General features: G+C 45.0%; 1 protein-coding gene across 1 annotated transcript; it reads right to left on the bottom strand.

The window, feature by feature from the left end:
- Nucleotides 1-27732: 27732 nt before the first annotated feature.
- Nucleotides 27733-64082, bottom strand: LOC141098554 (cytochrome P450 2C14-like). The gene is made up of 10 exons (XM_073586444.1): nucleotides 63928-64082; nucleotides 58432-58628; nucleotides 56414-56576; nucleotides 52633-52782; nucleotides 43681-43841; nucleotides 41875-42051; nucleotides 38801-38942; nucleotides 38151-38335; nucleotides 33991-34132; nucleotides 27733-28324 (listed from the first exon to the last, which is right to left on the bottom strand). The coding sequence occupies exons 2-10, from the start codon at nucleotides 58603-58605 to the stop codon at nucleotides 28146-28148; spliced, it is 1473 nt and encodes a 490-aa protein (XP_073442545.1). The 5' UTR covers nucleotides 58606-58628; nucleotides 63928-64082; the 3' UTR covers nucleotides 27733-28145.
- Nucleotides 64083-72089: the final 8007 nt, after the last annotated feature.

Below are 72089 nucleotides of genomic sequence, written 5' to 3'. Positions count from 1 at the left end.
AACATAGAGTAACATACTTACCAATACTTGTCACATTGTTCCCCGAAGCCATTGTCCTTTACGGAATAAATATTAACATAACAAACCACAAAAATACTCACCCACGATCCGAAGCAGTCCACGAGTGTGTCCCACGACGATCTTGGGTAGAGAACTGCAGCATCAGCTGTTGCTGTCGTTCTCTACGGGCTGCAGGAATCCAATGACGGAAGGTAGGTATCCTTCCGCACTGTATTCCTCCGCCACTTAAAAAAAAAAGTCCCTAGTCTCACTTTATGCCATTGCTGTGTGGGAATTTCACAATTTTACAATCACGTGCAATCCATACTGGGCCTAACACCGTCTGAGCCTGCCTCCTGAGACTTATATTTTGAATGTGTACGCTATCCATACATGTTATCCGGGGATACGGTACCCTTTCTAACCTTTGTGCAATCATGTGCAATCCATACTGGGCCTAACACCGTCTGAGCCTGCCTCCTGAGACATATATTTTGAATGTGTACGCTATCCATACATGTTATCCGGGGATACGGTACCCTTTCTAACCTTTGTGCAATCACGTGCAATCCATACTGGGCCTAACACCGTCTGAGCCTGCCTCCTGAGACTTATATTTTGAATGTGTACGCTATCCATACATGTTATCCGGGGATACGGTACCCTTTCTAACCTTTGTGCAATCATGTGCAATCCATACTGGGCCTAACACCGTCTGAGCCTGCCTCCTGAGACATATATTTTGAATGTGTACGCTATCCATACATGTTATCCGGGGATACGGTACCCTTTCTAACCTTTGTGCAATCACGTGCAATCCATACTGGGCCTAACACCGTCTGAGCCTGCCTCCTGAGACATATATTTTGAATGTGTACGCTATCCATACATGTTATCCGGGGATACGGTACCCTTTCTAACCTTTGTGCAATCACGTGCAATCCATACTGGGCCTAACACCGTCTGAGCCTGCCTCCTGAGACATATATTTTGAATGTGTACGCTATCCATACATGTTATCCGGGGATACGGTACCCTTTCTAACCTTTGTGCAATCACGTGCAATCCATACTGGGCCTAACACCGTCTGAGCCTGCCTCCTGAGACATATATTTTGAATGTGTACGCTATCCATACATGTTATCTGGGGATACGGTACCCTTTCTAAGCTTTGTGCAATCACGTGCAATCCATACTTGGCCTAACACCGTCTGAGCCTGCCTCCTGAGACATATATTTTGAATGTGTACGCTATCCATACATGTTATCCGGGGATACGGTACCCTTTCTAACCTTTGTGCAATCATGTGCAATCCATACTGGGCCTAACACCGTCTGAGCCTGCCTCCTGAGACATATATTTTGAATGTGTACGCTATCCATACATGTTATCTGGGGATACGGTACCCTTTCTAACCTTTGTGCAATCACGTGTAATCCATACTGGGCGTGAGAACGGCTGGCGAGCTGTTAAGCAAGCTACAGCACCTGTGGTTTGCACACGTAAGTTTTTCATTTTTTCTGGAATGACGGTTAGGCCTAATTCCGGAACTGCAGTTGACCTGCACTTACTGGGAAATCATTGTTGGCGGGTAATAATTGTAATCAGTGATCCCCATCACTAACGTTGTTCAGCGGGTTATCTGCACCTGTAAGCGACAAACGCTGGCCTTTTCAGTGTAGCGCACATGCAGCCACGGACATGTAAGGGCATGACACACCAGTTATTGGCCAATCTCATGTTCCAGAGCCTCACGTGTCCCTCTAGTAAGCCGGACTCGGACCGCGGGGCATGACGGAGTCTCGTTCGTTAACGGAATTAAGCTTGCAATGTGTGCATCTGTTCTGTAGCTGGCATGGTTGAGGTTTCCCAGGTGGAGTCGAATTTAACCGTAGGCTCCACTCCTGGTGGTGCCCTTCTGGACATTCCTTTAAGGTTCAGCTTTGCAACCATACTGCCCACGTAAAACAAACAATTTGCCTTCATGAACGCTGTTTGGAGGGTCATGACTCGTGGCAATAACGCCGCCCAATCAGTTAACCTGCTAGAGAGATCCTTCATTGCTCCCAAGCATGACATCACACTCCCTAGGAGGAAGGTAATGCCACTGTGGCGACCGTACTCCTGGGGGCGACACAAGTGCACTGATGCCCAGCCACTGCTCGATGAATCTGCTGGTACATTGACCCAGACCACTACATTCCCCTCGCACGCTACACGGCCTGAATCTGACCCTGATGAAACTCAGGTTACCCTTCCCATATACAGTTCCATTTTACACGGTGACAAAGAGGAAGCTGCAGATGAAAGTGCAGGTTTGGCCCACCCGCCATCAGACACACCACCGTACTATCAGGGGCCCTGTGCCAGTGCCGTCGCCAACGAGTGGGCCCCCCCTGCTTGCTCAGGATCACAGCACTTGCAAGGTTGAAATACTGTGCAGTGAGATGGAAGATGGGGACGACGAGGAGTCCAGACTAGTACAGGGATTCCCTAGCGAGGAGACTTATTTGATTGTTTTCAATGTTGGGACAGCAATTTTTGAGGAGCACGTTACTCTGGAGAATGATAGATGGGGCCCACCATACACTGGAACATTCCAAAGGTGGACATCAGACACTGGAGCAGCATTTACAGGGCCCATTATACACTAGAGCATTAGAAATGGGGCCCATTATGTTTGGAGCATTATGTGGGCCCATAAGACAGTGGAGCTTCATCCATGGGGACCAACATATACTGTAGCATTATGTGGAGCTCATCATATACTGTTTCAAACATTATATGGGACCAATGATTCTGTATGGAGAAATAGATGGGCCTCGTCATGAGATGTAAAAAGTGAAGTATTTTTCATTGTACTATACCGCTATTTCTCTGCCGTATCGGAGCATGATGAGTTTTGGTATGTGTTAAAGGGGCGCTCTTTCGCCCAGGGCACATGAAAACCTGGAGCCAGCCCCCCCCCCCCACAACTTTAGCCAAATAACCCCCATTTTTCAGTGCGTAACTTGTATTATGAAGTTAATTAAGGTTGACAAGCTTAAGTAAGAAGAATTGATGCTTTTGGCATTCAAATGGGCACTGTAGGTGTGTTTCCTGTCCTCCTCTCACTGCCGACTTTTATTCCCCATTGACTTACATTGGGTTTCGGGACGACCCCGACTTTTCCCTATAATCGGACGATCTTGCTCGACCCGACTTTTGGAAAAGTCGGGTTTCACGAAACGAAACGCGACCCTAAAAAACCAAAAGTCGCTCAACTCTAGTGGTCAGTCCTTCCTCCCTTTCATGTTTTCACTTTTTCACTCCAAGCACCTCTCTGGAGCCATCTTCCCAGTCTCCCTCAGGTAGTGTCTCTCCCGTCATCAAATGATCTTTGTCCACTTTCACTATGTGGCGCCCCCTCAGATGAACCGCTCCATCTCCCAGGACGCTTCTCTCTACCTCCTTTCTTGGTCTCCTCCTTTCTCTCTGCAGCCGGCAACAAATGTGATTCAGCCTCCTCATGATCCTTAAAGAAGGTTAAAGAGCCATTGGGCTGTCGCAATTTCAGAGTAGCAGGGTACAGCAGTTGAAATCTTATCTCCTTATGAAAAAGTGTAGTGACCAGCAGATTCTCAGGATGCAGTGACGAGACACAAGACAGGGTATAACTTGTATAATCAACTTTTCTAAATGGGAGCCCCTAGGGCCATACTGAACAGGCAGAAAGGGGTAAACACAAATCTGTCCTCACAGGGACTCAATAAAACAAACAATACTTTTCTAAGGAAACTGGGAGTACCCCGGCTAGTCCAGGTGTAGAAAGCCGGAACATGGCCAAACTATAGTACTTATGGCTATAGTCCACTTATCCTTCCTTGCGTCACGGGATCGCAGATGTGGCCGCTTAGAGATCGTTGATGCGGCTGTCTTGACTCCTCGATATTCCGGGAAGATTTGGGCTCGACAGGCCCCGAAGAAACGATGCCGGAGGGCACAACAGGCCCTGAAGAAGCGATGTTGGTGGGGTGCAACAGGCCCTGAAGAAACAATGACAGTGGGGAGCAACAGGCCCTGAAGGAACGATGCCGGTGGGGCGCAGCAGGCCCTGAAGAAACGATGTCGGTGGGGTGTAACAGGCCCTGAATAAACAATGCCGGTGGGGCACAACAGGCCCTGAAGAAACGATGACGGTGGGGCGCAACAGGCCCTGAAGAAACAATGATGGTGGGGCGCAATAGGCCCTGAAGAAATGATATCGGTGGGGCGCGGTAATGACGCAGTTACCCAAATGACCAGTAGCTGTCCTCTGATAAGGGTCCCTCCGCAGCCGGGAAATGGGCCTCTAATGTCGCCTAGGACGAGGTGGTGTCCCCTGAGGCCGGTGATGACAGGATCGCCGCGGTGGGAGAAGGCCGGGGGGCAGTGTCCAGGCCTCTGTGGCCGGTGTCAAAGACACCGCACTACACTTGCTCATAGAGCCAGTGCGCGTGTCCTGAGTACAGAAGCAGTGCTAAACGAGGTACAGGAGGAATAAACAGACGGGAGGTCAGACAAAGCCAAAGGTCATACACAGGATCACAGTACAGTACCAGGGATGAGACAGAGCGGATAATCAGGGCCAAGCAGAGATCAAAACCAAACAGACATAGGAGGTACCAGGCAGAATCCAAAGCGATATCCAGAGAACAGACCGAGTCATACACAGAGAATCAAGTAACCAGAACACAGCACAAACACACTTAGGGGTCACCACACAATGCCAAGGGCAAGAGTATAACTGACAGGGATGGGAGCTTCCTGAGGCTATAAGAAGCCTCCCCCAGAACCAGGGAGAGGCCACAATCATAGCCCCAGGTGTGCAGGTAAGCCTGCATCGGGATCACAACCTTTAACCCCAGAAATGCCAGTCATCAGCACTGGTTCCAAACATTAACCCCACGTGTGCGAGTCAAACCCGCACTGAGATCATGACAGTACCCCCCTCTCAACGGGGGCCTCTGGACCCCCAGGCTTGCCCGGGTACTTAGCATGGAAAGCCCGTACCAGGCGATCAGCATGCATCAACCGGGCCGGTACCCAGGACCTGTCCTCTGGTCCATACCCCTTCCAATGAACCAGGTACTGTACCGACCGCCGTACCAACCTGGAATCTACGATATGACCAACCTCGTACTCCACCTGCCCCTCGACCAAAACAGGAGAAGCAGCAGACTCGGAGTCTCCCCGGACTGCTTCAAAAGGTTTCAGTAGAGATTTGTGGAAGACGTTAGGGATCTTGAAAGAGGGTGGAAGGCACAGCCTATACGCCACTGGATTGATTTTTTCCACAATCTTGTACGGGCCAATGAATTTGGGTCCTAACTTGGCTGACGGAATCTTTAACTTAATGTTTCGCGTGGAGAGCCAAACTTTCTCTCCCACCCGAAACATGGGACCAGGTGTTCGTTTCCTGTCCGCGAAAAACTTATACCTGCCTTGAGACCTGGATATACGCCGCTGGACTTCTGCTCATGTATTGTTTAACTGCTGAACAGAGTCCTCAGCCCCGGGGCACCCCGAATCCAGACGAGAAAACTCACCGAAATGAGGACTGAACCCATAGTTAATCAAGAAAGGGGACCTACCAGTGGATTGACTCACCCGACTATTGAAGGCAAATTCAGCCAACGGCAGTGCATCGCACCAGTCACTCTGTCTAGCAGAGGTTAGACACCTGAGGATCTGTTCCAGGGACTGGTTAGTGCGCTCCGTCTGCCCATTGCTCTCAGGATGGTATGCAGATGAAAAGGACAGAGACATACCTAATTTTTTGCAGAAAGCACGCCAAAACTTAGCCACAAACTGCACACCACGATCAGACACCACATTCAGGGGTAGCCCATGCAACCGGATGACATGCTGCACAAACAACCTGGACAACGTCTCAGCTTACGGTAGTGCGGATAGGGGTACGAAATGAGCCTGCTTAGAAAACCTGTCCACCACTACCCATACCACTGTATTACCCTTAGATGGAGGGAGATTGGTAACAAAATCCATGGATAAGTGAGTCCATGGCCTTTCGGGCACTGCCAAGGGTATCAGCTCCCCTGCCGGCCGGCTATGAGAGCTTTTAGAACGAGCGCAGACCCCACAACCAGCAATTAATTTTTTTATGTCTGAACCAAGGGTAGGCCACCAAAAGATCCTAGCCACCGCCAGACGTGTGGCTGAAATGCCAGGGTGAGCACTCAGCTTGGATTCATGGAACTCCTGCAAGAGTTTCAGGCGAAGTTGCTCTGGGACAAATAACTTCCCCTCCGGCTTGGCCGCCGAGGCCTGCGACTGGGCCCCCTGAATCTCCCATTCCAATTCAGATGAGACCTCCGCTATCACAACCCCAGGGCGAAGAATGGAGGATGGTGGCTCAGGGGGCGACACCGGCTGAAAACTGCGTGATAAGGCGTCAGCCTTGACATTCTTTGACCCTGGACGAAATGTAATTGTAAACTGAAAACGGGAAAAAAAAGTGACCAACGGGCTTGTCTGGGCGTTAGTCTTTTAGCAGACTCAATGTACGACAAATTTTTGTGATCCGTGATCACCGTAACCGGGTGACTGGCCCCCTCCAAAAAGTGCCTCCATTCTTCAAACGCCAATTTGACCGCAAGAAGCTCTCTATTGCCTACGTCGTAATTTCTTTCCGCAGCAGAGAACTTCTTGGAAAAGAAAGCACATGGCCTGAGGTTGGTTAGAGTGGCAGGCCCTTGGGACAACACCGCCCCCACCCCCACCTCAGAGGCGTCCACTTCCACGACAAATGGTTTGGACGGATCTGGCTGCACTAACACAGGAGCAGACATAAAACATTTTTTCAGCGTCGCAAAGGCCGCTTTTGCGAGCGAGGACCAATTTCTCACATCCGCACCTTTGCATGTTAGATCCGTGAGAGGTTTGACCACTTGCGAAAACCCCCGGATAAATTTGCGGTAATAATTGGCGAACCCCAAGAAGCGCTGAAGACCCTTAAGATCTCGGGGTTGCACCCAATCCGCAATGGCCTCCACCTTCTTGGGGTCCATGCGAAAACCCTCACCGGATACAATTAACCCCAAAAAGGACAACTCTTGTACACAGAATACACATTTTTCCAATTTGGCATACAAATGATTTTCTCTCAGCCTTTGGAGCACAGTTCGTACATGTTCCAAATGAGAATACTTGTCGGGGGAATATATCAAAATATCATCTAAGTAGATAACGACAAAACGACCAATGAGATCCGAGAATACCACGTTGATGAAATTCTGAAATATGGCAGGGGCGTTGGTAAGACCAAACGGCATGACTAAATTTTCAAATAATCCCTCGGTCGTGAGGAACGCGGTTTTCCATTCATCCCCCTCTCGGACCCTTATCAGATTATATGCCCCCCGAAGGTCCAGTTTAGAAAACCACTTTGCCCCTGATAGTTGGTTACATAAATCGGGAATCAAAGGAAGGGGGTACGTATTCCGTACAGTAATTTGATTACGCTCCCGGAAGTCGAGACAGGGACGTAACCCGCCATCTTTTTTCTTTACAAAAAAGAAACCTGCCGCCACAGGTGAGACTGAAGGACGTATGTGTCCTTTGCGCAGACTTTCAGTAATGTACTACTTCATAGCCAAGCGCTCAGGACCGGACAAACTAAACAGACGGGCTTTGGGTAATTTAGCCCCCGGGACCAGCTCAATAGCGCAGTCAAAGGGTCTATGTGGCGGTAACGTCTCGGCCTCGCTTTCGGAGAATACATCTTCGAAGTCCTTCAGGCATTCCGGAATACCTTCCAGCTCGACAGATGATACAGACAAAGATTTAACAGGTTCAACCAGCAGTGCGGATTTATCATATAACTCAAAATCATTAAACCCCCATTGTACAATCTCCCCCGTTTTCCAGTTAATAACTGGGTTATGGTGTTGTAACCAGGGCATGCCCAACACCAACCCTGCAGGTAAATTGTCCAGCACAAAACAACTTATGTTTTCCACATGAGTAGCGCCCACTCTGAGCGAAAACACATCAGACATAAAGCGAATTCCCTCCTTAGTGAGGGGAGATGAGTCAATGGCCATCACCTTGATCGGAACCTTGAGCCTAACTGTCCCTATCTTGCAGTGTGTGACCAATTGGGAGTCAATAAGATTAATAGATGATCCGTAGTCCACAAAGGCTGTAGAGGAAAAAGAACTACCATCCACAAACAGTTCCACAGGCAGTACTACTTTAGAAAATGAGGAAAATGGTACCTGAGGGTCTGAGCAGCCTCCCCGTTGACTACCCAGACCTAGTCGTTTCCTGCAGACCGGGTTTGAAGATGGGCAATTCGGGCACTCCCTTTTCCAATGTCCCGTTTTACCGCAGTAAAAGCATAACTGCTTGTCCTTCCGGCGTTTCCTATCCGTATCCTTCAGGGAGAGGGCGCCTACATCCATGGGCTCAGGGGCAGTCTCTTTTCCACTGGGGAATAATGGAGTATCCACCTGCATCACCCCTCTGGCCCGCAGCCTGCGGTCCATCTGGACGGCCTGGGTCATGGCGTCCTCGAGAGAGTTAGGTGGGGGATGTAACGCCAAGGCATCCTGCAGCCGCTCGGACAAGCCTCTGCGAAAGAGTCCTCGGAGTGCGGCGTCGCTCCAAGAGACCTCTGCCGCCCAGCGGCGGAACTCAGAACAAAACCACTCAGCTGAGTGTTTCCCCTGACAGACACTCATCACCATGTCCTCTGCCAATCGCACACGGTCAGGTTCATCATAAATGTGCCCGAGGGCCTCAAAGAATGCGTTCACTGACATACGTTCAGGAGCAGAGGAAGACAGAGAGAAAGCCCATGCTTGTGGAGCCCCCCGAAGTAGGGAAATAATGACCCCCACCCTCTGGTACTCATCCCCGGAGGAGCGGGGCCTTAGAGAAAAAAAAAGCTTGCATCCTTCTCTGAAAGACCGGAACTCCTTTTTATCCCCTGAGAAAAGGTCTGGTAATTTGACCGGAGATTCGGGGGACGCTAATGACACATCCCTACCCCCAGAACCCCCTGCATCGACAGCCCCCTGCACAGTAACCACCAACTGTTGCTGGGTATGGGCCATCGTGCGTTGTTCCACATTGAGCTTATGGAACATTTGAGTCAGGTGCTTGACCTGATAAGCCAAGGCTTGTATGGGATCCATGAGGATAACACACTTTTTTTTTTTTCTTCAGAAAAAAAACAAAAAAAAACTGAAAGGGTCAGTTATAAAGTCAAAGACACCGCACTACACTTGCTCATAGAGCCAGTGCGCGTGTCCTGAGTACAGAAGCCGTGCTAAGAGTTACCTGGGGAGCAGGGCAGCAGAGGTGACAAAGCGTGCTTCAAGCTAATAGTGTCAGAGAAGCCAGAGAACTCAGGTTACGGCAAAGCAGAAGTCATGCACGGTACAGACCAGCGAGGTACAGGAGGGATAAACAGACGGGAGGTCAGACAAAGCAAAAGGTCATACACAAGATATCAGTACAGTACCAGGGAGGAGACAGAGCGGATAAACAGGGCCAAGCAGAGATCAAAACCAAACAGACATAGGAGGTACCAAGCAGAATCCAAAGCAATATCCAGAGAACAGACCGAGTCATACACAGAGAATCAAGCAACCAGAACACAGCACTAACACACTCAGGGGTAACCACACAATGCCAAGGGCGAAAGTATAACTGACAGGGATGGGAGCGTCCTGAGGCTATAAGAAGCCTCCCCCAGAACCAGGGAGAGGCCACAATCATAGCCCCAGGTGTGCAGGTAAGCCTGCACCGGGATCACAACCTTTAACCCCAGAAATGCCAGTCATCAGCACTGGTTCCAAACATTAACCCCACGTGTGCGAGTCAAACCCGCACTGAGATCATGACAGCCGGTTTACGTGTAGTCACAGCCGCGACCTGAGGTAAGGGATCAGTCTCACAAAGGCAGGGGGCGGCGGGCGTGTCTCTCTGCGAACGGGGGCAGAAAGTGGCATCCGGTAAAAGTCTCTCACGTCTCCCTTGTCGGTGAGTGCACATTATCCTCCTCACAGGCTCCTGTCGGTGTCCCTCCAAGTTATCCGGCTTCCTGCCTCCTGTCACACTCTCTCCCAACTGCGCCCCCTGCTCCTTTTATCCTTGCCCTGTCCCGTTTCCCTGACTACTTTAGTCAAGTCTCTCCCTTTAATGTCCTCCCAGTATCGTTCCCTCAGGAACCCTGATGGCGGTCCCCTGGGTACCTGCCCGGTCACTGTCTGGGAGTCCTCCTCCCCACAAAAGTGCAGTGCATACTTTACTGAAGGCTTTTCTCTTTCTCATTACCTCTGCAGAGTAGGGATGAGCGAGCATATTCGTGGGTATTCGTTACTCGGCGAGTAATGTCATACTCGGTTCATAGCGAGTATTTCACTACTCGCCTCGCACTATTCAGCTCTCCCGCCCAGCAGTTGCCAATCACAGTAATGCCGCACCCTTCTTGGTTGTGGGCAGCATTACTATGATTAGCTGGCCGCCCAGCATAATAGGCTATGAGTAATCATAGCCTGGCTCTATCTAAGCCCTACCGCCGCCATTTTCTGCACATTGCATGCAGATCACAGCTGGTGTAGGGAGAATGTGAGCAGCTGCTTGGGAGAGTTGTGAACCATCCAGAAATCTTCTGTGAAACACAAATGCTCTTTTCAGAGCTGAAGTATAAGGTCAGGGAGTGTCCTCAGGGACTGAGTAGTGACCATTTTCCCAGCTTTTTTGGGGGTGATATTTACCCCTTCAGGGCAGTTTTTTTGTGCTGTTGCGGTGCTGTGTACAGGCAGCGAATAGTATGCATGCACGCTACTGCACAACTGACACGCAGCCAGCACCGTTGTCTTGTGTTGTGTCTGGGGTGCGTATTTTTGCCTTAAACGTCAGGGCAGCTTTTTTGTGCTATTGCGGTGCTGTGTACAGGCAGTGAATAGTACGCACCCACGCTACTGCACAACTGACACGCAGCCAGCATCGCTGTCTTGTGTGGTGTCTGGGGTGCGTATTTTTGCCTTAAACCTCAGGGCAATTTTTTTCTGGTGCTGCGGTGCTGTTTGTAAAACACAAAGCAGTACTAGGCTGTAGTGCTACCTTCCACATAGCACTAACTTCTCCTTGTTCCTCAATATCTGCATCTGAACATCTGCAACTATGGCAGAAAAATCCAAAATTCCTAAAAAGGCTGTTGTGAAGGGACAAGGACGTGGACATGGGGTCGTTGGTGCCCAACAAGGCACAGAGTCTGGGAGATCTAAGAAGTTGATGCATCCAGTTTCCTGGCGAGATTTCCCGGTCTGGAACATAAACGGGCATGGACAGTGGCGGATTATAATGAGGTCAATTTGGGCAGTTGCCCCGGGCCCAGTGGGGTTAAGGGGCCCACAGCCCAGGCCAGTAAATTGCCCCATTATAATCCGCCACCGCGCAGGGCCAGATTATAGGCAGGGCAGGCGGGGCTTCAGCCTCGGGGCCCCCACCACAAGAGCTTCTAAGGGGCCCCCACCACATTCCTGCTGGCTGCTGCAATGGCACTCCATCTTCTCCCCACCTAAAAGTGAGTGACCGTGGGGGCGGCATTATGTGCTCTGCTACCAGCAGCATCTACAAGTAGCGTGAACGCTGATGCTGCTGGTAGCGTGCAAAGGCTTGTGATGAGATCACAGGAGGGAAGGTGTCAGGGCCCCCGATCATGTGACCCCTGTCTCCTCCCCTCCTGTGACCTCATCACAGGTCCTGTGCGCACAGCACTGAGAGCAGCCATGTATGTGGAGTGCGGCTCTGCGGGTGGAGGTCGGTGCTGGAGGCTCCATTATTCTCTATGTGGAGTGCGGCTCTGCGGGTGGAGGTCGGTGCTGGAGGCTTCATTATTCTCTATGTGGAGTGCGGCTCTGCGGGTGGAGGTCGGTGCTGGAGGCTCCATTATTCTCTATGTGGAGTGCGGCTCTGCGGGTGGAGGTCGGTGCTGGAGGCTTCATTATTCTCTATGTGGAGTGCGGCTCTGCGGGTGGAGGTCGGTGCTGGAGGCTCCATTATTCTCTATGTGGAGTGCGGCTCTGCGGGTGGAGGTCAGTGCTGGAAGCTCCATTATTCTCGATGTGGAGTGCGGCTCTGCGGGTGGAGGTCGGTGCTGGAGGCCCCATTATTCTCTATGTGGAGTGCGGCTCTGCGGGTGGAGGTCGGTGCTGGAGGCTCCATTATTCTCTATGTGGAGTGCGGCTCTGCGGGTGGAGGTCAGTGCTGGAGGCTTCATTATTCTCTATGTGGAGTGCGGCTCTGCGGGTGGAGGTCGGTGCTGGAGGCTCCATTATTCTCTATGTGGAGTGCGGCTCTGCGGGTGGAGGTCAGTGCTGGAGGCTCCATTATTCTCTATGTGGAGTGCGGCTCTGCGGGTGGAGGTCGGTGCTGGAGGCCCCATTATTCTCTATGTGTAGTGCGGCTCTGCGGGTGGAGGTCAGTGCTGGAGGCTCCATTATTCTCGATGTGGAGTGCGGCTCTGCGGGTGGAGGTCGGTGCTGGAGGCCCCATTATTCTCTATGTGTAGTGCGGCTCTGCGGGTGGAGGTCAGTGCTGGAGGCTCCATTATTCTCTATGTGGAGTGCGGCTCTGCGGGTGGAGGTCGGTGCTGGAGGCTCCATTATTCTCTATGTGGAGTGCAGCTCTGCGGGTGGAGGTCAGTGCTGGAGGCTCCATTATTCTCTATGTGGAGTGCAGCTCTGCGGGTGGAGGTCAGTGCTGGAGGCTTCATTATTCTCTATGTGGAGTGCGGCTCTGCGGGTGGAGGTCGGTGCTGGAGGCCCCATTATTCTCTATGTGGAGTGCGGCTCTGTGGGTGGAGGTCAGTGCTGGAGGCTCCATTATTCTCTACGTGGAGTGCGGCTCTGCGGGTGGAGGTCAGTGCTGGAGGCTCCATTATTCTCTATGTGGAGTGCGGCTCTGTGGGTGGAGGTCAGTGCTGGAGGCTCCATTATTCTCTATGTGGAGTGCGGCTCTGCGGGTGGAGGTCGGTGCTGGAGGCTCCATTATTCTCTACGTGGAGTGCGGCTCTGCGGGTGGAGGTCAGTGCTGGAGGCTCCATTATTCTCTATGTGTAGTGCGGCTCTGCGGGTGGAGGTCAGTGCTGGAGGCTCCATTATTCTCGATGTGGAGTGCGGCTCTGCGGGTGGAGGTCGGTGCTGGAGGCTCCATTATTCTCTATGTGGAGTGCAGCTCTGCGGGTGGAGGTCAGTGCTGGAGGCTCCATTATTCTCTATGTGGAGTGCGGCTCTGCGGGTGGAGGTCGGTGCTGGAGGCTCCATTATTCTCTATGTGGAGTGCGGCTCTGCGGGTGGAGGTCGGTGCTGGAGGCCCCATTATTCTCTATGTGGAGTGCGGCTCTGCGGGTGGAGGTCGGTGCTGGAGGCTCCATTATTCTCTATGTGGAGTGGGGCTCTGCAGGTGGAGGTCGGTGCTGGAGGCTCCATTATTCTCTATGTGGAGTGTGGCTCTGCGGGTGGAGGTCGGTGCTGGAGGCCCCATTATTCTCTATGTGGAGTGCGGGTGGAGGTTGGTGCCGGAGGCTCCATTATTCTCTATGTGGAGTGCGGCTCTGCGGGTGGAGGTCGGTGCTGGAGGCTCCATTATTCTCTATGTGGAGTGGGGCTCTGCGGGTGGAGGTCGGTGCTGGAGGCCCCATTCTTCTCTATGTGGAGTGCGGCTCTGCGGGTGGAGGTCGGTGCTGGAGGCTCCATTATTCTCTATGTGGAGTGGGGCTCTGCAGGTGGAGGTCGGTGCTGGAGGCTCCATTATTCTCTATGTGGAGTGCGGCTCTGCGGGTGGAGGTCGGTGCTGGAGGCCCCATTATTCTCTATGTGGAGTGCGGGTGGAGGTTGGTGCCGGAGGCTCCATTATTCTCTATGTGGAGTGCGGCTCTGCGGGTGGAGGTCGGTGCTGGAGGCTCCATTATTCTCTATGCGGAGTGCGGCTCTGCGGGTGGAGGTCGGTGCTGGAGGCTCCATTATTCTCTATGTGGAGTGTGGCTCTGCGGGTGGAGGTCGGTGCTGGAGGCTCCATTATTCTCTATGTGGAGTGGGGCTCTGCAGGTGGAGGTCGGTGCTGGAGGCTCCATTATTCTCTATGTGGAGTGGGGCTCTGCAGGTGGAGGTCGGTGCTGGAGGCTCCATTCTCTATGTGGAGTGCGGCTCTGCGGGTGGAGGTCCGTGCTGGAGGCCCCATTATTCTCTATGTAGAGTGTGGCTCTGCGGGTGGAGGTCGGTGCTGGAGGCCCCATTATTCTCTATGTAGAGTGTGGCTCTACGATTCGTGACCCCCGTCACGTGACGAGGGGGGCCCACAGAGTCTGAACTGCCCCGGGCCCTGGCTACCCTTAATCCACCCCTGGGCATGGAAGCCAGAAGAACAAGAGCAGATACTGTCTTGGATGGCTTTAAGGCCTCAACGAAATGTTCTAGCAGCACCCAACCGTCCATGACAAAACAGTCTACTGTCCCTACAGATAATGCTGGGTCATCCTATTCTCAACCTGTTCCTAGTTCAGCACCCAGTCAGGAGTCACAGGAAACATTTGACCCCAACCTTGGTCACTGCGAGCATCTGTTTGGTCCATTTTCTTTTGTTGCCTCTGGCCTCTCACTGCATGACATTGAAGAGGAACGTGAGGGGGTATCGTCTTTTGATGATGGCCAAATATTTGAAACCCCACGGCCAGAAGAAAGCCACTTTCATCCACCTGATATACCGGGTGAAGAGGTGGAGACTGATGGTGATGACACACAGTTGCCATCTGGCCAGTCGCCAATATCAACACGGAATGAGGATGACATGGACGACGAGGTGGTCGATGATGAGACCACCGATCTGACCTGGACTGTTGGCATGCATAGCCAGCACAGCAGCACAGAGGATAAAGGTGGATACGTAGCACCAACAAAGGCACCAAGGGCTACTCGTTTGAGCAGAGTGTGAAGTGTATCAACTGTTGCCAAGAGCAATCCCTCCGTGCCTCAAATCAAGGCAAGGGTGCGCTCAGCCGCTGTCTGGAAATTTTTTTCCGATAGTCCTTCTGAACTAAATGTTTTCATCTGTAGCATCTGCCATAGGAAGCTGAGCAGAGGCCAGGGCAAAGGCAACCAAAGCACCACCAGTATGCGGAAACACATGGCAGCCAAGCACCCTAGTCGGTGGGCTGAACACCAGGGTGCCAAATCAGTGTCTGCGACTGCAGGTCAAATCACTGCCATGTCGCCCGTGATACGTCCTTTCCAATCTGCTGGGCAGGAAGCAGGTGATCATCATACTTCTTGCTCACAAGCTGTGGTTGCACAGACACAGGCCACAACAAGCTGATTCACTTGTTTTTCCCAGGAAAGAGTCCAATTGTCTGTGCCTCAGATGTATGAAAGGACGCATAAATACCAAACCACGCACCCACAAGCACAAATACTGAACGCGCACATTGCCAAGTTGCTAGCCATGGAGATGTTGCTGTTTAGGCTAGTGGGGACACAGTCTTTCCATGATATTTTGGCTGTGGCTGCCCCACGATACTCGGTTCCCAGCCGGCACTATTTTTCACAGTGTGCCGTCCCCGCGTTACACCAGCATGTCTTAAACAATCTAAAGCGTGCTCTCACCAATGCCATAACCGGGAAGGTCCATGTCACAACAGGCACATGGACAAGTTCTTGTGGCCAGGGACGATATATCTCTGTCACGGCACACTGGCTAAACCTGGTGGAGGGTGGGACAAAGTCTCAAACTGAACCATCAACACATATCCTACCCAAGCCACGAATAGCGGGCCCAACCTCAATCAGGGTTTCCGCCTCATCATATACATCCAGTCTCCCCTCTTCCTCCTCCTCCGCCTCATCATCCTATGCTGAATTACCCTCCACATCACTCCCAAGTTGGGAGCTGTGCAGCAGCGCATCGGCAAAGCGGCAAAATGCTCTGCTGAAGCTGATCTGCTTAGGTGAAACACCACACACTGCAGCAGAGCTGTAGCAAGGAATAAAACAACAGACCGATCAGTGGCTCTCCCCACTGCAACTCCAACCTGGTCTGATTGTCTGCGACAATGGGCGTAACCGGGTGGCAGCTTTAAAGCTCGGGAAGCTGGTACACGTGCCATGCATGGCTCACGTGCTGAACCTAGTGGTGCAGAAATTTATGAAAACATACCCTGACTTGCCGTACCTACTTGAGAAGGTGCGCCGTATTTGCGCCCATTTCCGCCACTCCTCAACCGCTGTTGCCAGTCTTGCAGTGCTTCAAAAGCAATTTAATTTGCCAAACCACAGACTCATTTGTGACCTGACAACACGGTGGAACTCAACATATCATAGCTTGGCAAGGGTAAGTGAGCAGCAGAGGGCACTTTCTGAATACCAACTTAAACATGCCCGTCACACTGAGACTCAGCCAAGATACATAACTGTCAAGTGGGTGTGGATTGCTGATATTTGTGAGGTGCTTGATAACTTTGAGTACTGCACCAAGCTTGTGAGCGGTGATCAGGCTATTATCAGCGTAACCATCCCTATGCTATGTCTGCTGAAAAAAATTGCTGCAGAATCAAAAAATGGTATCTTTGCGTGCCCAGCAACTGGGTATGGAGCAAGATTTCACAATGGGTGATCCTACCCAGCCCAGCCAATATCATCAGGTAACATTGGGAGATGAAGATGATGATGAAAATGATGAGGGAGAGGACTTCTTTTTCAGTGGTACCGAGGGGACACCTCATGCTACAGAGGGGAATCCCAACCCCAGCTTCATGTCTGTCCAGCATGGGTGGGCTGAAGAGGAGGAGGCGGAGGAGGAGAGTCAGTGTGAGGAGAGGATGTGTATTGTTCCTCCTTCAGGTGTCACAGAACATTTGCCTCTTTGCAGCTTGGCACACATAGAACACTTCATATCTGACTGTCTGTGCCAAGACCCTCGCGTAATCCACATTTTCAATAGCAACCTATACTTGTTGGCCACCTTTCTAGACCCACGGTCAGGGTCGGTCTGGCCTAGCGGGGTGCCAGAGAAATCCTTGGTGGGCCCTTGGAGAAGAGCAGGAGAGTGGAGGAAAGAAAAAAATAGGCTGCGGGCCCATTAAATGCTCTCACAGAGCAGAGGAGAGCTGGGCCAGGGAGTAGGAAGCAGCAGGGGTCGCACGCCCAGCAGCGTCACAGAAAGCAGACCCGGCTCTGCTAAAAGTGACATCACTACCTGCACCTTGCACTGCTGCTTCCTGGTTTAGAAGTGTGGTGCTTCAACAAAGGCTGTGCCGGACTAAAGACAAGGCAAGGTTAAGGTAGGATACTAACAGCCCTTATGTGTGTGTATGGTTATAAATTATTTGTATGTGAATGTGTATGCCTCTACATATGCATGCTATAAGTGTGTGTGTGTGTGTGTGTATATATATATATATATATATATATATATATATATACTGTGTATATATATATATACCCGTACATGTATGTGCATGCCTGTATATATGCATAGTATATATGTGTGTGTGTGCACCGTACACCTCGTACACACGCGGCTCCACTCCGTACACCTTGTACACGCGTGGCTCCGCTCCATACGCCTCATACACGCCCAGCACCACTCTGTCCACTTCGTACACACGCGGCTCTGTACACACACAGCCCATCTCCGTCCACCTCGTACACACATGGCTCTGCTCCATCCACTTTGTACACATGTGGCCACGTACACACTCGGCTCCTCTCCATCTACCTCATACACACACGGCTCCTCTCCATACACCTCGCACACACACGGCTCCACTCCATCCACTTCATACACACAGCCCCTTTAAATTGCCCTGTGGGACTATGGGCGTCGCCGACTATAGCTCTGGCCTTGTGCTAAGCGATACCGGTCTGGAGTGGTGGTCTAAGGAGCATACGGTTGCTGGTGTAGTATATTCCATTGTTGCCATTTTGAGTCCCTGTGTTGTATTACTTGGTTGCCCTTGCACATTACTGTATTCCCCTGTGTGTATGCGGTGTGGTGCATTTCCGTTATCCCTGTCCATACTTATTTGTGGGGTCTGGTGTTTGGTCTCCTCACTGGGTGGAGGGTGGTGGGTTCAGCTTAGGGCTGGACAGGAGACAAGGACAGGGTGGAGGCCCAGGCAGGCACACCTTCAGTGTAAACCCTGGGTTGAGGGACAGACAGGGTTTCCCCTAGTCTGAGGGACACCGCAGGGGCCCCAGGGTTTCAGCCTAAAGTTACCTAGGCTTCCCATGACAGCCCCTCTCCATCCACCTCGTACACACACGGCTCCTCGTTTTACACCTGGTACACACACGGCTCCGCTCCATCCACTTCGTACACACGTGGCTCTGTACACACACGGCTTCTCTCCATACACCTCGAACACATACGGCTCCTCTCCGTACACCTCGTACACACGGCTCTGCTCTGTCCACTTCGTACACACGCGGATCTGTACACACACGGCCCCTCTCCATCCACCTCGTACATACACTGCTCTGTTCCGCCAACTTTGTACACATGCGGTTCTGTACACACACCGCCCCTCTCCATCCACCTTGTACACACACAGCTCCTCTCCGTACACCTCGTACACACACGGCTTCGCTCCGTCCACTTCGTACACGCGACCCCTCTCCATCCACCTCGTACACACACAGCCCCTCTCCATCCACCTCGTACACTCACGGATCCTCTCCGCACACCTCATACACACACGGCTCCTCTCCGTACACCTTGTACACACATGGCTCATCTCCGTACACCTTGCACACACACGGCTCCTCTCCGCACACCTCGTACACACATGGCTCTGCTCTGTACACTTCGTACACACGTGGCTCTCTATAAACACGGCCCCTCTCTATCCACCTTGTACACACACGGCTCTGCTCCGTCCACTTCATATACATGCAGCTCTGTACACATACGGCCCCTCTCCATCCACCTCGTACACACACGGCTCCTCTCCGTCCACTTCGTACACACATGGCTCCATACACACACAGCCCCTCTCCATCCACCCTGTACACACACGGCTCCTCTCCGTACACCTCATACACACACGGCTCCACTCCATCCATTTCATACACACGGCCCCTCTCCATCCACCTCATACACACACGGCTCCTCTTCGTACACCTGGTACACACACGACTCTGCTCTGTCCTCTTCTTACACACGCAGCTCCATACACACACGGCCCCTCTCCATCCACCTCGCACACACACGGCTCCTCTCTGTACACCTCATACACACACGGCTCCTCTCCATACACCTCGTACACACACGGCTCCTCTCCGTACACCTCATACATACACAGCTCCTCTCCGTACACCTCGTACACACACGGCTCTGCTCCGTCCACTTTGTACACACGCAGCTCTTTACACGCACGGCCCCTCTCCATCCACCTCGTACACACTCGGATCCTCTCCTTATACCTCGTACACACATGGCTCCACTCTGTCCACTTCGCACACACGGCCCCTCTCCATCCACTTCACACACACACGGCCCCTCTCCATTCACTTCATACACACACGCTCTGTCCACTTCGTCCACATGCGGCACCGTACACACACGGCCCCTCTCCATCCACCTTGTACACACACAGCTCCTCTCCGTACACCTCGTGCACACACGATTCCTCTCCATACACCTTGTACACACACGCTGCGCTCCATACACTTCATACACACACGGCTCTGCTCTGTACACCTTCTAAACACACAGCTCTGCTATATCCACCCTGTAAACCCCTCCTGACCCCACACATAAACTTCCCCCCATCCAGCACCATGACAACCAGCACAGCAGAGACCTGCATACACTAAGACCCCTGATCATGTGACCCCTGACTCCTCCCCTCCTGTAACCTCATCACAGGTCCTGTGCACATAGAACAGCCATTGCGCACTCCTGAATTTGCACCTTCCACCTTCTAAACCTGCCTCAGGGACTGAGTGCACTCCTGAAGGTGCACCTTCCACCTTCTAAACCTGCCTCAGTGACTGAGTGCGCTCCTGAATGAGCACCTTCCACCTTCTAAGCCTGCCTCAGGGACTGAGCGCGCTCATGAATGTGCACCTTCCACCTTCTAAGCCTGCCTCAGGGACTGAGCGTGCTCCTGAATGCCCACCTTCTAGCCTGCCTCAGTGACTGAGCGTGCTCATGAATGCATGCCTTCGTTGCCCTAATGAAACAATTTGCGTCAGGCCAATTGCAGCCTGGCAGCCAATCAAAGCACGGAGCTGCACAGCTAATGCGCACTTATTCCCTTGACACGCCCACTGCACAGCTCACCTTCGAAGTGTAAACTCGCGAGCGGGCCCCTTAGTACTCCGGGCCCCGTTGCATCTATGACTGCGGTAGTTACGCCCCTGCATGTATGCATGGTATATGTGTGTATATTTATATGCCTGTATATGTATGTATATGCCTGTATATGTGTGTGCACATATGTCTACATGTGAGTGTCTGCGTATGCATTTCTGTGTCTGCATGCATACGTGTTAATGCATTTCTGTGTGCGTATGTCTTTGAGTGTCTGCATGTGAGTGTGTGTGGGCGTGCGTGGCTTCCTGGGTGTGCTTGTATGTGTCTATGTGTGCATTTCTGTGTATGTGTCTTCACACGTGGATGTGCATGCTACACCTGCATGTGTGTGTGTGTACTTGTCTGAGCGTGAATTTCTGTGTGCGTTTCTGTGTGTATGAGAATAACTGTCTGTGTGTTTTCGTGTGCACTTTTGAGTGTGTAAGTGCACTTGCCTGTGTGTATATGTGTGTGTCCCCTTTCTGTGTGTGCAATCTGCAAGTGTGTGTGTGTGTGTGTGCTAATGCATGTCTGCACGTCTTTGTGTGTTTTTTGTTTCTGCATGCCTGTGTGTCTTTATGTTCTTCCAAATATTTATCATAATTGGGGAGAGATGGGGGAGAAATTTTAGGAGACAGTATGGGGAGAATGTGTGAAGAAAAAGTATGGTGAATGAGGGGAGGGTGAAATGGGTGGGGGAAGAGCAGGGGGATGTATGAGTAGACAATATGGAGAGTGAGAGGAGACAGCATGGGGGAGAAAAGAGTGAGGGGACACAGAACAGAGACTAGGTAGTGTGGGGAGAGGTATATAGATGCGGCAGTATGGGGGGGACAGTGTGAGGACACAGCAAGGAGGAAATAGTATGCTGAAGAGAGGTAGTGTGATGATGGGGCACAGCATAGAGACTGAGCAGTATAGGGGGGACACCGTGTGAGAGGACAGTATGAGGAGGAGTCCCAGTATAGAAAAGAGAGGACAGTGTGTAGGGCATGTACCATAAGAGGGTTAGTATGGGTCATATTTTGTGCAGATAGCATTGTGAGAGTTAGTAGTCTATACAGGGGCTCAGTGTAGGGCAGATATTTTTATTTAGGAGCATTATAATGACTCTGCTATTTTTAGGGGTGTTGTGTGGGGATGTGCTGCAGTAGACCGGAGAAGATGGAGGTCTGCAGGCAACAGCTGTGTATGAGAAGAGTCATCATGGAGTCTGGACAAGAAAGAAAGAGAGACTATAAGCAGATAAGATGTCACAGCCAGGTAAGATACCTGGATGTAAATGCTTATTTGTGTTCCTGCCTAAGTCTCATCAGTACTATGGTTCCTGTATGTTCCGCAGTCTGATGATGATTACTGATAACAACAACTCTCAGTATCTCCCTAGTTAAGGACATACTGGGAGTTGTATGTTCATGTGATACAAAGGTATATCGGGCTGATCTGACATCACAATTGATGTACCATGTACTGATGGTGGCTCAGATGACGTATTCATGTACTGGTGTCGTGTTTGTGTGTGCTTGTGTATGTCTGTGTATCTGGAATTATCTGTATTTTTGTAAGATGTGTAACAGTGCATTGTGGTGTGTGAAAACATTCATATGTTTGAGACACATTTACTAAATCTATTAGGGCTCTTTCACATGTGTTAGGGAATTCTACTTGTCTTTCCATGTTTAGGAACAGACATATGAAATTTGCTAACCTTGTCATAGCTGTCACCATAGGGAAGTGATTGTATGGAGCGGGTTCAGGAGCTGAGCCTGCTCCATACCAGGCAGATTGTGACAGAGTCAGCTTACGCTGAGTCGTTTTCTTTAGGGAGGACCCTCTGGGTCGTGGCACCCGTCCACCTAGGGCGAGCTGACTTTGTGAGGAACCACCCCCTATAGTGGGAGTGTCAGGGGCAAGACCAAGGGGGTGAGCCACCACGACTGATGGAACCAGACAGCCAGCTCAGGTAGACACTAAGTATGAGTGTCTGACGACAAAGGATGTGCAGGAAACAAGACAAGACGTGAATTCAAGGTATCTTCATTAAGGAAAACTCAGGGTTACATCAGATGCAAGACGTGATAACAGGGAAAACATAGTAAGGTGTGTGCGAGGGCACGCCATGGTCCATGGCATGGTATGTGCCATGTGGCACGCCTGGGTACAGGCAAGGGCTCAATGGCATCAGACTCCAGACAGCTGACAACGATCGACATGATCAGGGCATCAGGCTGCGGACATCAGCTCTGGACATCAGGCCGCAATCATCAGGCTTACGATCTCTGGCAGCGATCGTCAGGTTCCAGGCATCCGGCATGCAAACCAGGGTTCAGGCAAGGAGGCACGACAGATCTCCAGACATGGTGCGTGTTAGGGAACACGCCAAGGTCCAAGGCAAGGTTCCAGGCAGGGTGCGTGCTAGGGGCACACCAGGGTCCAGGGCAAGGTGCAAGGCAAGGTGCGTGTGTAGGGGACATGCCAGGGTTCAAAGTACGAGACACGGTGCGTGTGTAGGGGACACGCCGGGGTTCAAGGTTCAAAGTACGAGACATGGTGCGTGTGTAGGGACACGCCAGGGTTCAAGGTTCAAGGTCCTGGGCACACTAGTGGAGCCGCTAGGGTTCAGGCTAAGGTCCTGCATGTGCAGAGGGGCACACCAGGGTTCAGGCTAAGGCGCCTGCGCATGCTAGAAGGCACGCCAGGGTTCAGGCTAAGGCGCCTGCGCAAGCTTGGATGCACGCCAAGGTTCGGACTAGGGCCTGTGCATGCAAGAGGGCACGACAGGGTTCAGGCTAGGGCCTGTACACGCAAGAGGGCACAACAGGGTATAGGCTAGGGCCTGTGCATGCTAGAGGGCACAACAGGGTACATGGCAAGACCTGCGCATACTTTTACAGAAGCACGGGGAGGTATGCCAAGGAGCAGGCTATGGCCTGCACGTGCTAAGAGGGCACGCAATGCACAGTGCAGAGACAGCATGGGTGCAAGGAAGCACAGAGAGCATGGCTGAGGCACTGGCTAGCTGGTCGGGCTGAGGCACAGACAGACGGGCAAGACTGAGGCGAACCCGGCTGAGGCATAACAGGCGACACAGCTGTCACTGGCCAACGAGCACGGCTGAGGCACAAGCAGGCGGGCACGGCTAGGGCGGGCACGGCTGAAGCACAAACAGGAGGCTAGGGAAGGCTAGGAGCATGCAAAGGGCACACGAAGAAACAAGGCAAGGCAAGGCAAAGTACAGAACAAGGAGCGGAACATAGGCAGAAGCACAGAGCCGGGTCAGAGAGAGTATAGCGCTAGCAGCGGAGCATAGGCCGAAGCCCAGAGCCGGGTCAAGGGAGAACCTTGAGACTAGCCAGGAAATGTGCTAGAGAGCACCATAGGACAGAGTCTAGCAGCGGAGCATAGGCCGAAGCCCAGAGCCGGGTCAAGGCAGAACCTTGAGACTACACATGGAATGTGCTAGCGAGCACCAGAGGGCAGAGTGAGGAAAACCAGGCAGAGACAGAGAGCGTGGAGTACTACAAGGCTCAGAATAGCAAAGGCCAGACAAGGCAAAACCGGCAGAGCCAGAGAACATAGGAAGTACTACAAGGCAAAGCATACAAGGACAAGACATGGCGAAAAACAGGCAAAGGCAGAGAACATAGGAAGTACTACAAGTCAAAGAATAGCAAGACAACACATGGCACAAAAGACAACACAAGACAAGGCACGAGACAAGAGGCAGAATACAAGCACAGAGCGTGTGCTGAGATGCAATACAGGGCAGAGTGCAGGGGCACAGAATGCAGGGAGCGACCCAACAGACCAAGCAGCCATGCAGGGAAGCAACACGATACTCAGGCCCCGACCATAGGAAGGGGCGGTCTGATATAGGGCATTAGCACCTGCACGTCCGGGTCAGGACCAGGGGAAGACTTCCGGTTCAGATCCTCCAGGATCATAGAGAGGATCACACGGTTGAGTCCTCCAAGACCATAGAGAGGACCACATGGTAGAGTCCTCCAGGACCATAGAGAGGAACATGGGAAAGGACACATGGTCAGGGTCTCCAGGATCACAGAGAGGATAGCTGGATTAGACTGTGCTGGAACATAGGAAAGGGTCTCCAGGAACACAGAGAGGATTGCGGCAGGCAGAGCAGAGATGGCTGGTCACACAATGTGTAGCCATGAGGTGAAACACACATGTGCACTGGCAATGGCAGGCAGCTATGAGATGAGGCGCGCATGCACACTGCTCCAGGCATCTTGCAGCATAAGTCACGAGGGGCGTGTGCACACTGCTTCCAGGGATCTTCTAGCATAAGACATAACGCGCATGATAGTTCAGTGCTCGTGTACACTGCTTCAGGGTTCATGCGGCATAACAGACATGGGGGGCATGACACAGATGTCAACTGTGATACATAGCTGGCGTCTGCCTGTAACAGCAGTGATCAATGCTCATCTTGATTGCTGTGGTTTTAAGCATTAAAATGCCCTCGTCAATCATGGACAGTGGCATTTAGATAGCACCATGGCCGGTGCCTGCACTCACCAGCTCCCATCAGCCTCCTGTGATGCAGTTGCAGGTTGCTGATGGGTTGTCGTGTACTGCTGCCACGTTAGTTGTTCAATGAAGCCCAGACTGAGGTTGGGCTCCCTGGACAATGTTCCTATCACAGTGCCAGGACATTATTACAGCACGCTCACTTTGTAGTTAGCAGTCACTGTAATACCTCCCTCCTTGCAGCGACCCTATCACAGGAACCGACTGGTGGAAGGGAGAATAAAGTTTAATTTTCTCCCTGCAGCCAAAGCTTTCCCATTAAGCCAGCTAACCAGGCTTTAAACTCCATTTACCTGCAGATTAACCCTATATCTGCAGTTAAATAGCATTTCTCAAGGTGGACATTCACCCTTACAGGGACTCTGTCAGTGCAGAATGACTGTTCAAACTAAGTCCTGCCGCTCGTTGCTTCACAGTGGGGCCAATAATGTACATTCACCTTCCCACCTGCTAGTATTCCACAATTCTCCACCCCTCTCTAATGTCTAATGTGATTGAAAGCTCTGTCTTCATAGAGGCAAAGAAGGATGGAAATGGATGGAAAACAAGCAGGTGGGAAAGTGTATGTAAATGATTGGCCGCCATGATAATCTGAGCTCCTCTTGGGCAGGTCCACTGTGGGATACAAGCAGCGGGCATCCTGAAGTGGACTCGCTAGTGTGGAGCTACTCTAAAGGTGGTATCCAGAGATTCTGTTACTGATTTTATGGTATCCTAAGGGTAACAAACTAGTGACAGATCCCCATAGCAGAAAACTGGGTCACACAGTTGTACCAAAATCTTGTATTGGAAGCTCCAGCATATAATGATAAGTACTGAATATTCATGAGTTCCTGACTTTCTCCGCCCCCACTGCTAATTCAGTTTAAAAAAAAAAAAAAGCTGTAAATCAGGGGCCGGGTGTGGAGAAAACTGGGCACTCGCAAACACCCGGACTGATCATTTGCTGCGGCCAGATACTTATTTTCCTAATGAGATATATTACAGATATGTTTAACATCCCTGTCCTTATATTATATATAAAAAAATGATGGAATCTATAGAGTGGGCCCCTAGAGTTAATTCCCCTGGTGGGCCCTAGGCACCCCAGTCCGACCCTGGTCAGGACATTGTGGATGTTTCCTGCACCCTGATTGGCAGGCCGCAATGTGCACACATAAAGCTAGGGAAAAAAAATACTGTTTGCAAGCACGCCGCGCCTCTGAGCTCTGCGAACCCTTGCTTGTGTTTCCGATCATGTGCCATATTCGTGCCGAATTTATAGTTGGCGATCATTTTATAAACAAATTCGCTGATCGCTATTTATGATCATGGCGCAGTTTTGCCAACTGTTCAAAAATTCCAAGGATCGCCTTTTAAAAAAAGGACTCTTTTTTTTTCCCATGTCCGTAACAAAAAAAAATAAGGCGTCCGTAGTGTTTTGAGGCTGAAGAAACTTACACAGATTGTTGTTACTGTAATGATCGTTTTACAGTGTACAGTGAATGCTGATAATGATCTGATAACAGAATTACGGGCTGCAGACATGGATCACTCATAAGCATGATGATTGTTTATGGTTCTTAAATGACTCCATATAAAAAAAACATGAAAAAAACTATGATTTTTGGTAAACTGCCCAGAAAAAAAAATAAACAGTCAAGATGGCTGAAAAACTCGACTGCACTTTCTTACGTAATCGCATAAGTTGAGCAGCAGAGTTCTTAGGAGCATTTGGATGTGTTTTCATGAATTCTTTTTCTTCCTTTTGTAGTGACCAGAAAAATCATTACTAATAGATGATTGCATTTGTGTCACCGGTTTTCTGTTTTGCCTTGGGAGGATATAAATTGCTTATTATGCTGCCCTCTCCTGCTTTGTTTTGGTATTACAACTTGTAGTACTATGCTGCCCTCTTCTGCCTTAGTTTGGCATTACAACTTGTTTTTCTGATTTGGAAAATAAGTGGCAGTTGGAGGTGTGTGGGAGACTGAAAACATCGAGTTACGTCCGGTCTTGATGGTGAGAGGAGGTAGGAAATTGAGGCTCCTTGTCTAGGACAAGCGGGTAATGCAAAGCACCTTTTTCTTGGAGTGCCCTGTGGTTTACAGCAACAAAGTGCTGAGACAAGCGAAGGAGCTGCAGATTATCCGGATACTCCGAACCGATTAAGGTCAGCTAATCCTCCCCCTTCACGCAGCATAGTTAGTTATGAAAAGTTACTGCCATCCTCCCAAGGCTGGGACCGAGACAAGGAGTAGACTAACACAATGTTTAAGGAAAATTGTATCTGTTATCCATGACTGTTTTATGGAAAAACATAAGAATTGTTTCAAACCTTCAGTAAAATTCATCTTTCAAGTTTGCACGGGACCTCCGGTCTATGCTTCCTTCCTCCACGGCCTCATACCTTGCAGGCATCAACATAACCCTCAGTCTCATATATCTGTAAACTCCCCCTTTTATAATTGCCACCTAACTTAGGGATTGTTAGAGCTAATGGAGTCACCGTGACTGAACCACCCTCCGAGATACTAGGCCTGCATCCCTCAAGGCGGTGCAACATTTTGTTCTCTTAAAGTTTTGAGGAGCAAAACGAACAGAAACAATAAAATGCATTAATTTACTATAAACATTTATTATTAAAAAAATAATTTCAAAATATACAGTTAATTTAAATTATTTTGGATGTTCGCATTCAGCGAGATTCTACAGTTTCAATTATTTTTCTTTACTTAATTTCATAAAACCTACCATGAGGGACTTATTTACGTGGTTTCAGGAATCAAATGAATTATATACATGTCACCAATCCAGGATCTACAGGGACCACAAGAAAACCAGCACAAGAACACAAATTAGCCAAACATTTTTTATTTATAGCATATTTTGCTCTTTAACTACTGCCTTAAAATTTTACTCAACCTCTTTATATTTGTGTCTACCAGCAGCCACCACTGAAGGAAGCATTTTGTATGCTGTAAGCTCCTTAGCTCCCTCTAGTGGCAGTTGTAGACAGCCAGAATTTTATCTTTTATCTCCATATTTATGCAGGAAATATGGAACTCTGTACATGTTTTCTATCTGTAATACCAGAAGAAGAAGAAGAACACAACAGTCAGCCGCTCTCCAGCTTAAAAAGACAAATAATGAAGAGCAATTGATTCCAATTCTATTCTTGGAACATTCAGACCAGATACAGTAGATTTTCTTTAAAATGATTAGTGTAATACATGCGGCATGTCTCGTGTTAGCAGTGACAAAGTGTAGTCTATCTGCGAGATATTGCACAGACCTCAAAGGGTTTGGGGGCGTTTGTAGCCCCAAGTGCAGGGGTGAGGTCCAGTTTGGCTCCAGGTATGGGCTGGAAAGTGAAATTTTGTAATAGTGTTGTAAAGAACAGGAACAGCTCCATTTTAGCCAAGGTTTCTCCAGCACAGCTTCGTTTACCTGCGAAATAGAACAGAAAACATCAATAAAAAAAATGGTCGAGGACTTGAGACCACAACTGGAAAGAAATCATATTTTAAAAATATTTAATTTTTGGCTTTGGGGCTTTGATCTGTTGTGATTGATATTTTGCTTCTATTTGGAAACCCTACTAGCTTATTCTCATGTAATTAAAGTTACACTTTTTTGCCCCAACTGGTATCACCCACCTCTCAATAACATCTCACCATAATTCTTGAAATCCCATATTTTGTAAGGGGTGCCTGATGACACACATGAATTTTAACAGAACATCATTAAATGTTCCTATATTGCATTCCACAGTTTAGTTGTGGCCATGTTGCATTTATGCCTACGGGAAGGGGTTCAGGAAGGATCTCTCCAAGTTCTCGCTCCATCATATGATGTTTGAGGCAGAAGGTGAACTGGAGGTGTCTCTGGGCAGAAACACCGACTATATCCTTCTCTCAACTCCAGTCTCGGACAGCATCTTGCAGCCATGCCCTGGCATCTATAAGACCTTGCGGTATTAGGAGCTTGGAATATATTACTTAGGCAATAAGTGACAGACTTTACTCTCGGCTAAGAAAAATACAATCTCACCTACGGATATTAACAACCACCATACAAAGGCCTCAATTGCCCCTATATTAGTGCATCAGTTATGACTTCACTGAATTGTAGTGTCGGCCTGCTCATAATATTGTGTCAACCACAGCTACCCAAATAATACCAGACCATTGACAAGAGCACCAATAATAATGCATCAGCCATCACATTCCGTCAACCTTAGATATCGAAATAATACTATACCATTCCGAAGTGCCCCAATAATAGTGCATCAGCCGTAACACTTTGACTTTGTCAGAGGGCCCCTTGTATAGTCCTAACCCCTGCACACAAGGGCACAGGAGTCTCATCCCCCGTCAGCCAGTCAAACTCTGCTTTATGAGCACATCTATGGTGGGTTGACAGGGGAAGAAGAACAAGTGTTTGAGGTCTATGGACAAGTCTAACAATTACAGTCTCTGCTGAAAATTTTTTAAGAACTGTAAGAAAATAAAGCTTCTTTTGTGTTAAATGGGTTATTCACTACTTGGAAACCCCCTTCCTAATGTGAATGTTTGATCTCCATAAAATAACAACACTTATGCTCATCTCCTGTGCTTTCACTGTTCCAGCCATGTCGGCACTTGCTTTCGCACGGCTCACGTGAGATTATGCCATGTAATCCCTGTGGCAATCACCACTAGCTTCACTCTCCCTTCCTTCGCTCTGACTTCCTCTTGATGTCTGAAGAGGAAGAGTGAAGCCAGTAGTGATTGGCCGCAGGGATCACGTGACATAATCTCACGTGAGCCCTGGCATAGCCAGTGCAGACACAGCTGGAATGGCACCGGCAATAATTATAAAGCCAGGGTCACATGGCCATATGTTCTCTCATGCGAAAGAATCAAGCTGATTAAGCTAATGTCACTCTGATCAAACTTTGTCCTATCTTGATCTGAGTGTCACCTTAGGTTGGTCATATTTTCTATCATGAGAGAATCATATCACAGTTTTGGAGAAGATGGAAAATGTAATATCTCCATCTTCTCCATTGCCTATGTTTGCGGTAATGGGACTGCCAATGTTTCAAACCCATCTATCGAGCTATGTGGGTGCATGATTCGAGTTTCAGAGTCATTTGCAGCATGCCGGAATTGTTTTCTTATGCTGAATCAGCATCATAAGAGGAAACGTGCGGATCAGCGAGCCCTAAGTGTTGTTATTTTTCTGGAAGCAAACATGCGGATTTAAGCAGGGTTGTCCAAGCAGAGGACAACACCTTGAAATAAACTGTTTGACAGCATTGGTCACCTGAAAGAAGAGCCGGTCATGTCAGCAAATTGCAGCTGTGACAGATTCTGTGTGCGTACCAGTCCAGCACATTGGCTGCCTATAATCGACATGCACCAGGCTGCTCTATAAAACAGACCAGACCGGCACATGCAGCAATATTTTTTGACACAGACCCTCAATTTGTATGGAAAAATTGTATGACAACTGATTGTTCTGCCCATACTCAACCGAAATTAAACAAACAAATACACAATCGTCTAAATGAGTCATAACTATTAAAACGCTTTAAAAAAATGAAACCCCTTTGCGACTTAATAGTATTTCCTATGTTGGATCCTTATGTACGGAGTTGGCTCAGGAGCTGAGCCCGCAGCATACCCAACAGAAGCATCCATCAATACACAGCTGGCATCTGCCTGTAACAGTAGCAACTGTTCCTTGCCCTGATCGCTGCTGTCTTACCATTTAAGATTTGCTTAGTAGACCAATGCACCTAGGATTTCACTGATTGAGCGCCTTTGCCGGCTGCCGCAGTGTTTTCTTTGATTGGTCCCCCTGAGGTCAGTGATTGTTTCGTGATGTTGGTCTACTAGGCATTGCTCCCACCTAGCCAGAATCCTACTCCACACTGATGAGGGGCAACACCCGGAAACAGCTGTCTGTGGATGGATACCTGGCCTTGGTATTTCCCTGGTCATATCTGTAAACTCGTAAAGAGCTGGATATTGACTTAAAGGGCCACTTAATATGGTGGTAATGGTGGTTTCCGAAAGGAGCCACTCCTTGACTGTCTCCTTCCCTGGAGGAAGATCTGGCTAGTCCCGTGTTTGAGACTCTTAAATGAGGCTCCACGGACTTTATTTTCATTTAAGATTTGCTATCAGAGTTTGTCTCATTTTTAATGTTTAAGTTTGACCATTTGGTGGAGTGGAATTCTGATCATTAACAGTTTGGACCATCATCAAGGTTTGCCCTACTGACCCAAAAATTGTGCTTTCCCATGCTACAAGTAGATTCAGCTTTGCCTCTGCAGCATGGGAAGAGTGCAGGGGCACTAAGGCTTGTATGCATTGATGTATTTACTAGTAGGAGTCTACTGTAGTTCCTCCACGATTATCATTAATTAGGCAGCTCCCTCTTTGTGTTTTTAACTTGCGCTTTGGAGAAATGTGATTCAGTTTTAGTGTTATGCATTAAAGATTATTATTTTTATAAGTGTACGTTCTATAAAGCAGTAATAAAAACTGTATAAATAAATGATTTTATTAGTTACAATTAATTATAAACACACAAAAATCCAAAGAAAAATCACCTACAAAACACTCCATTGAAACTGGGGTACTGGACAGTGTGGTCCTTCATATGATACTTTATTAATAGCGAGTACTGGTGGGTCTTGGTGCTATTGCACGTTAACTTTGAAGCTCTGATTAGGGGTCTCTTTTGGGTATAAATTGCTGTATATTTTATAACCATATTCTGGTCAGAGTTTCATTAAAGAGCCTTGGCATGAATGGATGTTGTTTTGCAATAACTATAGCATAAGAAGGTTCATAGCTCCCGGATTATTTCTGTGGTTGATTTATTTTGTGCAAGCACTTTAACACTCTCCCATAAATTTAATCTATTTATTATTTATCTAAATTATTTATTATTCTTTTTACCTTGACCACTACCTTTCATTTTTCATTGATGATATGAGCTTACACTCCTCTGGAGAGAGAGAGAGAAAGGAATGTACTGACAAAAGGAGCTTACGCTCTGTTGGATAGAGAGAAGACCCCACTGATCATAAGAGACTACAATTTACAGGAAAAAGAGAGAGGACCCCGCTGACCATAAAAGCTGACACTCTACAGGAGAGAGAGAGGACCCCACTGACCATAAGAGCTTACACTCTACAGGAGAGAGAGGAACCTACTTACCATAAGAGCTTACACTCTACAGGAGAGAGAGAGGACCCCACTGACAATAAGAGCTTACACGCTACAGGAGAGAGAGAGGACCCTGCCGACCATAAGAGCTTACACTCTACAGGAGAGAGAGCACCCAGCTGACCATAAGAGCTTACACTCTACAGGAGAGAGAGAGAGGTCCCCACTGACCATAAGAGCTTACACTCTACAGGAGAGAGAGGACCTCGCCGACCATAAGAGCTTACACTCTACAGGAGAGAGAGGACCCCACTGACCATAAGAGCTCACACTCTACAGGAGAGAGAGAGGACCCCACTGACCATAAGAGCTTACACTCTACAGGAGAGAGAGGAACCTACTTACCATAAGAGCTTACACTCTACAGGAGAGAGAGAGGACCCTGCTGACCATAAGAGCTTACACTCTACAGGAGAGAGAGAGGACCCTGCTGACCATAAGAGCTTACACTCTACAGGAGAGAGAGAGGACCCCACTGACCATAAGAGCTTACAATCTACAGGAGAGGGAGAGGACCCCACTGACAATAAGAGCTTACATGCTACAGGAGAGAGAGAGGACCCTGCCGACCATAAGAGCTTACACTCTACAGGAGAGAGAGAGAGAGGTCCCCACTGACCATAAGAGCTTACACTCTACAGGAGAGAGAGGACCTCGCCGACCATAAGAGCTTACACTCTACAGGACAGAGAGGACCCCACTGACCATAAGAGCTTACAATCTACAGGAGAGAGAGAGGAACCTACTTACCATAAGAGCTTACACTCTACAGGAGAGAGAGAGGACCCTGCTGACCATAAGAGCTTACACTCCAGAGGAGAGAGAGAGGACCCTGCTGACCATAAGAGCTTACACTCTACAGGAGAGAGAGAGAGAACCCCACTGACCATAAGAGCTTACACTCTACAGGAGAGAGAGAGAGGTCCCCACTGACCATAAGAGCTTACACTCTACAGGAGAGAGAGGACCTCGCCGACCATAAGAGCTTACACTCTACAGGAGAGAGAGGAACCTACTTACCATAAGAGCTTACACTCTACAGGAGAGAGAGGACCTCACTGACCATAAGAGCCTACACTCTACAGGAGAGAGAGAGGATCCTGCTGATCATAAGAGCTTACACTCTACAGGAGAGAGAGAGGACCTCACTGACCATAAGAGCTTACACTCTACAGGAGAGGGAGGACCCCACTGACCATAAGAACTTACACTCTACAGGAGAGAGAGAGGACCCCCCTGGCCATATGAGCTTACATTCTAGAAAAGAGTGAGAACCCGCTCATTATAAAAGCTTACACTCTACAGGAGAAAGGGGACCTGTGGAAAATAAGAGCTTACACTGTGCAAGAGAGAGAGAAAGAGCTTCACTGACCATAAGAGCTTACACTCTACAGGAGAAAGAGAACTGCATTGACAATAAAAGTTTACACTCCACAGAAGAAAGAGACTTATGCAGTGACCTAGGAAATGGGAAATGTCTCTGTCATTCATACTATGCTCCACTGGGAACCACTGATCTGTGTTGTCCCAGGTACTGACCACTGCTGTACAAGGTATGATAATCTGTAACATGTGATAGCTGCAGGGCATTATGGAGAGGAACGTGCAGCCACAAAAAAGAAGTTAGGCCGCTCTCTGATGCTTCAAAAGTGTCAGAAATTATACCGGGCAAGTTTTTTTTTCTTACGAACAGCGAATTGAATCACAAAGTAAAAAAAAAAATTCTTAAAATGTGTGGTTTCAAGCAAATTCAAACAAACTCTATCATCCACAGAAAGATCAGCTCATCTCTCTTGCTACACAGATTTATTATCTCCAAAGGGATGCGGTTGTCTGGACATCCATGATGTAAAACCTTATGAGGACAAAATAGTTTATTATAAATGTTACCTATTGAGAAGGGGACAAAAGCCTCATTCTTTTTGAAATTTCCTTTAGAGTCCAGAAAATGTTCTGGATAAAACTCATCCGGCTTCTCAAAATACGCTTTATCTCTGAGTATCGAGTGTAGCAGTGGGAAAACAACTGTGCCCTGGGAAAACATAATGAGTTATGAGTAGAGTTGAGCGATACCGTCCGATACTTCAAAATATCGGATCGGAATGGATCGGCCGATCTTTAAAAAAAAGTATCGGTACCGCCGATGCCGATACCGGAAGTCCCATTCAAGTCTATGAGACTTCCGGTATCAGAATTGGAAAAACCCTTTCCTGCCCTTGTACAGCCTCTCGGGGGTCTGTACGGGCCTTCCGGGGGTCTCTGCCGGCCTGCCGGGGGGCTGTGCCAGCCTGCCGGTGGGCTGTGCGGACTGCCCGGGGTCTGTACCGGCCTGCCGGGGGGGCTGTGCCGGCCTGCCGGTGGTCGGTGCACCCTGTGGGGGTCTGTACCGGCCTGCCGGGGGGCTGTGCCGGCCTGCCGGGGGGCTGTGCTGATGTCCGGGGGTCTGTGCAGGCATCGTCCGATGGGACTACAAGTCCCATCGGGCGATGCCTGCTACCATGACAGTGATTGACACATTAGCCAATGATGGAACAGTAGTAGTCCCATCATCCGGCTAATGTGTTAAATGTAAAAAAAAAAAAAAATACTACATACATACATACTACATGCATGCTACATACATACTACATGCTACATACATAGTACATATATACTACATGCATGCTACATACATACTACATGCTACATACATACCACATACATACTACATGCATGCTACATACATACTACATGCATGCTACATACATACTACATGCATGCTACATACATACTACATGCTACATATATACTACATGCATGCTACATACATGCTACATGCTACATACATACTACATGCATGCTACATACATACTACATGCTACATACATACTACATGCTACATATATACTACATACATACTACATATATGCATCATACATACTACATGCTACATACATACTACATACATACTACATATATGCATCATACATACTACATGCTACATACATACTACATATATACTACATGCATGCTACATACATAATGCATGCATGCTACATACATACTACATGCTACATACATACTACATACATACTACATATATACTACATGCATGCTACATACATAATGCATGCATGCTACATACATACTACATGCTACATACATACTACATACATACTACATACATGCTACATGCATGCTACATACACACTACATGCTACATACATACTACATATATACTACATGCATGGTACATACATACTACATACATACTACATATATACTACATGCATGCTACATACATACTGCATGCATGCTACATACATGATACATACATACTACATGCTACATACATACATCATATATACTACATGCTACATACATACTACATGCATGCTACATACATACTACATGCTACATACATACTACATACATACTACATACATACTACATATATACTACATGCATGCTACATGCTACATACATACTACATACTACATATATACTACATGCATGCTACATACATACTACATGCTACATACATACTACATACATACTACATGCATGCTACATACATACTACATGCTACATACATACTACATACATACTGCATGCATGCTACATACATACTACATGCTACATACATACTACATATATACTACATGCATGCTACATACATACTACATGCTGCATACATACTACATACATACTACATGCATGCTACATACATACTACATGCTACATACATACTACATACATGCTACATACATACTACATACATACTACATGCATGCTACATACAATACATTCATACAATACATACATAGACATACAGTATATATAACAGAGTAACATACTTACCAATACTTGTCACATTGTTCCCCGAAGCCATTGTCTTCTACGGAATAAATATTAACATAACAAACCACAAAAATACTCACCCATGATCCGAAGCAGTCCACGAGTGTGTCCCACAACGATCTTGGGTAGAGAACTGCAGCATCAGCTGATGCTGCCGCTCTCTACGGGCTGCAGGAATACAATGACGGAAGGTAGGTATCCTTCCGCACTGTATTCCTCCGCCACTTAAAAAAAAAAGTCCCTAGTCTCACTTTATGGTAAAAGCTGTGTGGGAAATTCCCATACAGACCCCCGGACATCAGCACAGCCCCCCGGCAGGCCTTCACAGCCCCCCGGCAGGCCGGTACAGACTCCGGGCAGTCCGCACAGCCCACCGGCAGGCCGGCACAGCCCCCCGGCAGGCCGGCAGAGACCCCCGGAAGGCCCATACAGACCCCCGAGAGGCTGTACAAGGGCAGGAAAGGGTTTTTCCAATTCCGATACCGGAAGTCTCATAGACTTGAATGGGACTTCCGGTATCGGCATTGGCGATACCGATACTTTTTTTAAAGATCGGCCGATCCATTCCGATCCGATATTTTGAAGTATCGGACGGTATCGCTCAACTCTAGTTATGAGGTATAAATCACATAGCAAAAATATATTATGGAAAAGATCTGCACATGAAACAATAGCTTATAAAAGATAGCAATTGTACTACTGCACATTAGGATTGGAATTATCCAAACCTAGAACTCTTATGGGGATAAGGTGTTTAGTCTTTAAAATTATCTGTCAGCTCTCCTATGTAGAGTAGTAGAATCATAGAATCGTAGAGTTGGAAGGGACCTCCTGGGCCATCTGGTCCAACCCCCTGCTCAAAGCAGGATTCGCTAAATCATCCCAGTCAGATGTCTGTCCAGCCTCTGTTTGAAGACTTCTATTGAAGGAGAACTCACCACTTCTCGTGGCAGCCTGTTCCACTCATTGATCACTCTAACTGTCAAAAAGTTTTTTCTAATATCTAATCTGTGTCTCCTCCCATTCAGTTTCATCCCATTGCTTCTAGTTTTACCTTGTGCAAATGAGAATAAAGATGATCCTTCTACAATGTGACAGCCCTTTAGATATTTGTAAACAGCTATTAAGTCTCCTCTCAGTCTTCTTTTCTGCAAGCTAAGCATTCCCAAATCCTCTAAGCGTTTCTTATAGGACATGGTTCGCAGACCGGTCACCATTCTGGTCGCTCTTCTCTGAACTTGCTCCAGTTTGTTGATGTATTTTTTTAAATGTAGTGTCCAAAACTGGACACGGTATTCCAGATGAGGTCTGACCAAAGAGGAGTAGAGGGCAATAATGACTTTGCGTGATCTAGACTGTATGCTTCTGTTAATACATCCCAGAATTGCATTTGCCTTTTTGCTGCTGCATCACACTGTTGACTCATGTGCAGTCTGTGATCTATTAGTATACCCAATTCCTTTTCACATGTGCTGTTGCTTAGCCCTATTCCTCCCATTCTGTATATGCTTTTTTCATTTTTATTGCCCAGATGTAGTACTTTGCATTTTTCCCTGTTAAAAACCATTCTGTTAGTTGCTGCCCACTGCTGCAGTTTATTTATATAGTTTTGAATCCTCTCTCTTCTCTAGTATTAGCTATCCCTCCTAGCTTTCTGTCGTCAGCAAATTTAATCAGTTTACCCTCAATTCCATCATCTAAATAAAGATAAAGATGTTGAACAATACAGGGCCCAGGACAGAGCCCTGTGGTACCCCAGTTGAGACATTCTTCCAACTGGATGTGCATTCTTCCAACTGGATGTGCAGCCATTTACGACCACTCTTTAGGTCCGATCACTAAGCCAGTTCTGAATCCACCTAAACGTTCCTATCACTCTCCCTACGCTCACATTATGCTCTCTCTACACTGTTTCCGGCTGCAATGTGCACAAGATGGCTCCGGCAGCTATTAAAGATCCCTTATTATGCTGTAAGGCCAGCCAATCACAGTAATGACACACCAAAGATGACGCCGACATTACTGTGATTGGCAAGCCAGCCCAGCATGTTCATTGGCTGCAAATAAAGCTCCAAACCTGTTGGGCAGGTCACTCGAATATATTGAGGCGAATATCTAATTACTCGCCGAGTAACAAATAGCTCGAATAGCGTAATATTCGTGCTAGTAACGAATAGTGCTAAATGTTTTCACTCATCACTATTTTTTACCTTTGGGAGAAAATATCCTCTGAATGTGACATCTTCAGTAGTTGCATGTGGAACATTATGAGGTACAATATCCCCAAACCGCTGAATCTCATGAACAACGGCGTCAGTATATGGCATTTGTTTCCGATGCTCCATTTGAGGTTGGGCCGATCCGATCACTAGCTCAATTTCAGTGTGAACTTTCTCTGCCAAGGAAAGGATAACATACCACTTATTATTCATGTCTACAAGGTAAAGATCACAAAATATGTTTAATCATCCACCCATCTCATATTTACTACATGAAGTCTCAGCAACCGATCAGGTCTACCGACCATCAGGCGCATTACGCACCTCCACAAGGCAATGCTTCATGCTGACCACCATAATAAAACATCATGTAAACTCATTTTTAAGGAATGCAGGTAAAATCTGTCCATCCTATAGAGGTCAAAAGAATGAATGAATAAAACCACTTAAAAAGTAATTATCCAGAAAGCATTCCTTGTCTTCTGTAAAAGACGGAGACATGGAAGCAGCAAACATTGCTTCAAGTGACTAAAGAAAGGTTAGTAAAGCCGAACAGAAGAAACATTGATCTGAAATACTTTTAAAAAGTTGTAACATTTTTCCACCACAGTATCATTTCAAGTTAAAAATAGATTTCTTACGTTGAATTTCCGGGTACTTTATCATCAGTAGAAGTCCCCATCTCAGTGTGGTTGAGGTGGTCTCCATTCCAGCTCCGAACAAGTTTCCTACCAGAACCGTTAAATTTTCATTGTGGAAATACTCGGTGGATTCAGGTTTTCCCTGAACAGCAGAATAAAACAAAATCCTACTAAATACTGAAAGGTGTTTTGTCCTTGGTGGTTTCTCACAAAATATGTTCAAATTTACAATGTAGTATTGTAAAAATATAATTGCATATTTTCAAAAAACTGAAAAGTTCTGTCCACGTGTTCTGTGTCACAGTCCAGTCTCAATATCTAGGGATGGGCAAACCCGAATAGTAAGGTTCGGGTTCTGTATCGAACAAGTAATGTCCGTGCGCGAACCCTGATCATTGACTTCTTGCACGGATCCCGAACATGGACTTCTCCGGGAAGTCTGTACTACTGTTTGGGTTTGGCAGAATGAAAAAAGTTTTATTGAATGGCTGCAGCGCAGTCAATCAAAAAGCTTTTCCAGTGTGGACTCTTCCGGCTCAATCACAGCCATGACTAGTATTTGCATGGCTGTGATTGGCTGGGGCACACAGCATAAAAAAAGGAAATACATGTGGTCCAATCTATTTGTGCTAACCAGCGCAAGAAAAGCTGACAGTTGTGGGTTGCAGCCCCTAGCTGTCAGCTTTATCTTGGCTGGTTATCAAAAATAGAGGTGTCCCACACCTTTTATAATTTAAAAAAATGATGTGTGGTCATCTTCATTTTTGACAACAAGCCTGGCTAATGTAGACAGCTGGGGGCTGGTATTCTCAGACTGGGAAGGGACTATGGATATTGGCCCTCCATAGCCTTAAATTAGCAGCACACAGTCACCACAGAAAAGGCTTATCTATCTTTGCCCGGGAGTGTTTCTTTCAAATAAATGAATCTGTGATTTTATTTCAGAAAAGAGAATTTACCCTGTGCGTGTTTTTATTTCTTTTGATTACAGGGTTAGTAATGGGGGCATCTGATAGATGCCTCTCCATTACTACTGTCGGCTTGATGTCAGCTGGTATTACAAAGCTGGCATCAACCCCACAAATATTACCCCACTTGCCACCACACCAGGGAAAGTGAGAAGAGCCAGAATTAGTGTATTTAATAGATGCACCTTTTCTGGGGCAGCCTCAGGATGATATTTTTAGCCTGAGGAGGGCCAATACCAATTCCCAGTCTGAGACTACCAACCTCCAGCTGTTTCATTTAGTTTGGCTGATTGTCAAAAATGGAGGGGACCCCATGTCATTTTTGAAATTATTTATTTAAATAATTTAAAAAAAAAAACGGCATTGGACCTCTATTTTTGACTACCAGACATTATAAAGATGACAACTGAGGGCTGCTTCCTGGAACTATCAGATTTACTTGCACTGATTAGCAAAATAGAGACCTGCACATCATTTTTTTAAAACAATATTTATTTATTACATGTGCTAGCTGGTGAGTAATCCGTCAGCCTTTTCATGCTCTTGCTGCTATCAAAGAGACCAGAGGTATGCTGATGAGAGTAGGACTCTCTTCAGCTGATGCTGGTCAGAGCAGCTAGGAACTGCAGTGCTCTGACCGGCGGTGACGAACTTAACGCTGACCAGAGCCGGTGTTTCCCACGCTGTTACAAAGATGACAGCATGGGAAACGCCAGATGCTTGAACCCCCATTCATTTTAATGTGGTTCGGGTTCAAGACCTTTTTTTAAATGGGTGGCTGAACCTGGTGGACCCAAATATCCACAGCTCGGCTCATCACTATCAGTAACCTGACTTGAGCTGAGCTAGGCTATGTTCACACATTGCATTTTTGCTGCATTTTTTTTGTGCAGCCAAATGCTGATGTCTTGGCAGTAAACAAAAGGCTTTTTAATTAAGTCAGTTTCATTCACAAAAAAAACAGCTAGAAAAAGATTAACGATTGCAAATTTTAGCATGTTGCAGTCATTTTCCAGATCATTCAGGAAAAAAAAACAATTGTGCGCATGAGATTTCTGAATGTCATAGCGTTTGCCCGTACATGTAAAATACAGTTTTAATTTGCATAAAAACACAAAAAGAAACTGCAAAAATACATCGTGTGAGCATAGTCTTACAATACTGGACATCATAAATAAAAAATTAATTTTGTTATTAAAATTTACTATAATTGCCAAAAATTAGTATTTTTTTTACAAAATGTATTGATTGCTATTAGCAAATATGAAGGGATTCTGTTGTGTCCCCAAATGGCGGTGATGCATGTGATATGCATACTCCTGGGCAGAACCCGTCTAGTGGGTGTTGACCTTGCTCCATATAAGTGTATGAAGCGAGGGCGCGGCCGTCTAGTGGGCACGGCTGTTCAGTGGATGCAGCCGTCTGGTGGGCACACGGCTTTGCTCAATACACCTGTATGTAGTGAGGCCATGCCCACTAAACGGCTTCTGCTCGGGAGTATGCATATCACATACATAACCGCCGTTCCCAGCTCAGAAACCAGCGAATCCTTGTAGAGCCCACAAAAGTCTGCAGACGCACAGCGTGACTGCAGCCTTTTCATTTTAGACCACACAACCCATTAATTGAAGGGAAAAACCACTTTAATAGACAGTTTGTAAGTGAGTGTGTACTGATGGAGAGCGTGCAACTCTTATCTGTCGCTTTCTGAGCTCCTTTCAGCTAATTTATGTCAATATGAAACTTGAGCTGAACTTTGTTATAAAGCGGCTGAGAGGAGCTTAGAAAAAGGCAAATAAAAGAGTTGAAAACTTTGAAAAATTCATAGTTAACCAATTCTGCAGTCAGCAATCTGCAAAGAGACAAAAAGTCTGTAAAATCCGATCTTTTAAAAATCCCTACTGCAAATTAATTGTAACCCAATGTACAGAAATTAAAGAAACATATGGCATCCAGAAGTCTGCCTATAGCTATAGAACTTATTTTATTATGTACTATAGAAACAAGTACCAGATTATCTGACTTTCTGGATTACACATTCCATTTGCAAATTTATGTATTTTTATGCTTAATAATTTCTAATGATTATTATCATGTGCATGATACCTCTTCTTGCTTGGCCAGGAAGGCATCAATGAGGTTCCTCTGGTCATTTACATCCAGCTCTTTTTTTTGTTTCGTAAATTTTTCTCTTAAGAAATTATAAAATTCTCTGACATTCCCAAAAATTGTCCTGTGAGGTCCAGGAAGCAAATCCAACAATGTCGGGAAACTGTCATACAGCTAAACAAATATAAAAATAATAATTAACACTATCAAAAATGTAATAGTACAGTTCATTTTTACACGTGAGAAAGACACCAGTCTGATGTGTAAACGAGACCTTGAATCAAGGATCTTCATATCAGTTAGTGCAGACCAAAACCATGACTTGTCCTTTCCTTCAACGTATCCTGGTGAAGTTCACCCCCCAGCGATAGAACAGTAGTAACCGTTATTGAGCTTTCACAAGAGCTGTGCCTACTCAACCCGCTCAGGTGAGCACATTACCTGGAACTATTATATCTTTTTGTCAAGATATCTATTAGGGTTTGCGGATCGCACCAAAAAAAAAATTAAGGAGGTGCGATCGCAACCCGGGGACCACCGTGCGGTCATGGAGGAACCACAACTAATAATGGCGGAGCAATGCTGTGTGCAAGCACCATAAACACACAGAGTAAAGATCACTCCGTGTGGAAAGAGTGCAAAGTACCTGCTCGGTTGCTTCACAGAGCGGTACAATAACGGAGCACTTAAAGCTGTACTCTGTTAGACTTCACAGGAGTATAGTAAGTTATGACACTAGTTGGGGTCCCTATAGCTCACTCTGGCACTTAGTTGTGCTAAACAGCACATGCGACTTAGGACGCCTGGAGTCAGATGCTAAACCAAGCGGGAGTTCCCAACCTACACTGCCTGCACACACAATCGCTGTGCTGGAGGTGGCACACGTGCACACAGAGTAGTACCTTATCCACTGACACACATAAAGGGTCTTAGCATGCCAACGTGCGCCCCAAAGACCCTTTTATATGCTCCGCTTAAGTCCAGTCAGACAGGACCTTGCTAGTGGACCAATCCGGAACTGCAACATCACCCGAGCAGCTGACAACTGACCACCAATGAGAGGTCGCCACCTCACGAGCATGCTCAGTAGAGTGATTTCTGGACTTAGCCTCCGAAACATCTGTTAGCTGCTGCTTATTGCTGGTTACCATAGCTTTGGCTGGAAGGCCAGTAGTAACCAAGTGCACTGCACAGGTCTGAGTAAGACGCTGAGACCAACATCTTTGCTGAGCAGCCTCCACTGTGGCTGAAGAAGAATGGGGGACTGCAGAGGCACACAGTGCTTGGGATCTACCCTGTGCAGTGGGAAAATCCTGGTCCTAACAATATCAGCACATGATCTGGCTTGCTCGGTTTCCCTGCAATTCTTATCTAAAAGTGTGATAGTGGAAGCAATTACTGGTACTATTCATGTGAGCATTTAAATCCATTCCTGTCCTCTTTAAAGAAAGCAATGGGGAGCATCAAAGAGTTTTAAGAGATCCAAGGCAGCTGGATACATTTGGAAGTTGATATTCTTCTTCCATCCCCTTTTTTCCATTTTTGATAAAAAAAAATTTCAATTAAAATTAAGAGGGGAACGAAGTCACTGATGACAAAATTGTTCCTATCATCTAATTTTGTAGCCTCTTTGAAGGGCTTTAGTTTGTCTTAAGGGATAATTTTTTGACCGACTTGGACCATTACATCAGTGATAATCTTATCTAATCCCCAAATGTTCATATTTTTTCAAGGACAATAATTATAATTAAAAATAGTACTGGAAATTGCAAATTATAATAATTTTTCATTTTTTTTACTTACCCGGATCCAGGGGCTTCCCAGGAGTCTTACATTTTCATTAACTAAGGCAATAAGTTTAGAAATTATTGGATCTTCATAGTCAAATCTGTGACTGAGAAGTATTGCTACGATTATATTGGCCACGGCCGCATTAATAATCGTCAGGTTATCAAAGGGCTTTCCTAGAAAGATAGAAAATATTTGTTTTTGTTTTTTTTTTAAAAAAAAAAAAACAATATTTCTAGTCATCTGTACAGATTTTAATGTGGTCCACAACCAAAATATTTGTGTTTCATGAAGGCCGTATTCAGTTAACTATCGAAAGGGAAGGATGAATTTAATTTCTTTGTTTTTTTTCTTTTTATATACTGCTAACATATTCTGCAGCGCTTTACAGCTCGCACACATTATCATCTGTCCCCACTGGGGCTCACAATCTAGATTCCCTATCAGTATGTCTTTGGAATGTGGGAGGAAACGGGAGTACCCAGAGGAAACCCACGTAAACACAGGGAGAACATACAAACTCCTTGCAGATGTTGTCCTTGGTGGGATTCGAACCCAGGACCCAAGCGCTACAAGGCTGCAGCGCTAACCACTGAGCCACCATGCTGCCTCTGTACATGAGTGGGAGGCCCGACTATCTCTTGCTTGCCACGCTGTAAGAAAGTGTTATTGCAATAATTTTCTGGGAGAAACACTTTTGCACGATATAAATATATAGATAAAATATAAATTTATTTGCCCTTTTTTTCCAGGATCAGTTGTCATTTTCAGTGGCACCATTATGAAGTAGAGTACATACGACTGTTCAATCACTATGCTGGTTATGTAATGTGAATATTTGTATTTTGGCTATTTATTGATACCTCAATACCAATTACATACCGTCCCAGTCAAAAGTTTGGACACACCTGTTCATGCAGTAGTTTTCTTTGATTTTATTAGAATCTGTAAGTTGTAGATTCAGACTAAGGCCGGAGTCACACTACAGCAAGATACGGCCGAGTCTCGCAGGTTAAAACCAAACCAAACCAAGCTCTGGCACCGGTACTCCGGTACTACCCGCCCCATACGGTCATCGCTGCCTACTATTGCACATGGACGCTTGCGATCTGCGCACCCTATCTTTAGCGTAGGGTGCGCAGATTATGCGCTGGCCGTGCGCTAGTAGGATTTTGGCATGCGCTGCGCACGCCAAAATCCTACTAGCGCTCGGCCAGCGCACTATCTGCGCACCATATGCTAAAGAGGGTGCACAGATCGCAAGCGTCCATGTGCGATAGTAGGCGGCAATGACCGTATGGGGCGGGTAGGGAGCCGGCAGGGGGTGGGGCTTAGCGGCGCCGTGCGCTGCGTCGAATAAACGCTAGTGTGAAAACTAGCCTTAGACGTGAGACACGACCGAGTTTCTCGCATGTGTGATCCCTGCCTAATGCAAATAATAGAATTTCGATACACAACACGTTAGAATACAATTTTGTATTAAGGGATAAACAAACTAAGAGATTTTTTTTAAGGTGAAATTTATGGATTAATAAGTTTTCCCCAAGACTAAGTATAAATGAGTCCATTGATTAAAACTGATTAAATGTTAATTGTATATTAAGATTGTTTCAAAAACGTTTCTTATGCTGATTGATCCAATTTATTTATAATGCTTTCTGTATTATTTCCCCATTTATTCTCCCCCCTCCCCCAATTTTTTATCCTATGTTTGCTCATTCTCACCTTACCTTTCCTATTGTAATATAAATCAAAAAATATTTGGAAAAAGACAAATGTAAATAAATATGGTATCTCTAAAAAGATCATCTTGTCTTGCAGAAAGTAAGGCATCATCCACCTCCATTAGCAATGTAAATGAGGTATCGCTGTAGTCATACTGACCCGAAGAATAAAACGGCCTTATCAATTGTACCGCACGCAGAACGACATTTAAAAAAATGAAAACAATTCCCGTATTGCTGGTTTTTGTTCATCCTGCCTCTTAAAAAGCAGAATAGAAAGCGATCAAAAAATGTTATGTGATCGTAAATGGTACCAATAAAAAACGTCAACTCGACCAGCAAGAAACAAAGACCTCACATGACTCTGAAATATAGAAAAATTATAGCTCTAAAACTATGATGATGCAAGAACTATTTTTTTTTTTTTTTTTTAAATACGATTTATGGTGTGTGACAGCAGCCAAACGGAAAAAAAACAATATAAATCTGTTATTGCTGTAATCACACTGACCTGAAAAGTCGTCTAATCTCTTACAAAGAACAACGTAAAAAATAAACCAACACTTCACCTGCTGTTGATGTGTTCATTCTGCCTTCCAAAGATAACAGTAAAGCTCAGCTCGCATTGATCCTGTGGTGATTGTCTTTTTAGGCGTACGTAAAAGCGCAGTCCGCCAAAGTTTTGTGCATTTCTTAAAAAAGGACAACGCTGAACAGAGGCCAGACGTGGTCCAGAGTAACTCTGCTGCCCCATTGTAGTGAATCGCTCCATCAGGAGAGTAATCTGAATCATGCTATTCAGAGATTTAGATGGAAGCCATGACGTTAGGGCTCAGCGTAGAGCGCCGGATAAATGTCATACAAAATGTTATGTAAAATGTTCCCAATAAAATCTTCAACTCAATACCCAAAAAAGCAAGTCCCCACTCAGGATCATCATCTGTTAATGGAAATGTTGGTGGCTTCCATGTTACTTTTAGTACCAAGGCTCTGGAAAAGCGAAATGGCTCCTCAGTCCCCAAAACAAATTCAGCAAACTCTGCACTCCCAAATCCAAATGCCGCCCTCTCTTCTGAATACCACAGTATGCATAAACCTCATTTAGTGTCCAAATGTGTGGTATTTCTGTAGCGATGAGCGCTCGCCTAATTTATAGGTGCATGAGCTGAGCACAATATACGTGCACTTCCACATACTGGCCACTACAACGTACTGGTCACTACAAAATACTGGTCACTACAACGGCAGTTTGCTATTTGCACTCGGCAACATGCGCTGATGTTTGTTTCTAGAAAACAACCACAGAGTCAAAATCGTCACTACATCTTTAGGTAAATTCCCAAGGGGGTATAATTTTCAACATGGGTTTACTTGACAGGGGATTTTTCTCTTCTAGCACTTAGGAGCTCTGTATATGGAGTTTGCAAACTATTCTAGGAAAATAGTAATTATAAAAAGTTGCCGCGCTAATAACACTAAACAGCCTGGAATGCTGTGGGACAAACGCACAGTCTGTCAAATAACCAAATGTCGGGGTACTCACTGATGTGTGTTCTATGCACTCTCTGTGATCCATTTCCCCGTGGATGCCAGATGATGATGGCAATGTGGATGAGAAGCTGTGCTTACTGCAGGGAGCGTCCTCCCGTTTGCATGAAAAACCCCCTTTTTGAGAAAGGGGGACGATTCCCCTGAAACGCGTCGGGATTGGCCCCTGCACATGTCCGTCATTGCGGACCGGTGATGGCACCGCTTCACCATGCCCCCCGGTCGCCACGCTACTACATGGTGGCGCCATCGGCCGAGGCTGACCGCTGTACTTTGTAGCCCACTACACAGGGGGGTTTTCAAGCAAAAGGGAGGACTCTCCCCGCATTAAGCACAGCTTCTCATCCACATTGCCATCATCTGGCATCCATGGGGAGACGGATCACAGAGAGTGCATAGAACACACATCAGTGAGTACCCCGACATTTGGTTCTTTGACAGACTGTGCATTTGTCCCACAGCATTCCAGGCTGTTTGGTATTATTAGCACGGCAACTTTTTATAATTACTGTTTTGTCTGTGTGGCAGAGAAGCACACTTTATCTGCCTGTTTGCCAGCTGCTTTAAACAAAGGTGTAATTTGATCAGCGCCAGTGAAAAAATTTCTTTCATATTCTAGGAAAATATGCGCTCCAGGAGACAAATATTGCTCTGTTCCTTCCAAGTCTCACTGTATGGCTAAGCAATACTGGACATCCACATATGGTGTACATTCAGCAGAAATTGTAGGACACATTTTGGAGACATTTTTAACCATTTTCGAGTGTTAAAATGTTAAATCTGGGGCAAAAACTAAATTTTGGTGGTAAAAATATAATTATCACTGTCCAATGGTATAACATTCTGTGATCCACCTGTAGTTCTGCTGTTCTGGCACGTCAAGTGCTCTGCCAATGTGACATGGCACCCTCAAACTAGTCCAACAAAATCTGAACTCCAATATGGCGTGTCTTCCCTTCTGAGCTTTGCACCGTGCATCAAAAACGTTTTTGACCACATACAGGATATTGGCGCACTCAGGAGAAAATGCAAAACAAATTTTGGGATCCATTTTCTCCTATCATTATGAAAATGAATAAATTGGGCTAATACAACATTTTTATGGGAAAAAATATAATTTTTTTCATTTTCACAAGTCAACGTTGTAGAGATCTGTAAAGCACCTGTGGGTTAAAGCTGCTCACCACACTTCTAGATAAATTCGTTGAGGGATCTAGTTTTCAAAATGGAGTCACTTGTGGGGGGTTTCCACTGTTTAAGTACATCATGGGCTCTTCAAACACGATATGACACTCGGAGACCATTCCATCAAAGTCTGTGTTTCAAAATATCACTCCTTCCTTTCTGAGTCCTGTTGTGCACCCAAACAGTAGTTTTCCCCTACATATGGTATAATTGCATACTCAGGAGAAATTCACAACAAAATTTTGGGGTCCTTTTTCACCTGCTACTATCGTGAAAATCAAAATTTGGGAAAAAAGTGCATTTTTTGGGGAAAAATTTGATTTCTTTTATTTCCATGGCTTAACTTTTAATACAGCACAGTACAAAAAGAGGACTTGAAAAACCTCCAATAATGAGAACAGCAATAGAACAACAAGGTTTACCCATACAGGCCTCCAAACAAAATGCACTATCAGGGTGCAGTGGACCCATATAAAGATGGCAACACAGGTGCAAAAATACCAATCAAGCAACTGCTCCAGCCTACCAATACATGGAGGGGGCGATTGCCTGGTATGTTGATGCACAAAAACAACTTGTATGCGGTGCTGTTCACACTAAGGCCATGCACAGTGTCCAGGCCAGCCTAGTACCAACACCCTTCTATTAGTTCAGGTGGGCTGCCCAGCGCTAACAAATGCATGCCGTGTGGAAAACAGACACCGCAGTTTACAAGACCAAATGGGCCCAACTGCACCCTGAATAAAAAGTGCAAAAAACACATTTTAAAAATATTTTTAAAAAAATGTGGAGTATTAGTTAATATTTTGGCCAAAATACGTGAGCCCGTAACCTACGTCAAAGATCTCCACGCTTATGGGTACCTAACACTAAATAATAATACAGCACAGTACAAAAAGAGGACTTGAAAAACCTCCAATAATGAGAACAGCAATAGAACAACAAGGTTTACCCGTACAGGCCTCCAAACAAAATGCACTATCAGGGTCCTCCGGACCCTCAACACCACACTTCACCGGACCACCTACAGTGAGGATGCCCTGTTCCACCATAGTTCACCTCAGCAATCATCTGACACTGCGGTTCATGGCAAGAGAGGGCAGATGGAAATGACAACGTATACTCTGGAGGTAACACAAAGGCATGAAAAGGAAAGAAAAAGGTTTACATGAGGGAATCCCGAATTCTGACACAGATCCAAGAATTGGACTGTGACACTAGGCGCATCTAGGGTTCTCCAATTGCTACATGGTGTCCTCTAATTATTCCAGCACATTTTTGCATTCAAAAAGTCAAATGATTCTCTTTCATTTCCAAGCATTGCCCAAAAAATAGTTTTTGTCTATATGTTCTATCGGCGTACTCAAAATAAATTCCACAACAAATTTTATGGTGCAATTTCTACTGTTACCCTTGTGAAAATGCAAAATTTGAGGCTAAAGAAACATTTTTTGGAAAAATGTGATTTCTTTATTTTCTTCGTTCAATGTTATAAACTTTTGTTAAGCACCTGGAAGGTGCTCACCACACATCACATGTCACTTTTGGGTAACTTACACTTTTTAGGCTCATCAGGGGCTCTGCAAATGTGACATGGTGTCCGCTAATTACTCTGACAAATTTTCCATTCAAAAAGTGAAATGGCGCTCCTTTCCTTCTGAGCCTTGCCATGCACCCAAACATTAGTTTCCCCCACATATGGGGTATGTTTACGTTCAAAAGAAGCTGCACAAGTTTCAGTGACCATTTTCTCCTGACACCCTTTTGAAAATAAAAAAATGGGGTCTAAAATAAACTCTGAAGTTTCTGAAAAAAGTTAAATGTTAATTTTTTTACCTTCCACATTTCATTACTTCTTGTGAAGCACCTAACTTCTTGAATGTGGTTATGAACACCTTGAGGGATGCGGTTTTTAGAATCTTGTCACTTTTGGGCAATTTCTTGTCATATAAACCCCTCAAAGTCACTTCAAATATAATGTGGTCCCTAAAAAATTTTCTTGTAAATTTTGTTGGAAATATGAGAAATTGCTGGTCAACTTTTAACCCTTATAATTTCCTAACAAAAAATGATTCAAAAATTGTGCTGATGCAAAGTAGAAATGTGGGAAATGACATTTATTAACTATGGTGTGTGAAATACCTCTCTGATTTAAGACTTAAAAATTAAAAGATTGTAAATTGCAAAGTTTTACTTTTTTGGCCAAATTTCTGTTTTCTTCACAAATAAACCATATCGAACAAATTTTACAACTATCATGAAGTACTATATGTAACAAAATACTCTCTCAGAATTAGTGGTATCCGTTGAACCTTCAAGAGTTATTACCTCATAAAGTAACACTGGTCAGAATTGTAAAATTTGACCTGGTAGTGAAGGTAAAAGCAGACTTGAGATGAAGGGATTAACTATCATACTATGAGTCCTTGTAAGGGCTAATCTTGTGTTCTGCTGTTTGTATTAGATACATTCTGCATTTTGCCTTGGAATGGACAGTTGCTGAAGCAGGGAGATTGTATTCAGCCAATCTCTAGTCAGGGATTAGAGCTTTGCCCTCTGTTGCTAAATATATAACTGCAACAGGAGACTATATTCTTTTTTTGGGGGGTGAAAAAATGGCTATTTTGTCATCCATGGAGTTTTACATGCTTTTGGTCGTATATTGCACAACCAAAAAGCATTGAAAACTTTTTATGAATTCAAATACTTATCCATAGAGTACTATGTGCTTTGTGGTACATTTGGTGTTAGATAAGACACCAAAAAAGTCATGAAACTTTTTTCTGGATTCAATTAGTTATCCATAGAGTATAAAGTGCTTTGTGCTACACTACTGTGGTATATAATACTCCAAAAAAGCAATTATTTTTCTGGATTCAAAGAGTCATTCATAGAGTATTATGTGCTCTGTGGTACATTTATATGCAATATAACACTCCAAAAAAGAATTCAAATATATTTCTGGATTTAAATAGTCCATCCATAAAGTATTAGTTCCTGCAATAGGCCCCTAGAGGTGGCTCAAGATTGGGATACCACCCCAAAGAGATTGTACTGTCCTTGGGGTTGTCCACCTCCTATGTGGGTGCAGGCATTGGTGCAGGTAACAGTGGACTGTTGAACATTTCTATATGTTGGGGGCTCTGACACAACCTTAAGTCGGGTCACTTACAACCTAGGAACCTGACTTTAGGAAGCAGGTGGAGGCAGTCCTCACAGCCTCCTTAGGAAAGAGAAGACAAAGCTTACACCTGAAGAGGATTACTGTATTACACACATAATTTTTTCTTGGCTTTACATTTTTTGCAAAGCATTTATGAGTGTAGAAGTACATCAACTACAGTTTCAAAAATTTTTTCTGGATTCAATTTGTCATCCATACAGTTTAACAAGGCTATCGTCTCATTATGGTGGCATTTAAAATAAAAAAGTCAAATAATTTGCATGGATTTAATTAGTCATCCATACAGTTTAATGTGCTTTGTGTAAGTTTAATGTGCTTTGTGTAAAATTACAGTGGATTAACATTTTTAAAAACCATTTGGCCCAGTACAGTTCACAAAAATTTTTTGTTCCAAAAATTGACTATTGTCATATATACTTTAGAATCTACTTTGTGTGAAATTTCCTTAGTTTTAAATAATAACAAAAATTGTCTCCTACAGGTGTACAATATTGGTTGTCTCAAAATCTACTATTGTCATACATATTATATAACCTGCTTTGTGTGAAATTTCATTGAATAGAAATGAAAATGAAAAAATGGCCTGCTGCAAATGTGCAAAATTGATTGCTCAAACATTGACTATTGTCATATAAACCGTAGAACTTGATTTGTGTGAAATTTCATTGATTTGAAATCGAAAACAAAATTGGCCTGCTGCAAGCGTACAAATTTAGTTCAAAACTTTACTATTGCAAAACAATCGAGAAGGAGGTGTCACTCATGCACTGCTGAAGATGAATCCACAAGGAATAAAAATTATAAAATATATTGTACAAGTTTACAAGTTCAACGCACAAGGTGAGTGGATTCCTATTCTTTTCCACCTCGGTTAAGACCCTATTGCACTTTCTTTCATTCCCAGTTTCGTTTTCGTAAAAAAAAATTATTGTCATACCTGCTGTATAACCTGCTTTGTGTTAAATTTAATTTTGTTATAGAGCAGTAACTCCCAAGAAACAAATCTCAAGGGTTCAGGAAAAATATTGTGACTTTAAATGACTGCATCCGTGTCTAGTAGTAGCAAATCCTACTGAGATATTAGTAGGCTCCTAGTTTATTACAGTTGAGTGATTCCTAGCAGTCATTTCTTTCTATCACAAAGTACAGAAGTTGCTGGCAATTCTAAACTTTGAAGCTTAAAAGAGCCCAAAATGTCCCTTTATGTTGGGCTCTGTAAGATTTTGTACTGAGGCCCAGGAGCTCCTAATTATCATTCTCCCTGCTTCCATACATTATTTTCAACAGTCCTCCAGCATTACGCATTTGTTGACATGATCCTCTCACCTCCATATGATTTCAGCTTCTGCACTAAACACTCAGTCTCCTCGGTGATCTTGTCTTCTATGGTTCTCTTCCCCATTCCATAATCTCGTAGTGTGGACAGTGCAAATCTTCTCATGACTTTCCAGTTCTCTCCATTCGAGAAGACAACACCTGAATGCAATGAATTCATGTTATTTGATTTCCATATGTGATGTTAGGGAAAACATTTTCCTGTATAAACAAGATTTTTGCTAAAAACAGAACCCCAAATTATGAGATAACCAAAAGGAACCTCCCTGAGATGTCAGTGACTCTACAATAGCCTTTCTGTCCATTCACCATCAAGCTTGCACTAGTCAATTTTTGGAGCAACCACCCACTCTACTCATTCCAGTGGCTCTCATTAACTATATTTATACACATTGCCTCATCTCCTGATCGGTGATCTTTGGGGACAGTCATGAAGGAATTTTTTCACTTTGTAAAAAGAAACCCCTTTAGGGATCTTTTTTTTTTAAATCCTTTATCTCAAAAGCTTTTTTTCTCTACTGCAGATAAAATCAATCACAATGGGCATATCTTCTGTCATCAAATGGTGGATATGGATGATGCCATGTTACAGAAGTCTCCCTAAGAGGCACGCTTTAATGGAGCATGACAAAAATTGAATGGCAATTGTCAATATGCAAGGACACTGCATGATCCCTTGCCCTGTTTTGCATGCCCTTTATGGCTCCTTACCATATTTTATGCCATAAATATGCAGCATGTGTGCATCACTAATGGATCCCACATCTGTCTCGTGGAGAAAAGGATCCTTCGCACATTGTTTTCAGTGCAAAGATGCACATAAATCATAAACAAAATGCATAGAAAATCCGGTCATCTCTTTAAAGACAGATGCATACCTCAGTACCCTGATTTCAAGTTGGATTAAGGTCCCATTAGTGAGATACTGTAGATTTTCGATAAGTATTAGGGATGTCCTTTAACTTTTTGTTGCTTCAGCTGCTCAATATGTTGCTCCCAGCTGCCTATCTCTGGACTGAATATGTTGACATATGCAACAGATCAGGACATATTATAAGTGAAGGGAGGACTTTACACTAGCCTGACAGCAGATGGCGATGGTGTGAAGTTATATGTTTGCTGTATTGTGGTGAGGGAAGTTCTCTGTTGTTGTTACTTTTACTTTCGCTTTTGAGTGTATTATGCCAGCAGCACGGGCTGTGTGCTACTGAATTCCCTTATCTCAAGTTTACCCGTTAGAAGTAAATGCTGTTTACTCAAGATAACTTGCTCAGTGAAGTTCTCCGTGGTCATTCTCAAAAGATACACTCTGCTACAGAATAAACAGTAGAGAGCCTCAGCGCGAGTGATCGTGTGATTTACTGAAGTGACCACTTTCTCAACTTTCCCCAGCTGTATTCTTTTCTGCATGTATGCTAAATATATTTAGCTTCTCTTTAAAGTTTGTGCAGTAGAGAATGCAGCATGAGACATCAAAATAAGTGGCAACATGAGTAACGCACATGACCACCACCATCATGTACATTATGGATGTGGTTGCTTTGGCTTTATTCTGTAGAGGGGAAGCTGGGGTAAAGAATGAGGAGCTTCATATTTCATAGTGCCCCAATAGACAGTTTAACTGCTTTGCCTACATATTTTTATAGATTGGCTAACACCTCTAAAATTTTTGCCTGCGTAGTTTATTATGATTATTTATTTATATAGCGCCATTAATTCCATGGTGCTGTACATGAGAAGGGGGGTTACATACAAAGTTAAAGATATCGTTAACAGCAAACAAATTTACAATGACAGACTGGTACAGAGGGGAGAGGACCCTGTCCTTGCGGACTTACATTCTATGGGATAGTAGGGAAGAGACAGAAGGTCGGGGGTGCAGCAGCTCTGGTGGTTTTGAGGCGGCGGCTCGGGCGGTGGTGAGGCGGCAGAGTGGTTATTGCAGGCTGTAAGCATTACTGAAAAGATGGGTTTTCGGGTTCTGTTTGAAGTATCCGAGGGTGATGGATAATCGGACGTGTGGAGGCATGGAATTCCAGAGGATAGGGAATATTCGGGAGAAATCTTGGATGCGGTTGTGTGATGAACGAATAAGTGTGGAGGAGAGTAGGAGGTCTTGGGAGGATCGAAGATTACGTGAGGGAAGATATTGGGAGATTAGTTCAGAGATATAGGGAGGGGATAGGTTGTGGAAGGCTTTGTATGTCAGTGTTAGTAGTTTGAACTGGATGAGTTGGTGAATTGGGAGCCAGTGGAGGGATTTGCAGAGGGGAGAGACAGGGAAGTTGCGAGGAGAGAGGTGGATTAGTCGGGGAGCAGAGTTGAGGACAGACTGGAATGGTGCAAGAGAGTTAGCAGGGAGGCCACAGAGGAGAGTGCTGCAGTAGTCAAGGCGGGAGGTAATGAGGGCATGTACAAGAGTTTTAGTAGATTGATGGCTGAGGAAGGGACGGATTCTGGAAATATTTTTGCATTGGAGGCGACAGGAGGTGGCAAGAGTTTGGACTTGTGGTTTGAAGGACAGGGCAGAGCCAAGAGTTACTCCGAGGCAGCGGATGCCGTTTACCATAATAGAAAGATCGGGTAGGGAAGATACGTGAGATGGAGGAAAGATAATGAGTTCAGTTTTGTCTACTTTGAGTTTTAGGAAGCAAGAGGTGAAAAAGGAGGATATGGCTGATAGACACTCCGGGATTCTGGACAGCAGAGAGGTGACATCTGGGCCAGAGATGTAGATCTGAGTGTCGTTTGCATACAGATGGTACTGGAAGCCATGGGACTTTGAGTTGTCTAGGCCAAGAGTATAGATGGAAAAAAGTAGGGGCCCCAGGACAGAGCCTTGGGGACTCCAACAGATAGAGGGCGGGAGGAGGAGGTAGTGTGGGAGTGGGAAATGCTGAATGTGCGGTCACAAAGGTATGAGGCAATCCAGGACAGGGCAAGATCTTGATGCCAAGGGAAGAAAGAATTTGTAGCAGTAGGCACTGGTCGACTGTGTAGAAGGCAGAGGACAGGTCGAGAAGGAGGAGGATGGAGAACTGTCTGTTAGCTTTGGCTGTGAGTAAGTCATTAGTAATTTTGGTCAGGGCAGTTTCAGTGAAATGGTGGGGGTGGAAGCCAGACTGGAGGATGTCAAGGAGGGAGTTAGATGAGAGGTGGGAGAAAAGTTGAGCATGGATATGATGTTCAAGGAGTTTGGAAGCAAACGGGAGCAGTGATATGGGGCGATAGCTGGGCATAGCAGTTGGGTCAAGGTTTGATTTTTTGAGGATGGGTGTTATGGTGGCATATTTGAAGGCAGAGGGGAAGGTACCAGAAGATAGGGACAGGTTGAAGAGATGGGTTAGGGCTGGAATGATCATGTTAGTGAGGTTGGGAAGCAGGTGGGAAGGGATGGGGTCAAGTGCACAGGTGGTGAGGTGTGATTTGGAAAGGAGATGAAACTATTTATGTTTTGAACAGCATAATTTTCTATAGTAAATAATCTATTAATAAAATAAAGAAACAATATAAATTTATGGTATAGAATGGGAAAATAAAACAAATTTCCATAGAAATGTCTTGGTAAGCCATTATCTCCTCTTGACCGTGGGTAAATAGCGGAAGCTGCCTACTTCAGTTAAACTCCTTAAAGGCCGTAGTTGCTATTGCTTGCAGCACTGAAGGTGTGATTAGATTTTTTTTTTGAGCCATCAGCCTCTGCAATAGGCACAGCTCCATACCTCAACTTTTTGAGGGAGGGTAAGACATAATTTAAGGAAAACCTGCTTACCATAATTTTTAAAAGCTTTTGTAGTCACTGGAGCCAGGGGTCTGTCAGCAAATACATCACCATGGTTGATGAGAGCATCCTTGACAGTTTCATAACCACATAGCACCACTGATTTTGTCATGCCTATCTGGACACTGAAGATCGGACCGTACGTCTTAGAAAGCTGTGGACACAAGATAAGCGATTAACTCTGTGCATTGCTCCTGACGTCCATTTAAAAAAAATGCATGTATCCCACCTGCAGTACCCATTCTGGAGCAGCTGATATTAGAATAGGGACATATGACCAACTGGTAATATCCGGTAGGCAATTTATTCAAAGATTTAAAACTACTGTTACAAAATTAATTTCTTGATGCAACAAATTGGGGAGAACATGTGTTTACTGAATCAGACAAGCCAACATATGACAGGTCCACCAAATTAACTTTAATTAACTTTATACAAGTAAAGAATGTCTTAGGTAAAACACAATAGCTAAATTTTCAGAAACCAGAGCTCCAAAGAATAATAACATAAATGTAATGTGAATCTGTCAAAACAAATGTAGTTATTAAACCATTACTGGCATGCTCTATGATTTATAGACGTTTTAGAGACAGAGGAGAGGGAGATGAACAGCTAATTGATGGATGGAAGTCAATGTGCTTAAGAAAGGTGGCAGGAAAATAAGGAGTTAACCTCTCTCCTGTAATGTGAGTGCTGTGCATACTCAACCAGGGTCTGGGTAGACACAGGTTGCTAAGCTTTGTGAAAACCAGCTGTAAACTGTGAAAGATAAAAGCTTTCACATCAAAAGATTGACAGAAGATAGAGAAAGCAAGTTAATTGCAAACTTGCTTATTTTAATGCTAAGCAATTAGAGCAATTTAATAACATGAGAATACCCCTATAGAAGTGGTGACCATAAAGGGAGTCTTTGATCATTACTGGGAATGTTTCGTGAGCTTCATTGTTCAGGAGACAGAGGCTAGTTTGAAGGAAGTGCTGCTGAGGTGTTTACCATCAAACTGTATCAAGTAGCAGCAAATTATTGCCCCATGTATACAAACCATCAAGCCTGCTGCTACTTAAACAGATTCACTGTTCATCAAGCTTGTAGCCACCCGATAAATAAAATTTACTCGAACTGTTGCTGATGTCTGTTTCCACACTTTTTGCTAACCTTGAATGTGTACATCATTTTGACTGAAATTTTAATGGAATCTGACACCATGAAAATGCAGTCCAATCAGCAGGCAACATGTCATAAATCAGGAGGAGCTGAGCAGATTGCATATGGTTATTAAGTGAGAAAATATTCAGTATAACCTGCGTTTTAATTATTTAAACCTCTGCTCATTTTTTCACTGATTTTGGGCCCAGTGGGAGGTCCTATCAGTGACTGTTATCTCTGTATGCACACTTATACAAGAAAGGCTGTCAGTCACTGATGGGACTGTAGACTGGACTTAAAATTCCAAAAAAGAATAGGGGTTTAAATGACTGAAACATAAATTATTCTGAATCTTTTCTAAAAAAAAAAAAAAAAAAAAACCTGTATTTAAATATTCTCAGCACTCTCTGCTCTGTAACATGGTGCCTGCAGATTGAACTGCATCTTCATGGTGCCAGGTATAGAGTCATCATATTCTGCAGGTGGGAGGAAGCCAGAGAACCTGTAGGAAACCAACGCAAACAATGGGAGAACATACAAACTCCTTGCAGATATTGTCCTTGGTGGGGTTGGAACCCAGGACCCCAGCGCTGAAAAGCAATGCTAACCACTGAACCACCATTCTCAAAACAGTATTCTCATAGAGGGCCACAATAATGGATTTGAAGACTAAAAAGGAGTTATTCTTCTTAGACTCCCACTGCTCAGACATTAAAGACATATTCTGTCATTGTGTCATGAATGTCTCAGATGATAATACTTCTACGTTTTACGCAGCTCCTGGCATGGTACATTCTTAAAATGTGGACATGGGGCAGAAATCATAGTGCACACCAGGTTTAAATTACAGTTTCATTCTAACCTCCATGAACGTTTTATAAGGTTTTGACATGTCCATCGTAAGAATATTTCCAATGATCGGTAAAGCTTTTGGTCCAGGTGGGAAATTTTTGTAATTTCCTTGTTTCTGGTTTTTAAAAGCATTGGCCAAAAATAAGATGACAACGATGGAGAGGAGAACAGTGATCAGGTCCATGGTGAATGTGAGCTCTGTAAAATCTAGAAAAGGAAAAGAGGACATAAGTGATTCTTGTGTACACATATTAAAAGGAGGACTGTTGTCCTGACATGACATACAGTGGGGAAAAAAAGTATTTAGTCAGTCAGCAATAGTGCAAGTTCCACCACTTAAAAAGATGAGAGGCGTCTGTAATTTACATCATAGGTAGACCTCAACTATGGGAGACAAACTGAGAAAAAAAAATCCAGAAAATCACATTGTCTGTTTTTTTTTCATTTTATTTGCGTATTATGGTGGAAAATAAGTATTTGGTCAGAAACAAGCAATCAAGATTTCTGGCTCTCACAGACCTGTAACTTCTTCTTTAAGAGTCTCCTCTTTCCTCCACTCATTACCTGTAGTAATGGCACCTGTTTAAACTTGTTATCAGTATAAAAAGACACCTGTGCACACCCTCAAACAGTCTGACTCCAAACTCCACTATGGTGAAGACCAAAGAGCTGTCAAAGGACACCAGAAACAAAATTGTAGCCCTGCACCAGGCTGGGAAGACTGAATCTGCAATAGCCAACCAGCTTGGAGTGAAGAAATCAACTGTGGGAGCAATAATTAGAAAATGGAAGACATACAAGACCACTGATAATCTCCCTCGATCTGGTGCTCCACGCAAAATCCCACCCCGTGGGGTCAGAATGATCACAAGAACGGTGAGCAAAAATCCCAGAACCACGCGGGGGGACCTAGTGAATGAACTGCAGAGAGCTGGGACCAATGTAACAAGGCCTACCATAAGTAACACACTACGCCACCATGGACTCAGATCCTGCAGTGCCAGACGTGTCCCACTGCTTAAGCCTGTACATGTCCGGGCCCGTCTGAAGTTTGCTAGAGAGCATTTGGATGATCCAGAGGAGTTTTGGGAGAATGTCCTATGGTCTGATGAAACCAAACTGGAACTGTTTGGTAGAAACACAACTTGTCGTGTTTGGAGGAAAAAGAATACTGAGTTGCATCCATCAAACACCATACCTACTGTAAAGCATGGTGGTGGAAACATCATGCTTTGGGGCTGTTTCTCTGCAAAGGGGCCAGGACGACTGATCCGGGTACATGAAAGAATGAATGGGGCCATGTATCGTGAGATTTTGAGTGCAAACCTCCTTCCATCAGCAAGGGCATTGAAGATGAAAAGTGGCTGGGTCTTTCAACATGACAATGATCCAAAGCACACCGCCCGGGCAACGAAGGAGTGGCTTCGTAAGAAGCATTTCAAGGTCCTGGAGTGGCCTAGCCAGTCTCCAGATCTCAACCCTATAGAAAACCTTTGGAGGGAGTTGAAAGTCCGTGTTGCCAAGCGAAAAGCCAAAAACATCACTGCTCTAGAGGAGATCTGCATGGAGGAATGGGCCAACATACCAACAACAGTGTGTGGCAACCTTGTGAAGACTTACAGAAAACGTTTGACCTCTGTCATTGCCAACAAAGGATATATCACAAAGTATTGAGATGAAATTTTGTTTCTGACCAAATACTTATTTTCCACCATAATATGCAAATAAAATGAAAAAAAAACAGACAATGTGATTTTCTGGATTTTTTTTTCTCAGTTTGTCTCCCATAGTTGAGGTCTACCTATGATGTAAATTACAGACGCCTCTCATCTTTTTAAGTGGTGGAACTTGCACTATTGCTGACTGACTAAATACTTTTTTTCCCCACTGTACATGCAAAATTTGCCAAAAAAATTAAAGAATTCCTTTAATTTTCTACACTTTGATATTAAATTTGCGTGCACATTTGCCAAGTTTGTTTATTGCACCAATGTATCTAAATTAAATTACATTTTCTTAATATTGATTAGCCAATATCTTTCAATTTTTATATCGGTAGCTCCTATGCAGGCCTATACATCTCTATCGTTCCATACTAAAAGTAAACCCTGTGTAGCCTAAATACGAGTCATGTGTGATTCTGTTCCACCTGATCCTTCTTTATGATGACTATTGACATACTCATTTAAAAGGGTTGTTTTATTTTCTTGTTCAGGAGCACACCGCTCCCCTTCCTCCCTGGCTCCTGCTTGCTGGGGCAACAGTGTTCCTGTTTGTTTGAAAGTTTGGACAAGTAGAATCATTGCACTGCTGGCAAAAACTGTATTATCTCTGATGTTACTGCTTGAGGCAACTTTATGCCTGCAGTATTGGAGGAGCCAGTGGTGCCGAAGCTGTCCGTGATAGAGAGATAACAGTGGTCATACTAGAAAGAGCTTGTAGCAATGGTCACAGCTGCTAAACTGCAGTAGTGACTAAAAGCCCTCACAAAGCTCCATGAACTGATAAACAAAAAAAGAGTTATAGACCTTAGAATATGGCAACACAAATCATTTTTTTTAGCAAAGTTCTGAATTTGTTTTGAAATACTTAAGCATAAAAAAATATATAAGTTTAATATCGTCATTAAGGGACAGACCAGGTGACCAACAATGTCGGGCATTTTTGGTACCATAAATTGAATGCTGTGAAATTGGATCCCCGAAAACAATGGTAAAATTGTAATTTTTTACCGTTTCCCCAAAAGTCAGAATTCTCCAGAATTTCAGCATATTATGTGGTAAAATGTAAAAGTGAGGCTGGAGACACACAATCACATGTTGTCTCATACTAGTGAACCGGGCAGATTATGCTAAGGACACTCGGCTTAAACTCTGCCAGAGTTTGATCTTAGTGTCATCTGGGTGAGATCCGATTCTTCTCACACACGAGAGAATCACAGCACAGGTGCGGAAGAGACAAAGAAAGTTATTTCTCCATCTCCTCCATTGTCTGACTTGGTGTATATTAGACTGCACTTGGATGGCATTCACTCACACCCATAAACTTATATGGGTGCGAGTGAGCCGAGTCTCACTGATAATCGCAGCATGCTACGATTGTTATCTCATGCCAAATCGGCATGGGAAAATAATCTCAGATGTGAGCTGCCCCATAGAATAACACTGGTCCGAATGATATGAGATGTTTATCGCATAGCACTGGGCTGTGTTATACGGTAGTGTGACTCCGGCATAATGTCAGAGTCAGAGAGAATAGAGCAAAATCAAGGCAAAAAGGGGCTGAGTGACAACAGGACACGGAGCAAGAGCAGAACCAGTGGAACCACTCACAATGCACCCAAAAGAGTTAACAGCACCGTAAAGTTGACCAGATCACTATCATTTCCCCCAAGAATAGAGTAATGTATAGATCAACAGATAGGCGTGCAGTCATAATGATCTGAAGATGTTTCATCAGCTTCAAAAAAATTACGGACACCTTACAATTTTTTTTTTTTTACAGACGGGAAAAAAGTGCCCAATTTTTTGTACTATTTTGGAAATTTCTGGATGGTTGACAACCCTGGATGGTGTCTGCAATCACAATACTAGGCCCAACTGGTTCTCCAGACCTGAAATCTGAGCTTAAAAATCATCATTCAATGTTAATTTACTCATTATTCTATGTAAACAGCACTCGTGCTCCCCCAAAAAATTGCAGTCCAGTATGCGATCTGTTAATAATTGTTGCTTTTGCCTTGATTAGCATGGTCTGCTGGTGAAAATAGACTATCAAACCAAACAACCGCCGATCGGTAAATATTTACCAATTAGTGATCATTTAGTTTATAATTATAATTGGTTTATCTAATATTTAATTACCAATAAACTCTGTCACACACTTCCGGCGCTTGTGTCGCTTCCACAATACACCGCAACCGGAAGTACGCCGACTGCCATATAGGAACATTGGTATTCCAATATGGCACCCGCTGGTGGTACCAGGCCCTTCCATAGTACCACCAGCGCCTCCGCCGGCCCCCCCACTGCCGGATTCCTCTTCTGCTGGACCCTCCGTTTCCGCTGCTGGACCCGCTGACGCCGCTGCTAGACCCGCCGACGCTGCTGGACCCGCCGCCGCTGCTGGACCCGCCACCGCTGTTGGACCGCCTCCGTGCAGACACAGCCGCCAGGACCGCCGCCACCGCTGGACCCGCCACTGCTGGCCACGCTGCCGGACATCCCGAGGGGGGGTGTAACGAGGCGGATATCACACACACGTACTCACATACACACACACGTACTCACACACACATACTCACATATACACACACACACATGTACTCACATACACACACACGTACTCACATACATACACACACATACGTACTCACATACACACACATACTCACATATACACACATACTCACATGTACTCACATATATACACACACACATGTACTCACATACACACACACACACGTACTCACATACATACACACACACGTACTCACACACACACGTACTCACATACACACACACGTACTCACATACATACACACATACGTACTCACATACACACACACATACTCACATATACACACATACTCACATGTACTCACATATATACACACACATGTACTCACATACACACACACACACGTACTCACATACATACACACACACACGTACTCACACACACACGTACTCACACACATACAAGTACTCACATACACACACATACTCACATATACACACATACTCACACGTACTCACATATATACACACACACATGTACTCACATACACACACACACATATTCACATATACTCACATACACACACACGTACTCACATGCACACACACAAGTACTCACATCTCTAGCACAGGCCGCAAACCATCCTCTTTCCTGCTGGCTGTGACTGCACGGTGGTGGGTGAGCAGGCAGCTGTGGGACACACACACGTACTCACACACACATGTACACACATGCACACACATGTACACACACACACATGTACACACACACACACACACTTCCCTCCCGATGCGATAGCATAGGGCACACCTCTAGTATAAATATATCCTTAAACAACGCATGACCGTAGCAGATAATCACTGGGTTCAGCGGTCTTGCCCAACCTTCCACGGCATCACCAATGAGCTTAGTGATTGGCCGCATCAGTCATGTGCTGTAGTCACCAAGGAGTCAATTTTGCTTTAAAAAGAAGAAAGGAAGAACTTTAGACCAGTTTGATAATCATAAATATGGATTTACTAATTTGTGCACCAATTTATCTACATTTATAATTTAGAACTTTTAAAAAAATCACAACATGTTTATACAATGATTCCACTCGGGGAGTATCCAAAAATCACTTTTTCAGATTCCTTATCCTAATTAATGCCAAACTTAGCAAAAAGCACACAACATTGTGATAAACTTTGCCCAAAGATAATGAGTGAAACCATTGGAATGGAGCATAAATGCGCCATTATTGATTAAGAAGCCTTTTGGGTCTTACTTTGTGTAGCGGGAAGGGTCCAGCGGATACTTTTCCAGATGCAGTCTCCGGTCTTCTCTCCTCACATGGTGAAACCGCTGCTTTTAAACCCTTAGAGAATAATTAAACCATACGATTACAACACATGTAGATACTCAAAGCGCAGAAAACCTATTGAACCCACAATAATAAATTCCAGGAAACTCAAAAGAAAATCTACCAGTGATAACAGCAATATTTCACACTGATTTCATGTAGTTTAACGCTTTATATGCTCAGCAAACCTTTTGTTTTGTTTTTTTGCTGTTGTTTTTTCTACAGTCTAGGCATCTAAAACTATTTTTCTATTGGTTTATTTCTTGCTATTGAGGTGCAGGAAAGTTTATTTTTCTTACCATTCAGTATTCAAATTAAAAAAAAGAAAACATTATGATAAGTATGTTCTGCATGGAATAACAATGAGTATTTTCATACCTATTATTTGTTTAAAATAGAAAAAAAAGAGAGAATGTACAGTATATACAGTATATATATTTTTCTTTTGCTTTTCTATAATATAACTTTTTTTTCGTTACTTTTTTGTGATGAATGCATTGGAATATTGCGGAATATAAGAGACGGCTGAGATAAATGCATGGAGTCTTTTATTCTTCATCATGCCATCCTTTCTAGCATTACATTGCACATTACATTTATACTCCGTATGGCTGTGATTGCACTATGATTATGAACATCATTTTTTATAAAGAAAATATCCAGGTAAAGCGTCTTATGCTTAGTGCACGTTCTGGGGAATAGAGCATAACATAATGATTGAAGTATTAGTCATGCTTCCAGACCCTTCACTGAATAGAATTCTATTATTTGGGTTTTCCTTTAAATATAATAATATTAAAGGGGGGGGGTCCAACATGCAAAGTATTTTTCCTCCTAAATGCCATAATCTAAACTTATTTCTAATACACATAAATTAAAAAAATTCTCTCTTTCCCCAACTACACCATCTAACTTATTTTCTTTTTTAATCTACTTACTTTTTGATGTTGCTTCATTTGAGAATCTCCAGTGCAAGCTAGGAAACTCAAATGAAGCTTCATCAGGTGACAGAGGCTGCAGACATTGCCGCAGTCTCTCTCTCCACTCCCTCAAATAAAGTGTCATCAGTGATGTCCATTTCAAAGGCTGGGCTATTCCCTGCGTGAAATACACTATGTGATGTGTACAATGACAGCTCTCTCTCTGTTACTGACTCAGATTAGCAGTAATGAGCACTCGCCACAGCGCCCTATTAGTGTGTGTTCTATGACCAGTGACGTTTCTGGCAAGAGCAGCGCTGTTCTCTCCATGCCTTAGATAACAAACCTACAGTGCGCTCTTGTGCCAGCTCATTATTGCTGATCTGAACCGTAAACAGAGAGCGAGCTGTCATTGTGCACATCACACAGGGACAAGTTCAACTCCTGAAATGATCGTCACTGATAACACTTTATTTTCAGGGAGGGGAGTGAGGTTGCGGCAGGGAGCAATGCCTCTATCCACTGATGGCGTTTCATTTAAGTATCCCAGCATGTACTAGGATTCTATAAAACAACTCGAAAAGTCTACTTCTTTAAAATACTATCACTGACTAAGGTGGGCTAATACGATAAAATATAACCTTCATTTAAAATCAATAAACTATTTTCCAAAGCCACCACACTCTATCTAGTCTGCCCACTTCATCCCAACTTGGATCACGCTGTGGACAAAGATATAAGGTGTATAATATCATGGCAGGGAGTGTAACACAGACATTCCTGTGCTGACAATAGATCTATGTGTTAGCCCACAATAATAATAGCGTTCAGCTTCCTTACGTGCCCACCCAAAAGACTGTGGGGGTGAAACGTGTTGAGGAGATCCAAGATACATTCTAGTGGCAGAGGGATAGAATGATAGAATAATGGGATTATCATAATATATATATATATATATATATATACAGTGGGGGAAATTAGTATTTGATCTCTTCCTCTTTTTGTAAGTTTACTCAATGACAAAGACATGAACAGTCTATAATTTTAAGGGTAGGTTAATTTTAACATTGATAGGATATCAAAAATAATATCCAGAAAATCACATTGTATAAATTTCTAAATTTATTTGCATTTTGTAGTGAGAAATAAGTATTTGATCCCTCTGGCAAACAAGACTTAATACTTGGTGGCAAAACCCTTGTTGGCAAGCACAGCAGTCAGACTTTTTTTGTAGTTGATGATGAGGTTGGCGCACATGTCAGGAGGAATTTTGCTCCACTCCTCTTTGCAGATCATCTCTAAATCATTAAGATTTTGACGTTGTCGCTTGGCATTTTGGAGCTTCAACTGTTCTCCATAAGTTTTTGATGGGATTAAGGTCTGGAGACTGGCTAGGCCACTCCATGACCTTAATGTGCTTCTTTTTGAGTGAATCCTTTGTTGCCTTGGCTGTGTGTTTTGGGTCCTATTTTTAATGTCCTGGCGGAGAGGAGGCTGTCACTCAGGATTTTATGGTACATGGCTCCATCCATTCTCCCATTGATGCATTGAATTAGTCCTGTGCCCTTAGCAGAGAAAACCCCCCAAAACATAATGTTTCCACGCTTGATAGTGGGGACGGTGTTTTCTGGGTCATAGGCAGCATTTCTCTTCCTCCAAATACGACGAGTTGAGTTATTGACAAAGACCAATTTTTGTCTCATCTGACCACAGCACCTTCTCCCAATCACTCAACGAATCATCCAGGTGTTCATGGAAAACTTGAGCTTTCTTGAGCAGGGGGACCTTGGGGGCACTGCAGGGTTTTAAACCTTTATGGTGTAATGTGTTACCAATGGTTTTCTTGGTTACTGTGGTCCCAGCTGCCTTGAGATCATTAGCAATTTCCCCCTGTGTAGTTTTAGGCTGATTTCTTACCTTCTTCATGATCAATACCTGTGTATTGCCCTGCGGTTTATCACCTCTACAATGGAGGAGATGGTAAACGGCAGCAGAATACGCAGAAAAGAAGTGACATGTCATTTCTTTCTGCGAATTCAAAACCACAGCTTTTCAGCAGTTAAAAATCCACAGCGCGGGCACAGAGGAATGTAAATCCCATAGGATAACATGCTACTGTACACTATCTGCAGAACTGCTGCAGATCCGCAGCGGCCAAATCCACAGCGGAACCGCAGTGTGTGCACAAAGCCTTACTTTCTATGTTGGACCACACACCTGTTAGCTTTCTTGTCATTACTATGATTATTGGAAGCCTCCGTTTGTTTTCTGTAAACATTATGATTGCTTCACCTTTCCTCTACCCAAAGCTGTTAATAATTAGTGTCTTATCATGTCAACTTTCGTCTAGAAGAAAATCCTGTCTCACCTTTTACCTGTGTAATTGTTCACAGATTCTCATTTCATTTTGTATCTTGTACAATAAAGTTTTACCTTTTTTATTATTTTATGTTTGTCTTTGTATAAAATGCCTACCCATACCCATTGGAATGCACATATTACATCCGGTGCGCTCATATAATCACATCCGGAAACCTATATTATTGGATGCCTATGGTTGCAAAGAACTAGTCTGTGCACCCCATTTACGGCATGGATGTATCCATAGTAGACAAGATGACAGAGATACCATTATTTCTTGTGTCTCATGATATCCCAAATATGCAGTATGCCATAAAAGAGGAAGTACCACTACATTAATGGAATAAATTACAGTGCAATACCATTACACAGTTATACAGAAAGAGTTTGGGCTAGTTTTACTACTTGACACATAAACAGAGATCAGATGACTTAAACCAAGGGTTAAGGACAAAAGAAAGAAGGATTACAAGGGGGAAAAGAGAGCAGCACCCACAGAAAGCCATTACAGGGGTTTGAATGTAAAAAGGTCCTATACTAGCATTAACCTAGGCTCACACCTTGCTATTTCACTATCCCTACCTAACAGCGGAGGTTGGCACCCTAGGACCTGCACACTGGTGCCCCCACTCGGCAGTGGCTCACCCTAAATACAAAGCCCTAGGAAAACCCTCATTTGTAATTCCTACAGAAAGCAGCTAAAGGTAATCTGCTCATTCAAACTCCCCTGATGGTCTTCCCGGCATAGATCATACCACAAATACATGAGACCCTGTAGAAGATGCCTTCACACCTACTTTTTCTGGCAAAGAAACCAAAGTGATGGCTGAGATGATGAAGGACTGTCAGCTGATGTCCTTATGCCATCACGGCATCTTCCACCCTATCTGTGACGTCCTCATCTGGTACTCCACCTCTGAGCCTTCTTTCCAATGCCACTGCTGGTACCTGGAAAATAATAATCCAAAGACGAAACTGCTTCCAAAAAGGAGTCCTCCGTGTGATGAGAGCGACTAGTACTGTGTTCATCCCTCACAGATTTCTCCTGTAAGAATCAGCCCCACCTTTGGATGTTGACCAAGCCCTGTCCTCCTCTATGTAGCATCCCGATTCTTTGCCACATACATGATTCGTACTGTCCCAACCCTCTGAAACACAATTTCCCCTTGCAAATTCCTCGCTTCTCCCCAGTCTTGATGTGTCCAGCTATAGCTCACAATCTGTCCGAGTCCCACGAACAATGGTTATTTGGGCATTTGTGACTCACTCCTCCTTTTTCCATAACTTTAGGCTGTGTGTGCCGCCCATTTCCACCACTACAGGAATACAGCAGGAGAACCCCATGCCTCCTTTCGGCAGCAGCTCCTTATGCCTAAAACCCCCAGCAGTATTGATCTCAAAAAAATCATAGAATGGTAGAGTTGGAAGGGACCTCCTGGGCCATCTGGTCCAACCCCCTTCTCAAAGCAGGACTCACTAAATCATCCCAGACAGATGTCTGTCCAGCCTCTGTTTGAAGACTTGTACTGAAGGAGAACTCACCACCTCTTGTGGCAGCCTGTTCCACTCATTGATCACCCTAACTGTCAAAAAGTTTTTTCTAATATCTAATCTGTGTCTCCTCCCATTCAGTTTCATCCCATTGCTTCTAGTCTTACCTTGTGCAAATGAGAATAAAGATAATCCTTCTACACAGCCCTTCAGATATTTGTAGACAACTATTAGGTCTCCTTTCAATCTTCTCTTTTACAAGCTAAACATTCCCAAAGGACATGGTTTGCAGACCGGTTACCTCATCCTGTATCCTGGGTGTTACTGCCTCAGAAGGCCTTTGCATCTCCCTGGCTGTGGCGCGACCCGTTTGCTGAGCTGCACGCTGTCTTGTGACATCATTGGTGCACACCCAACATAAGTCCTAAGTCCCACATGGCTGGGACTCATGCACAATAGAGGTCTTGCACATTTTTTGCGGGCGACCGCGGGGAGAAGCTCTTCTCTGCACACCTCCTGCAGACGCTGGAGGAGTGGTCTGACAAGAGGTTCTGGAGAAATCCTATGCCCTCCAGGGCGATCCTCTCCTGCAGCTGTTCTTCTAAGCTGGGCGTCTCTTCTTCCTTAGGTAAACTGGCTGAATTGCACCCATTCTCCCTGTTATAACTTCTTTTTAACACACTCCTGGCATAGGGCTGTCACATTATTTTCCTGCATTTTTATATTGACCTTTTAGGGCCATACCAATGTCTCCACAATTCCAGGCTCTTTCTTTATTCAAGGCACATCAGAAAAACGGTAGTGCGCACAGCGAGGAATCCAAACCTCAACACAGGTGCCAGTCAATCAAGCCACATATGTGTTCAACAGTTTTTGCTCCAGCTTTTAAATCCAGGTGCCTCTCCAAGAAACAAGCCATAATAAATTCCAATGTACCGTAGAAGCGCAACTTCAGCGCGAAACGGCCGTCGTCTCCTCCACTCCCGCTCCCATCCTCCCGACGTCTATATTTTAACCGTTGGAGTAAAGAGTGAATTTTATTGGTGAGTGCCATATGAATTTTTTTCTATATTGGCCTTTCTTTATTCATTTTATGGCCCTCTAAGACAAGTGAGCAGTAATACCTCTGGTCTGTGTGAATTGTGTTTGAGAGACTTCATAGTAGGGAGACTTCACACATTAGCTAAGAGACCACTGAGAACGAGTCTACAGAGGAGAAAACTGATGAAAAATGCAGGATAGAAGTCATGGTTTCCCCAAACAGTGGTATTACTCACAAGTCACCTGAAATTAGAAGTATGCTTTAAGCATGCTGTATATAAGAACATTACACTTTGTAGTCATAAGGAGGACAAGTGGAAACCGCTATTTGCTTTCCATGTAAACATAGTCTGAATGCTTCACCTTTCCTCTACCCAAAGCTGTTATGACCTCACTGATATCTCGTGTGATCTTTCCTCTAGCAGATAATCCTCGCTCAGCTTATATATGTAAATTTGTACATTTACTACTTCATTTTCTTTCCACCTATCAAGCTCATCACAGAAACCTCCACCCTCCTCTCTGTGCCAGACATTCCCATTTACATCTGCTGAGCTGTCTTTTTTTATGCTGCAATAGAAAAGAGAAAAAACATTTTCCTATAGCATAGAAAAAAATAGATTCAAATGTTTAAAAAATATATTTTTCTTGAGATTATAAATACTTAATTAGTAGAACATTTATAGATGTTGGGATCAATGTGCAGAGTTGACTTCGGGCAGAATTTTGCAGGTCAACACAAATTTAAACAAGCTTCAATTGGCCTAATGACGTCAGGCAAGGCCAAGTGGGCTTCCTATAATGCCCTTCAGTTATCACATCACATGGGGTACATAGTGCAACCAATCAGGGTGGCTATCATAAGGATTATAAAAGACAAAAGTCGACCAAGAAGTGTCATTTTAGGCTATTACTTGGCAGCCACCCAAATGTTTTTTGATGGGTTAATTAGTGGCTGTTTTATTAGTGTATTGCTCCTGTGCTGCTCCCTGCCCCATCCCGTTGTCCATTTATGTATGGACACTGTATTGTAAGTATGGCTGTTTTTTTTCTGTGTTTTTTCCTATTTATTTTTAGTCCATTTTCCAGTTAATTGTGTATGAATTTAGTTTAGGAAATAGCACCCTAATGAGGACTCTTTATGTTTGTTGCAAGCTTGTTTTTTCTGCCAGAATATTGACCAAAACCTCATACATTACATACATCTTTTTTGCAAGTTCTCAATGCACAGTGCAGGCCAGACCCTTCAGTGGTGGCTAGTGTTGAGCATTCCGATACCGCAAGTATCGGGTATCGGCCGATATTAGCGGTATCGGAATTTCGATACTTAGTTCCGATACTTTTTTCATATCGGATTCCGGGATCGGAATCGGAATAGGAAGTTCCCATCATGCTATGAGCCTGCTTGCTTTGATTAAGCCAATGGGAATCCTCCGAAGTGTGGGCACATCCTGTTAGGCATGTAGGCATGTTAACTATTGGCATGGCTGTGATTGGCTGCCGAAATGATGTCATGATGCACTATAAAAGCCACCGCAGCCGCCATTTCTGGTCACTCTGCTGTGAATTCAGTTAGGGACAGGCTGCTGTAGAAGACTGTGAGGGACAGTTAGAAATAGCGATTCCACCAAACATCTAGTGCTTTACCCAGGCTACATAAACCACCACTGTAGCGTTCTTTGCCCTAGCAGCAGTGTTCACAGCTGTCTGCAAGGGCTGTGTGAGTGCAGCTCACGCTGTGGAGTGGGTCCTGCAGCCACGTCAGGCTGTAGGCCACCCAGTGTGATCACTGCTGCCTCATACATCTTTTATTTTTTGAGCTGCATTTTTTAAATAATTTCAATCTAGTGTGCTTCCATCCGTATCCATATACGTTGGTTGCAAACACTAGTAGTAGACAGCGGAGCCTTTCTGCAGCCTTTCAGTGCTAGTGTCCACTTTGCTGCACTGTTCACGGCTGTCTGAGAGGTCTCTGACTGTGTGTGAGTGCAGCTCACGCTGAGTAGTGTGTCCTGCAGCTACGTCTGGCTGTAGGACGCTCAGCGTGCGTCACTGCCTCACACATATTTTTATTTGAGTGCAGCTCATTTTTTCTTCTATTAGTGTGCATCCGTCCGTCTCCATCTACGGTGGTTGCAAACACTATATAGGAGTACACAGCGGAGCCTTTCTGCAGCCTGCCAGTGCCAGTGCCCACTTAGCTGCACTGTTGACGGCTGTCTGAGAGGTCTCTGACTGTGTGTGAGTGCAGCTCACGCTGAGTAGAGTGTCCTG

The sequence above is a fragment of the Dendrobates tinctorius genome, unplaced genomic scaffold, assembly GCF_039654945.1.
Source record: "Dendrobates tinctorius isolate UK_male_01 unplaced genomic scaffold, ASM3965494v1 ptg000093l, whole genome shotgun sequence".
In the NCBI taxonomy this organism is placed as follows: domain Eukaryota; kingdom Metazoa; phylum Chordata; class Amphibia; order Anura; family Dendrobatidae; genus Dendrobates; species Dendrobates tinctorius.
This window is presented reverse-complemented; position numbering and strand designations above follow the sequence as displayed.

Bases quoted from the DNA above. Each gene is read 5' to 3' on its own strand.
- LOC141098554 (XM_073586444.1), bottom strand. From the start codon at position 58,605: ATGGACCTGATCACTGTTCTCCTCTCCATCGTTGTCATCTTATTTTTG. The intron at 56,577-58,431 runs GTTAGAATGAAA...TTGTGTCCACAG, and splicing joins CTTATAAAACGTTCATGGAG to CTTTCTAAGACGTACGGTCC. The intron at 42,052-43,680 runs GTAAGTAAAAAA...ATATTTGTTTAG, and splicing joins TGGGAAGCCCCTGGATCCGG to CTGTATGACAGTTTCCCGAC.